At 43.1% G+C, this 72,089-nt stretch overlaps 2 protein-coding genes across 2 annotated transcripts in view; one reads left to right on the forward strand and one right to left on the reverse strand.

The window, feature by feature from the left end:
- The window catches only part of FBXW5 (F-box and WD repeat domain containing 5), an 81,745-nt gene extending 69,035 nt beyond the window's left edge, over nucleotides 1-12,710 (reverse strand). Inside the window, 4 exon segments of the mRNA XM_073599959.1 lie at nucleotides 1-120; nucleotides 212-369; nucleotides 4,137-4,356; nucleotides 12,510-12,710. The exon segment at nucleotides 1-120 is cut by the window's left edge and continues 55 nt beyond it. Coding sequence (XP_073456060.1) covers nucleotides 1-120; nucleotides 212-369; nucleotides 4,137-4,329 — 471 coding nt within the window. The 5' untranslated portion in view covers nucleotides 4,330-4,356; nucleotides 12,510-12,710.
- A 3,813-nt stretch (nucleotides 12,711-16,523) lies between these two features.
- C8G (complement C8 gamma chain) lies at nucleotides 16,524-45,766 on the forward strand. The gene is made up of 7 exons (XM_073599968.1): nucleotides 16,524-16,776; nucleotides 20,224-20,375; nucleotides 25,789-25,859; nucleotides 31,973-32,080; nucleotides 39,242-39,343; nucleotides 40,188-40,226; nucleotides 43,707-45,766. The coding sequence occupies exons 1-7, from the start codon at nucleotides 16,642-16,644 to the stop codon at nucleotides 43,718-43,720; spliced, it is 621 nt and encodes a 206-aa protein (XP_073456069.1). The 5' UTR covers nucleotides 16,524-16,641; the 3' UTR covers nucleotides 43,721-45,766.
- The last annotated feature ends 26,323 nt before the right edge of the window (nucleotides 45,767-72,089 follow it).

A 72,089-nucleotide genomic window follows, 5' to 3' on the forward strand; every position in this document is an offset into this window, starting at 1 on the left:
CCCGGACACCAGAAGGAGTGTGTCATCATAATTAAACTGCGAGAACTGTGTGTAGCTCCAGTGATGGGGTCTCATGTTAGCACTGTGCAGGAGAGTAAAGGGGTGTTTTGTGTTCCAGATCTGCAGATAGGACAAAAGGCAAATAAAGAAGAAGGTCCAACATGCTCTGTACACTTATAACAGCATATAACATGGAATCACCCATGCTCACCTTGACTGTACAGTCCTTAGAACAAGAGGCACACAAGTCCCCAGCATGTGAGAAGCTGATGTGTAGGACCTGGTCTGTGTGTTCGTGGAGTTTCTGGACCTCCACACATGGAATCGTGTCACGAAGACGCTGGAACTCTGCATACCAAGAGTCTGTGCCTGTCACATGTAGCAAAAAATATATTATACAACATAACAGGCTTAATTATTAAAACTGTAAAAAGTAGTTACTATGTGTGCAGTAACCATTACCAACTCATTTAATTTTACTTTACTGTAGTCGGATGCTGAGTGTTTCAAGGAATTCTGCAGCGTCATGTAAAAGCTGCGCAGTAATATATTACCATTACTACATTTGTAATGATAACCCACCTAGCGCACTAGAATTCTGATTTAGGTGTCTGCATGTAACTACATTTGTCTAATGCATCTTGTAAACTTGGATAGCCATGAATCAGCAGTTGCCTATCTCCTCCCACCTAGCCGGAACGGAAACAGGGACACAACTAGCACAAGGGGGGACAGAAACCATAAACCACCCCACCGACAAACTGACGACAGTCAATCTCCTCCTCTGCTTCCAGCCTCAGCGCTCTGCCTCCTACACTACCCTTTTATTGCCTCTATCTCTGCCTCCAGCTCCTTCTCAAACGTTGAAGCTCAAGCTGCCCAGCGTTCTTCTCACCTGACCTCTCCCATCCCAAATCATACCCCTCCAATCCCTCACTCCTCACCATCCAATGCACCTGCCCCCTGCTCTTAACCCCAGATCCAATGCTACAGTTCCAGCCTCCTCAAACCTCCATATAATGCTGAGGTCCCCTAAATCCTACTCTATACCACTATAGCCAACACTGCTGCCCTTTGCTCTTCACACCTCCCTCAATCCAATGCTGTGGTCCTCCGCTTCTCATCTGTACATCCAAAGCTGTAGCGACCCGCTTCTCCTCTCCACAACCCCCATATCTGACCCTACGGTCTACTTCTACCCACAGTTGGCAAGGTTGAAATAAGACACCAGTCCATCCAGTTCAACCTGTGGTGTGTGAGGGAAAAGGGGTTTATGTCAATAATACATTGTATACCCTTGTATGTTGTGATCGTTAAGATGCCCATCTAATAGTTTTTTTAAACTATCGACGCTCCCTGCTGATACCACTGCTTGTGTAAGAGAATTCCACATCCTTAACGCTCCGACAGTAAAGAACCCTCTACGCAGATTAAGGTTAAACCGCTTCTCTTCCAATTTCAGTGACTGGCTGCCTGTCTTTTTAAACTCCTTTTCACTGAAAAGTTTTTTCCCTATGTTAGGGTCACCAGTAATGTATTTGTATCGCTATCATATCCCCCCTCTCAAGCGTCTCCTCTCCAGAGAAAATAAGTTCAATGCTTGTAGTCTTTCCCCAAAGCTGAGATCCTCTAGTCCAGTGATGGCGAACCTTGGCACCCTAGATGTTTTGGAACTGCATTTCTCATGACGCTCATGCACTCTGCAGTGTAGTTGAGCATCATGGAAAATGTAGTTCCAAAACATCTGGGGTGCCAAGGTTCGCCATCACTGCTCTAGTTCCTTTATTAGCTTTGTTGTCCTTCTCTGAACTTTTTCCAGTTCCAGCACATCCTTCTTGAGGACTTGTGCCCAGAACTGGACGGCATACTCAAGATCTCTACAGTAAATCCCCTTTTTAATGCATGCTAATGTTCTGTGGGCTTTGTTTGTAGCAGATTGGCATTGCATGCCATTGCTGAGCCTGTCATCTACTAGCACCCCCCAGGTCCTTTTCTCTCCTGGATACTCCCAGAGGTTCTCCTCCTAGTGAGCAACTTGTGTTCATATTTTTAGCAGCCAAATGCATTACCCTATATTACATGTTTTTATTAACATTACAGTCTCGGTTACTATATCCCCCTTTTTCCTTTGTGAAAACGCAAAAGAATGTATTTAAAACCATTGCCTCCCCATCCCACGGTGCTGTCCCCTGCTCCTCATCCCTCCACCCCCATGCTGCTTGTCCCTGCCCCAGCTCAACCCCTCCTACCACCTCAACTACACCCATCACAGCGCCTCCCTTCACACCTATCTTCCCCTTGATTGCTAAGCTTCCCATCACACATTCTAGGTCATGGCACAGCACCCCCACCTTCTCTTCACTCTTGTCACAGCACCTTTCTGCCAGCTGTCTCACACCCCTAAAGCTGGGTACACACGAACCAAGAACGGTAAGATCGTCAGGAACCAGGCAACTTTCGGCCTGTCTGCACAGCTCTGCCCTATTGGCGGCCAGGAATAAAAGGACTCTGCTGTCCATTTACACCCAACTACCCTCTGATCCGCCTTAATGGAAGAGGACAGAGCCCCTTCTGTTTTTTTTTTTTTTTTTTTTTAGCAGATCGGACCTGGAGATAGGCGGGTTTAAAACGAACATAAGTCCATTTACACCCACCTGGCCACAGGGGTAAATGGACCATCCGATCAGGTTCGCCTGAAAAACTGACAGGCGGACCTCATTGGACACAATATAAATCACCAAGTATTCATAAGAAGTTATTGAAGTTCCAATATGCTAAAAAAAAACTTTAGCCATTTACTAAATTAAAAGTATTAATAACTATTTACAGATGTCCTGGTTTTCTACTGACACGTGAACTGGTATATCCAGTTGTTAGGTTATTTAAAGCGACATTAAACCCAAATAATGTAATATAATGCAGCTTACTAATCATTCGGTGTGATGGCTGCATTTGTTTTTTTATCCCGCTGTTTTCACCTGGTGATCTGGCCAGTAACACAGCGCTTGTATTAGAGTGCCCCCACTCTGAATGAAGCAGCACAGGGGGACCTTTGGAGAGCAGCATTGTCTAACAAACGCCAGCTCACACTATGGGGGTTATTTACCTAAACTTAAAGGGGTTGTAAACCCTCATGTTTTTTCAACTTAATGCATTCTGTGCATTAAGGTGAAAAAACCTCTGTCACTGACCAGCCCCCCAGTTTTACTCACCTGAGCCCCGTATTTCCCACGCCAGAGGTGGGCACTTCCCCCTCTGCCCATTGTCTCAGCTCGATTGGATAGATTGATAGCACCGCAGCCATTGGCTCCCGCTGCTGTCAATCAAATTCAATGACATGGGTACCGGGGGCGGGGCCGAGTCTGGCATTCTGCGTCTATGGACGCAAATGCTGGACTCGGGAGCGCACCCGCAAGCTAAAACCCCCACTGGGAGAGTGCTTCTCCTAGGGGTTATACGATGCAGGGAGGAGCTACCTCAGAGTGGCCCCCGATCCTCGACTTCAGGGACCCCAGAAGACGAGGATCGGGGCCACTCTGTGCAAAACAAACTGCACAGTGGAGGTGAGTATGACATGTTTGTTATTCAAAAAAAAAAAAAAGCCTTACAATCACTTTAATGGTGCAAAATCTGGTGCAGCTCTGCATATAAACCAATCAGCTTCCAGGTTTTATTGCCAAAGCTTAATTGAACAAGCTGAGGTTAGAAGATTATTGGTTACCATGCACATCTGCACCAGATTCTGACTGCTTCAGTTTTAGTAACTCTCCCCCCATATAGGCAGTTTAGTTTTAGCAAACAGTATTATCCTTTTTTGATAATCTGTCTCTTCCCTGCAATGGTCTACAGGACAGCTTGTTCTTTAAAAACAGACTTACCAGCTGTATCACCAGAAAAAAATAGAAGAAAGTCTAAAAAAGTAAACTAATGCAACCATCACATCTCAGAATTGGTAAACGGCAATACAATAAATGCTTGCATTTGGGTTTAATACTACTTCGGTAATAGTATGAGAACCAATACAGAGGATCTTGTGCCAAACTTGCTTGCCACAATTTTTCAACCTGCAGTCCATGCCCTCCCCCTCTATGCTGCACATAATGCTAAGGATTCAAGTGTAAAGCCCTGGGTCTGACCTGGGTAGCGGTGGATGAGCCTCTGCACATGGTAGTGTCTGTAGAAGAGTTCCTTCCAAAGGAAGTCGTCACGGGACACAGCATACCAGCGCCTGCACACCAGACCGGCTGAGAGCAGATCCGCGGGCTCCAAGCTCAGGAATATCTGGTAGAGGATGCTGTCAGGGAGGAAGGAGGGACCAGCGAACTCCATTGTGTCATTCTGTCTTTCTTGTTGGGCCTAAAACAGTTAAAAACATATAAAATACCATGAAGCGATATTAGAAAGATATTACAGTGAATTAAGCCATTTTTTGGTGGAAACCTGTGTCTTCTCCAAGCACAGCAACAGGTTCATGTTAGTCCCCCACCCCCTTCCAGCAACATACAGCCCTTTCCTTCACTCCCTCCACCACTCCATTCAGCTGCTGCCCCGCATGGGGAACCACATGACTCACTCCTGTGTCCCATGTCAATTATTATGTGAGCAACTCCTAATATACACAGGGCAGCTTCCAGCAGGTGAATGGAGCTATGGGGAATAAGGAAAGAGGAGTGTGTTCTGCTGTAGGGGGGAAAGCACATGTTTAACTTAAAGGGGGTTTTGTTTTTACCCATCATCTGGGGGGGCAAAAACAAAAAAAAAACAAACTGAGAAAAGCATACTGAGGGGAGGAGATGAGAGGACAGGGAATAGGGAGCCCAAGAAGCACAGAAAACAGTGGATGATCCCGGGGGATGACCCATGATGGGGAATACTCCTCCACACATTCAGATCAATGAGCCAATAAGGCATTTGCCATTGGTAGACCGGTACACTTCTGTGTAAAACAGACATTATAGGCTCTTACACTGAACTGACTCAGCCAGCCTATGTACAACTACCGGCATATTTCCTTCACCCAGGTGTACTCTCGAGGTATTGTAAACACAAGAACAGTGCAGAAGCATATACCACAAATAGAACATTTATTTCAGCAGTGAGGTGACTGTACTATTTACAATAAATGGGATATTTGCTCAAAAATACACAATGGACTGAAGGCCATAACATTATAACATGTTCAATGTGCTTCCACTTTAGTTTTACATTTTAAAGTGTGTGCACCAATTCAGGTCAGTGTATACAGTGCACATCAATCAGTGTCCACGTATACAGTGCACACCAATCAGTGTCAGCATATAAAGTGCGCACCAATCAGTGTCAGCGTATACAGTGTGCACCGACTCGTGTCAGTGTATATGGTGCATACTGATTTGCATCAGTGTATACTGTGCGCTCCCTTCAGTGTCAGTATATACTGTGCGCACCGATTTATATCAGTATATACTGTGCGCTCCCATTAGTGTCAGTATATACTGTGCACTCCCTTCAGTGTCAATATATACTGTGCGCACTGATTTATATCAGTGTGTATACTGTGCACTCCCATCAGTGTCAGTATATACTGTGCGCACTAATTTATATCACTGTATACTGTGCGTTCCCATCAGTGTCAGTATATACTGTGCACACCGATTTATACCAGTGTATACTGTGCGCTCCCATTAGTGTCAGTATATACTGTGCGCACCAGTGTATCCTGTGTGTTCCCATCAGTGTCAGTATATACCGTGCACACCGATTTATATCAGTGTAAACTGTGAGCTCCCATTAATGTCAGTATATACTGTGCGCACCAGTGTATACTGTGTGTTCCCATCAGTGTCAGTATATACCGTGCACACCGATTTATATCAGTGTAAACTGTGAGCTCCCATTAGTGTCAGTATATACTGTTTGCACCAATTTATATCAATGTATACTGTGCGCACCGATTTATATCAGTGTATACTGTGCGTTCCCATCAGTGTCAGTATATACTGTGCGTGCCGATTTATATCAATGTATACTGAGCGCCCCACATCAGTGTCAGTATTTAATGTGCGCACGGATTTATACCAGTGTATACTGTGCGCTCCCATCAGTATATACTGTGTGCACCGAATTATATCAGTATATACTGCAAGCTCCCATCAGTGTCATATACTGTGCACACCGATTTATATCGGTCTATACTGTGCGCTCCCATCAGTGTCAGTATATACTGTGCGCGCCAATTTCTATCAATGTATACCGTGCGTTCCCATCAGTGTCAGTATATACTGTGCGCCCCCATCAGTGTCAGTATATACTGTGCACACCAACCACACAGTGTTATGTGGTGCATATAATGAAGTGTACACAGTCAGTGTACATTGTGGATTCAGTTATAAACTTAAAGCGGAGTTCCACCTTCCGCTTTAAGGGAGGTCACCCCCTGACATACCACATTTGGAATGTCATTTTTTTTGGGGGGGGGGGGGGGGGGGAGCCGGTACCCTCTTTTCAGAGGGTCCCAGCTCCCACTTCCTCCCGGCGCACCACAGCACTGAAAGGGAGATCACCTCTCCCCCTCCCTCTCGACAATCATCTGTGACACGTCACAGGACCCAGATGATTGCACGGCACGCACAGTGGGTGCCCAGCTGTGAAGCCACAGCTGGGCGCCCACAATTACAATGCTAGAGCTGCAGAGAGGAGGGGGAGATGAGCGGGCCTTCGTGCGCCCCCATCGCTGGACCCTGTTGGATGGTATAGGGAGGTATAGTGACAGGGTTGAGTGGTATAGGGAGGTATAGTGACAGGATTGGGTGGTATAGTGACAGGATTGGGTAGTATAGGGAGGTATAGTGGCAGGATTGGATAGCTTCGGGAGGTATAGTGACAGGATTGGGTAGTATAGGGAGGTATAGTGACAGAATTGGGTAGAATAAGGCGGTATAGTGGCAGGATTGGATAGTATAGGGAGGTATAGTGGCAGGATTGGATAGTATAAGGAGGTATAGTGGCAGGATTGGATAGTATAGGGGGATATAATGGCAGGATTGGATAGTATAGGGGGATATAGTGACAGGATTGGACAGTATAAGGAGCTATAGTGACAGGATTGGACAGTATGGGGAGCTATAGTGACAGGATTGGACAGTATAGGGAGCTATAGTGACAGGATTGGGTAGTATAGGGAGCTATAGTGACAGGATTGGACAGTATAGGGAGCTATAGTGACAGGATTGGACAGTATAGGGAGCTATAGTGACAGGATTGGACAGTATAGGGAGCTATAGTGACAGGATTGGGTAGTACAGGGAGCTATAGTGACAGGATTGGGTAGTACAGGGAGCTATAGTAACAGGATTGGGTTGTACAGGGTGAAATAGTGGCAGCTTAGTGCTGTATGCAGTGATATGTGCTCAGTCACTTACTGCATTCCTGGATACGGACACTCTAGGGGCTGCTGTGGTCTCTCTTCCTCAGCCTGTGTGAACAAGAACGATGAGCTCCGGCGTGTTCGCACAGCCCACGTGCAGAGTCCACCAGGAAGTCGGCACTGCAGAGATCAGGAAATGTCTCACTGCCTGTGATTAGCGTTGTGCAGTGCCGACTTCCTGGCGGGCTCTGCATGTGGGCTGTGCGAACATGCCAGAGCTCATCCTTAGGTGAACAAGTGTTTGGAAGGAGTGGAGGAGGCAGCCACACCCCCGGCTCCGCCCACCAACTCGGGATATATTGAAGATCCCGAGGGACAGTCTATCGTGATTAAATGAGAGGGGAGTTACATAGAAGGTGAGATTGAAAAAAAAGACACAAGTCCATTAAGTCCAACCTATGTGTGTGATTATATGTCAGTATTACATTGTATATCCCTGTATGTTGCGGTCATTCAGGTGCTTATCTAATAGTTTTTTGAATCTATTGATGCCCCCGCTAAGACCACCGACTGTGGAAGGGAATTACACATCCTTACCGCTCTTACAGTAAAGAACCCTCTACGTAATTTAAGGCTAAACCTCTTTTTTTCTAATTTTAATGAGTGTCTTGTTAAACTCCCTTCCGCAAAAAAGTTTTATCCCTATTGTGGGGTCACCAGTACGGTATTTATAAATTGAAATCATATCCCCTCTCAAGCATCTCTTCTCCAGAGAGAATAAGTTTAGTGCTCGCAACCTTTCCTCATAACTAATATCCTCCAGACCCTTTATTAGCTTAGTTGCTCTTCTTTATACTCGCTCCATTTCCAGTACATCCTTCCTGAGGACTGGTGCCCAGAACTGGACAGCATACTCTAGGTGCGGCCGGACCAGAGTCTTGTAGAGCGGAAAAATTATTGTTTTATCTCTGGAGTTGATCCCCTTTTTAATGCATGCCAATATTCTGTTTGCTTTGTTAGCAGCAGCTTGGCATTGCATGCTATTGCTGAGTCTATCATCTACTAGGACCCCCAGGTCCTTTTCCATCCTAGATTCCCCCAGAGGTTCTCCCCCCAGTGTATAGATTGCATTCATATTTTTGCCACCCAAATGCCTTATTTTACATTTGCCATGTAGTTGCCCACCCCATTATTTGTTCATATCTTTTTGCAAGGTTTCCACATCCTGCGAAGTTATTGCCCTGCTTAGCTTAGTATCGTCCGCAAATACAGAGATTGAACTGTTTATCCCATCCTCCAGGTCATTTATGAACAAAATAAACAGCATTGGTCCCAGCACAGAACCCTGGGGGACCCCACTACCCACCTCTGACCATTCTGAGTACTCCCCATTTATCATCCCCCTCTGAACTCGCCCTTGTAGCCAGTTTTCAATCCATGTACTAACCCTATGGTCCATACCAACGGACCTTATTTTGTACAGTAAATGTTTATGCAAAACTGTGTCAAATGCTTTTGCAAAATCCAGATACACCACATCTACGGGCCTTCCTTTATCTAGATGGCAACTCACCTCCTCATAGAAGGTTAATAGATTGGTTTGGCAAGAATGAATTTTCATGAATCCATGCTGATTACTGCTAATGATACCATTCTCGTTACTAAAATCTTGTATATAGTCCCTTATCATCCCCTCCAAGAGTTTACATACTATTGATGTTAGGCTAACTGGTCTGTAATTCCCAGGGATGTATTTTAGGCCCTTTTTAACCACTTGCTTCCCCGCCCATAGTCATATGATGTCCTCGGCTTCCCGGCCGTCTAGGGGGCGTCACTCTGGAGCCGATGTACGTGCACCCGGCGGCCATAATGTCCGCCGCGCACCCACGATTGCCAGTAACAGAGCAGAGACTAGGATCTGTGTGTGTAAACACACAGATCCATGTCCTGTCAGGGGAGAGGAGACCGATCGTGTATTCCCAGTACAACGGAACACTGATCGTTCTCCTTCCCTTGTGAGTCCCATCCCCCTACAGTTAGAATTATCGGCTGGCCGATAAATCGGCCGATATTTGGCGTTTTTTACTTAATCGGCATCAGCCGATTGTGCTGATAAAAAAGGCCGATTGTAACTTCAGCCCTGACTTGCAAATGACTTCTGTAATAGAGTCAATGCAAGTTGCCTGAAAGTTATCTTCTCTCCTCCTCTGGGCAGCCTGCCAAGTCTGATAAGAAGATACATTTGTATCTCTTCAAGTTCTTTTTTATCAATAGACCGAACTCTTTGTAGGAATTCTCAGTTTAACCATTTAAAGACTAAATCTTTTCTGACACTTGTTGCTTACAGGTAAAAATCCTGTATTTTCTGCTAGAAAATCACTTAGAACCCCCAAACATTATATATATTTTTTTTAGCAGAGACCCTAGGGAATAAAATAGCAGTTGTTGCAATATTTTATGTCACGCGGTATTTGCGCAGCGGTCTTTTAAACGCAATTTAAAAAAAAAAAAATACAGTAATGAATTAAAAAAAAAACTAAGCAGTAAAGTTAGCCCATTTTTTTTTCGTCCAAAAGTTTTGATTACCTGTTTTTGTGTATTTAATATTTAAGATAGTTTTTTTTTTTTTTTTTTTTCTAAATTATACATACAAGTGAACTGATTGGAGGTTTGTTTTGTTTAATGTTTAAATGTAAAAAATTTTCTGTATCACTTAAGGTTGCTTTCACACTGGAGCGGGCAGGAGTTGATGGTAAAACGCTGCTAGTTTTAGCGGCGATTTACCGTCATTTTAGAGGCACTATTCGGCTGCTAGCGGGGCGCTTATAACCCAGCTAGCGGCCGAGGAAGGGGTTAAATGCGCCCCTGAAGCGCCGCTGCCAAAACGCTTTGCAGGCGCTTCGGCAGCGGTGCGCATTCATTTCAATGGGCAGGAGTGGTGGTATACACCGCTCCAAAGATGCCGTTTGCAGGACTTTTTTTTACATCCTGCCAGCGCATCGCCTCAGTGTGAAAGCACTCAGGATATCACACTGAGACTGCAGGGGAGCCGTTTTACAGGCACTTTACAGGCGCTCTTTTTGGCCCAAAAGCGCCTGAAAAACGCCCCAGTGTGAAAGGGGTCTAACTGTTAGATTTTATGAGATGAAGGGAAAAAAAATAAATAAATCGGCCAAATATATCGGCCCAAAAAAAATCGGCATCACATATCGGAATCGGCCACCGCGATTTCTAAATATCGGCATCGGCCAGAGAAAAACCCATATCGGTCGACCTCTAGTTAGAATCCCTCCCTAGGTAACAGATTTAACCCCTTGCTCGCCCCTAGTGTTAACCCCTTCCCTGCCAGTGACATTTATACAGTAATCAGTGCATTTTTACAGCACTGATCGCTGTATAAATGTGAATGGTCCCAAAATAGTATCAAATGTGTCCGATATGTCCGCAATGTCACAGTCATGATAAAAATCGCAGATCACCGCCATTACTAGTAAAAAAAATAATAATTATAAAAATGCCATAAATCTATCCCCATTTTGTACACCTTATAACTTTTGCGCAAACCAATCAATATAGGCTTATTGCAGGTTTTTTTTTACCAAAAATATGTAGAAGAATACATAATCGGCCTTAACTAAGGAAAAAATTTGTTTGTTTTTTTTTAATTTGGATATTTATTATAGTAAAACGTAAAAAATATTGTTTTTTTTTTTAAAACTTGTCACTCTCCTTTGGTTTATAGCGCAAAAAATAAAAAACCACAGAGCTGATCAAATACCACCAAAAGAAAGCTCTATTTGTGGGGGGAAAAATTATAAAAATTTCATTTGGGTACAGTTTTGCATGACTGCGCAATTGTCATTAAAACTGCGACAGCACTGAAAACTCAAAATTGGCCTGGCTGGAAGGGGGGTGAAAATGCCCTGTATGGAAGTGGTTAAATATTGGTGCTACATTGGCTTTTCTCCAATCACCTGGTACCATTCCAGTCAGTAGACTGTCAGTAAAAATGAGGAACAACGGTCTGCACTGCTGATGCTCCTGCTGACCTGATCGGCTTGAAAGCAGTACATGTTTACCCCTGGGCAGTGCCCACTCATTAAGACGGCCATGCTTTGAAGCACCACTAAAGCTACATGGGGTATAATTTTGGAAGCGAAGCAAAGCAAAAGCAAGGTGTAAACAGGACTGTATGCTAACCATTTTATTTAGTGACAGGATCTTTGACTAGCGTTCAGAGAGCTTTAACAAAGCCTGTCCGAAGCCATGTTTTGAAGCAAGTGTAAACTAGCTGTTAATGTGTGTTAAAGCAAATGTAAATGAGCCCTTAGTGATGGTGTACACTCTACAGCCAGTTACATTTTGTAGGGTCAGTGAATATGTAGAATCAGTTATATTCTGTGGTGTCAGTGTACAGTAGTGGCGTCAGGGAATGTCCTGTAGTGGTGTCAGTGTATAGTAGTGATGTCAGTGAATGTTCTGTAGTGGAGTCAGTGAATGTTCTGTAGTGGTGTCAGTGAATGTTCTGTAGTGGTGTCAGTGAATGTTCTGTAGTGGTGTCAGTGAATGTTCTGTAGTGGTGTCAGTGAATGTTCTGTAGTGGTGTCAGTGAATGTTCTGTAGTGGTGTCAGTGAATGTTCTGTAGTGGTGTCAGTGAATGTTCTGTAGTGGAGTCAGTGAATGTTCTGTAGTGGAGTCAGTGAATGTTCTGTAGTGGTGTCAGTGAATGTTCTGTAGTGGTGTCAGTGAATGTTCTGTAGTGGTGTCAGTGAATGTTCTGTAGTGGTGTCAGTGAATGTTCTGTAGTGGTGTCAGTGAATGTTCTGTAGTGGTGTCAGTGAATGTTCTGTAGTGGTGTCAGTGAATGTTCTGTAGTGGTGTCAGTGAATGTTCTGTAGTGGTGTCAGTGAATGTTATGTAGGGATGTCAGTGAATGTTCTGTAGTTATGTCAGTGTACCAGTAGTGATGTCAGTGAATGATCTGTAGTGGTGTCAGTGTACAGTAGTGGTGTCAGTGTACAGTAGTGGTGTCAGTGAATTTTCTGTAGCAGTGTGCACACAGGGAGTAGTGCCCACCCCCACTTGTATTGGACTGTTATCTCTCCTCCGTCCACCCCTCGTCCCCGTAATTCTGGAACCTCCAGCACCGTACTCAGCTCTCACCTCCACTTCCGGATCGTCCCACCTCTCTTTGCTCCTTCTCTATGACCCCGGCCGCTCCGCCCCGCCCTGTCCTGTCCTCTATGGTTACGTCCTGTCTCTGCGAAGGGGGGTGGAGAGTCGTACGATGACAAATATGGACACGGAGTTGAGCACTGGCTGTGCGGCACGCTGAGCTCAGCCCTGTATACTTCTGTACGCTGCTGCCACCTGCAGGGCGAGAGGCGATCCTGCACCGAAACTGGAGATTTTAGTGCTGTGGGGAATATTTTTTAATAAAGCGGATGAATCCTGGCCAATGTGACTGCAGGCATCAGCTGGATATTTGCCAATTCTCTTCCTGTACATTTGGGGGAATTAAAAACACAAGAATACACCCCCCTCCCCCCCAAAAAAAAACTCGGTAGTAGTGCCATGCACAGTAATATACGATGAAATGAGGGTGGGCCAGAGTGTGCAAACAGTGGGAAGGTATTGAATGAGTATGAAGTGGTATGGCCCCTTTCCCACAGACGTTCTGATTGGGTCCACCTGAAAAACAGACAGGTGAGCCCAATCGGAACCTAAATGCTTCTCTATGGAGCAGTGCGTGTATGGGAGCATGAAGGAGTATAAAGGCATACCTCCCAACTGTCCCTGATTTCGAGGGACTGTCCCTGATTTGGAACAATGTCCCTCATTTGTCCCTCATTTTGGTCTGATCTATATAGTTGTATATAAAATGCACTTTTTATCTTTCAAAAAGTGTTTCCCAGTGCTAAACCTTTCATCCAAATTCTAAATTGCTGCATTTGTACATTTTAAAAGCCAATATAAAGGAATAGTAGTGCTAAAAAAAGCCCTTCTGGATTTAATTAACCTTTTTTTTTTGGTTAATTTTTCTTTACAGGGGAGGTATGTAAAGGCGTATGAGAGCATGAAGGAGTCTGGAGAATGAAGGGGTATAGGAGCATGAAGGAGTATGAGAGCATGAAGGAGTATAAGAGCGTGAAGGAGTATGGGAGCATGAAGGAGTATGGGAGCATGAAGGAGTATGGGAGCATGAAGGAGTATGGGAGCATGAAGGAGTATGAGAGCATGAAGGAGTATGAGAGCATGAAGGAGTATGAGAGCATGAAGGAGTATGGGAGCATGAAGGAGTATGGGAGCATGAAGGAGTATGGGAGCGTGAAGGAGTATAAGAGCGTGAAGGAGTATGGGAGCATGAAGGAGTATGGGAGCATGAAGGAGTATGGGAGCATGAAGGAGTATGAGAGCATGAAGGAGTATGAGAGCATGAAGGAGTATGGGAGCATGAAGGAGTATGAGAGCATGAAGGAGTATGGGAGCATGAAGGGGTATAGGAGTGTAAAGGAGTATGGGAGTATGACAGAGTATGGGTGCATGAAGGAGTCTGGAGAATGAAGGGGTATAGGAGTATATAGGAGTATAAAGGAGTATGACAGAGTATGGGTGCATGAAGGAATATGGGAGCAGGAAGGCTTATAGAAGCATGAAGGAGTCTGGAGTATGAAGGGGTTATAAAGGAGTATAGGAGCATAAAGGAATGTGGTAATATAAAGGAATGTGGGAGCATGAGAGAATGAAATAGTATGGCCCCTTTCACACAGACGTCAGAACGTGGATTTTTCCGTTTTTCAGGTGGACCCAATCGTAACCTCAATTCTTCTCTATGGAGTGGTGGGTGTATGGGAGTATAAAGGAGTATAGGAGTATGGAAGCATGAAGGAATATGGGAGTATCAAGGAGTATAGGAGTATGAAGGGGTATAGGAGCGTGAAGGATTATGGGGTATGGGACCACAAAGGATTATACCCTGTTTCCCCGAAGATAAGACCTAGCGTGATTGTCGGTGATGGCTGCAATATAAGCCCTACCCCCCAAATAAGCCCTAGTTAAAGTCCTTGTAGGTCTTATTTTCAGGGTAGGGCTTATTTTAGGGGAAACAGGGTAGGGCTTATTTGGGGGGTAGGGCTTATATTGCAGCCATCACCGACAATCACGCTAGGTCTTATTTTCGGGGAAACAGGGTAGGAGCATGAAGGAGTATGAGAGTATGGGGACATGAAAGTTTATGGGAGCATGAAGTGGTATGGAAGTATGAAGGATTATAGGAGCACGAAGGAGTATGGGTAAATAGAACTCGATCTAATAAACATGTACAACACTCGGCACAATCATTATTAATAAAAAGTTTCCATCAAATATGCTTTCCAGTCCACATTACAGAAAAACTTTATAAAACTGGCTGTGACTACTTAGCAACCAGACAGCAAGACTCCCTCTTATATTGGAGACCCCTCTTACATCAAAAGGCAACCCGTACATCAGAGTCCACTTACAAAGGAGTTTAATATTCTTCCTTACATTAGAGTCCCCCCCAACACAGAGTCCTTCTTACATCAAAGTCCACAAATTACATAGGAGACCTCCTTACATCAGAGCCCCCCATCTTTACATAGGAGTCCTCCTTACATAAAAGCACCCCCTCACATAAGTGTCCACTGTGCCCTACTTACATTGGAGTACCCCTCACCCCCCATACATAGAAATCCACTGTTCCCCACTTACAATTTAGTCCCCCGTTAGATAGGAGTCTACTGTTCCCTCTCACATCAGAGTTCCCCCCACCTTATGTAGGTGCCACCCCTACAAAGGCGCCCTACTTAAATATGAGTTCAATGTTTTGCACTTGCATTGAAGTCTCCCTCACATTGGGTCCCCCCCCCCCCTTACATAGACATCTCCTTTTACATCAGAGTCCTCCCCTTACATAGGAGCCCCCCCCCTTTATGTAGGAATCATCTATTCATTGGAGTCCCTCCTTACATAGCAGTCCCCCCTTTATGTAGGAATCATCCATACACTGGAGTCCCTCCATACACAGCATCCCCCCCTCCCACATCAGTGTGCCCCCTCTTACACAGGGTTCCCCTTTACCTTTTACAAAGACTCCCCATATATAGGAGTCGTCCTACCAACAGAGCCCCCCCCCCTTATTTCAGAGTCCCTCTTACATCAAAATCCCCCTTACACTGGAGCCCCCTCCTCAAATTTCCCCCCCCCCCCTTACATAGGAGTCTCTCCTTAAAAGGAAGTTCCCCCTTATATGGATGTCCACTGTTCCCCACTTAGGAGTCCCTTGCCCCTTTACATCAGAGTCCCCCCTTACATAGGAGTCCATCCTTATATCATCCTAAACATCAGAGTTCCCCCATTTACATAGCAATCCTTTTAACATTGGATTTACCCCCTGACATAGGAGGTTCCCCTTACATCAGAGCCCCATTCTTAGTTAGAAATCCACTGTCTCCCTCTTACATTAGAGTTCCACCTTACATAGAAATCCACCCCCCCCCCCCCTTACATCAGATTCCCTCCTCTTACATAGGAGTCCCCCCTTACATAGAAGTTCTCTTTACATAGGAGATCCCCTTATATAGAAATTCCCTTTACAATGGAGTCCCCCCCCCCCCCATACATAGGTGTCCCCCATTACATCGGCATTCATCAGAGTGCCTATTTACTTTGGCGTCTTTCCCTTACATAAGAGTCCCCGCCCCTTGTATAGGGGTCCACTCATACATAGGAGTCCACTGTCCACGCTTACTTTGGAGTCCCCCCCTTACATGGGAGCACAATAATAACCCCCAACATTACTGTAGTATCAGCAGACAAAGTAAGAACCCCCAGCACTGGTATTTAGTGGACGCAATAGTGTCAATCAGTATTGGTGTCAGTACTATTAACTCCCCCCAGCTGATGTAAAACTTGCCATACCTGGAATTCTGCTTTAACATGTTTTTCTTTGCAGTTTAGTATACTTTTATTCATAACATTATTAACCCATCACATATTCGTGATACAATCAAAATCTGTGTGACTTCCTTGCCACCAGTCAGACAGAAATTCCTAAAATTGACCCTTTGGACCCTCCAAGGACATAGAAATCTCTAATGAAAACAGACTTGTCATTTCCAGCAAGCTCCATAGATAAAGATTACCCAACCACCCAGCAAACACAAGCAATGTACACAACTGCTATTGTCCAAAGTCAATACACTCCCAACAGAGGTCTTTGCTTGGGCTGCTCCATCTAAACCATTCAAGATATTTGTTGAGACACCTGAGAGTCATGTCTCCCCCAAAAGTCGTCCTCCTTCTCGTGATCCTCAGTACCCCTTTGGCATGGGGGCAACGGAACAAGAAACCACCACCGCAAAATCCGATTGATAAGATACAGAATGTGGCTAACTTTGACATCAACAAGGTAAGAAAGAGCGTTGGCTAAACAAGTCTGTTACAGCATGATAGATTGTAAACAACTCACAAAGAATAAGGTTCTTTATTTCAGCCATATGACTGTAGTTTTCAAATCGCACTAAATGAAACTGAGAATAACTGTTACTTTTGTGAAAATAAGGATCCTGGTCCTGGAGTATTAGTTTATGTGCAACAAACGATTCTCTGTGCAGTAGACAAGAAAAGGGCTTAGCAAATCCCAGAAATCAGATAGATAGGCCCCATTCACACTCACAATCCTGCATTTAAAGTGGAACTTCCGTTTTTCTTCCCCCTTCCCCCCTTCAAATTTTATAATTTAATTTTTTTTTCTGGGGGGGGGGTACCTGGTTTTACCAGGTACCCACTCCTACTTCCGCTTGGATCACCTAGGCTATCTAAGCGGAAGTTCAGCTCCCCTCTCTTTGTCCACAGCCTTTTTAAACAGGTCACAGGTCCCAGAAGGCTGCAGAACCATTCACAATGTGCAGCGCGTCTCGTGCATAAGCAGTGGGAAGCCAGCCGTGAAGCCGCATGGAATCGCAGTCGGCTTCCCACACTAAACAAGCCGGCGCCGGTGACCTGAAGGCCGGTGAAGACCCGACCTGGGCAAAGACAGTACTGGATATTTGGACAGGTAGGTGTCCTTATATTAAAAGTCAACAGCTACATTATTTGTAGCTGCCGACTTTTCTTTTTTTCTTTTTAGTGTAAATATCCTCTTTAAGCCTATGTTCACACTAATGCAGTGTGGGAAACACCACAATCCCTGCATGTTTCCAACAGCACATTCAAATCGCACTGTCCTTGCAATCCAAAGCGGGTGTCAGTGCAACCTTAACGACACCCCAAACAGATCGCAAGCGCAGTGCATTTGCTTGCATCGGATCGCATGGTACAAAACGACCATACAACCAGTTTGCAGTGTGGCTCTACTAAAAGGTGCATGCATGTTTTCAGAGTGATGTGGTGTGGTTTGAGCCTATTGAAAATGAATGGCCTCAAATCGCACCGCACTGAATTGCATCTGAATTGCACAGGAATGCGGTGTGGTTCCTGTGTGATTTACAGTGTGAATCAAGGCTAACTTTTCTAAATTCAGTAATCTAGGAAATCTAAAAAAAAATTATGCTTCCAGATCACTTTTACCTGTGTTTAGATGTTCCTGGTTTGGGGTTCATGCACACAGTGGGTTAACAGGCATTTCATATGCCTAGCATAATTTTCCCGCACTTTCATGTGTATTTTTCGGACATGCAAATTTGACTGTTGAAAAATATGTTGGACATCCATGTAAAGAGGCATCATACTTTACAAGAGCACAGTCACAACCTGCCATACAAGCGACATGTGGCACATGCGGCTCACAAGCAAGGGAAAGCATCAGGAAATTATACTAGTCATATAAAATGCCTGTTATTTAATGTCCCTTTACATAGTTAATTTGACAAAGCTGGCCCAAACATATTTTTTTTCTGCACTAAAAGGGGTGCTGGGCAAGCTGTATTAACTGTATGCAGCCTCAGCCATATACTATATACAGTGCTGTGTTCTGGCGCTGAAGTCCCTGTCCCACTCCCGGAACAAAATAGAGTTGGGCACTGCTCAGGCATTCACTGGAAGCTTTGAATTCTATGAATGAATACAAAGCTTCTTCTGATGAGGCAAAGAGGCAAGATGATTATGTCACATCCTGTCCTTTGTGTATTAAGGTTCCCTTTAATAGTCCCCTTCTCAGCAGTACCTAAAGTACTAATGTAATTAATGTAATTAACTATTGTTAATGACACCCTCATTCATCTACTGAGAAGTGCGTATTCACATGCACTACAATTCACTGTGCTGTGGCACCATGTTATTTTGAACAAGGGTTCCACCTCCAATTTGCTTACCTTTGCAGAACAGGCTGATGTTAGGCTTAATGACCACAGTTGTAGGCAGGACTTTCAAGCATGCCCCTTTATCTCCCCAGTGGGCAGCATTCAGCAGAAGTGATGGTGGATATGACCTCGGGGGGCATGATTTAGATATGAATTCCGCCTCTATTTACATATCAGTGCAACAGTCCCGTGGCTATTTACATATTGATGCTGCTGTTATTTACATATCAGTGCAGGTTATTTACATCATGTAAACACAGGGTCTGCAGGTGAGTCATCTGTACATGACAATAGGCAGAGCTGAGCAACATTAGTAACACTTCACACTGAGATATATGGACACAGCATGGGACTAAAACTTCAAGGGATAAGGGAATTTAAACTGGGATAGTTGGCAAGTATAAGGCAGCTGCCTTGGGTCCCACAATAATGTTGGGGCCCAGGGCAGCTGCCCCTTTTGCCCTGCCTCAAAGATGGCCCTGCTCACTGCTACAAGCAATGTCCTAAAAACAATTTCAGTTTGTGTATAGTTGAAGTTTTGCAAACAGGTTTAGCTAACTACTTTCTTCTCAGGGTAATGAATGTCTAATTTTGTTGCCCCTCAGACAGGGCCACTTAAGGGCCTGTTCACTCTGGGGTGCTTAAAAATACAGTTTGCCTTTTTTTTTTTTTTTCAAAAAAGCATATTGTGTTTTTTACACATTATTGCATTGCGTTGTAATGCATATGCATTTTAGATGAGTTTTGCATGTGCTTTTATCCCTGGTCACCTGAAAAAAAAATTGACATGCGACTCAAAAAAAGTTTTTCGATGTTCCCAATTAATTTTCAATAGGAGATGCGTTTTGTGCTTTGAAACGGGACACCAAAGATGCAGAATGCTGTACTTTTAAAAATACAGTGCTGTGAACAGTTACATAGGATTTAAAGAAAACTAATGTTCATGTGCTTTTGCAGCACTGGAAAGGTGCTTTTTGGCAAAATTGCACCAGTGTGAATAAGGCCTTAATGGTAATGACATAATTTCTTTATATATGAGAGTAAAGCCTTACAGCGTTATTCTACAGCCAGTAGGTGCAGAATTTGTGACTCTTCCGATTCACATCTGGATGTTCTAGAATCACTGCTAGAATTGCGTGATTCTGCCCATGATTCTAAAACCTGATAAAACTGCCATAAAACACGCAACGTGCATTTGAGTGCTAATACTGTTAAAGGCACCACTAACGTGTTTTGTTGCACAGCAAAACGCTTGAAAACATGCCAAAGTTGGCTCCAAAAAAAAGGTACAGGAGCTACTTTTGTGTGTTTTTGGAGCAGAGATTGGTCCATTCAAATGAAAGGTGCTGCTCTGAAAACACGCCATTGCAAGATGTGAACGGGGCTTCATTGCGAATCACCGTTTGCTGAATGGAGGATCATGAAATTTAAAAAATAAAAATAAAAAATAGTAACATTTGTAACAAACATCTCCATTTGCCAAGCATACTGCACATAGTTTACTTTGTATCAATCTGGTCTGAGAGTCCTCTAACTATTTTTGTCTGTACAATCAGTTTGCAGGGAAGTGGTATCTACTGTCCGTGGCCTCTGAGTGTAATTATCTGAAAATCAACAACCATCGTGTGGAGGCCACGTTAATTCAAGCTTCAGCTTCCAAGAACTCCCAGGGAGCGGAGATCCTGGCTGTTAGCACATTCAGAGAGCTGTAAGTAGATCTGACTGGAAAAAATTGGAAGTGATGTATTGTATTGTATTTGCATTGTATTTCCGGACAAAAACTGTACTGATTATGGTTGAATATGTTTTTATTAACACGTTTCAGATGATTACAAAGATGATCCATTTAAAGCGGAGCGGCACCGAAAATTTTTTAAAGTCAGCAGCTACAAATACTGCAGCTGCTGACTTTTAAAACATGGACACTTACCTGTCCAGGGCGCCCGCGATGTCGGCACCCGAGGCCGAAGCGTCTCTCCATCCTCGGGTGCTGCCGCCTCCATCTTCGGTAAGGGAATCAGGAAGTGAAGCCGTGCGGCTTCACTTCCCGGTTCCCTACTGCGCATGCGCGAGTCGCGCAGCGCAATACGAATGGTCCCTGCTGCCTCTGGGACCCGTGTGTTTCCCAGCAGGCAGCGGGGGGGGGAACAGGATGTGGCGTAAATACTCGCAGATTCTGCAGCTATCTACGCCGGAAGTGGGTACAGATACCTGTAATATACAGGTATCTGTACCCCCCTCCCCCCTGAAAGGTGCCAACTGTGTCACCGGAGGGGGGGAGGAATCTAATGAGTGGAAGTTCCACTTTTGAATGCAATAAAATATCCATGAAAACCATTAAAAACTGTACTGATTAAGCGAAAATCATGCAAACTGGTATCGTACAAGAAAGATTTTCCATTTTGTCCCTTCAGATAATTTCGGACAAAAGCTGTGTACGAACGATCAGATAATCATACGAGTGCTTCAAAAGCGGTATTTGTTGTACGATTTTATGATCGAGTGTACAGGCCTTAAGGGTAAAACTGAGCACACAGGTAAATAATTCCATCAATAGCTTAGTGGAAATGGTGTTACAAACAAGGTAAATAAACAAAACAAAACAAACTCCATCTGACACACACACACACACACACCTCCCCTCTTCCCCCGAGTGCATTCCAAAATCCAAGAAGCATATGGAAGCAGTACCTTAAGTAAACAAGTCCAGAGAAGACACCTCCAAGAAAGAGGTCATATGTTTTTCAACCATGGATTTCAAATTCTCTGAAATTTTTTGGGGCATGCTCTGCCTTCATATATTACTTTGAACTTGGGTTACTCTGCATTAACTGTATGCAAGACTTGATTCGGGGACATGTCCAGAAAACATGATATAGAGTGGCTGGAGAGACTCCACATTAGATCTCATAGAATGCACTGAGCATTTGGAGTAAGGCTCATAGGATGTACCTGTCTGGTGTGTAATGCAGTTAATAAATACATTTAAATAGGATAAATTTGTCTGCTGTGCTAATTATATTGGCAAACAGGTGTCTGTTGCCTCCTCCCAGCTATCTTCAGAAAGGTCCGGTATGAACTTCAACCATTTTGGGAAAGAGGGCGCATATGGTTGTGGTCCTGAAGCTTGCAGAATTTGGTAAAGGGTGGTAGTCAATTTTGTATGATTATCCTTAAACAGAGTCTGTTCCATAGGTCGAGGAGCCAGTGTTTAAGTTAAGGAACCAAATTGGGTACATATAGCATGTCATATTAACTGGTATTTGAAGAAAAATTTATTAGAGATATTCTCTCTGGAGAAGAGACGCTTGAGAGGGGATATGATTTCAATTTATAAATACCGTACTGGTGACCCCACAATAGGGTTAAAACTTTTTTTGCGGAAGTGAGTTTAACAGGACACGTGGCCACTCATTAAAATTATAAGAAAAGAGGTTTAACCTTAAACTATGTAGAGGGTTCTTTACTGTAAGAGCGGCAAGGATGTGGAACTCCCTTCCACAGGCGGTGGTCTCACCGTGGAGCATCGATAGTTTAAAAAAATCTATTATATAAGCACCTAAACGACCACAACATACAGGGATATACAATGTATGGTAAAACTACACATAGGTTGGACTTGATGGACTTTTTTCAACCTCACCTACTATGTAACTATGTAACTATTATATCAAAATCATATTTAATAGATAAGGACACTCACAATAAATTATTTAATCAGAAACAGATTGCTTAGGCCTTTAGGAAGTACTATGCTCCTCTTAATGATCTAAAATCAGACCCTAATACTATACAACCCACCAGTGATCCAACCAACAACTTTTTAACCCCTCTTGCTCTACCAACATTTGCTTCTCAACTTAGTTCCCTCTCCTGCCTATTTACTGTAATGGAAATTACCAAAGTTAACTCGCTCCCCTTAACCGAATCCCCCAGCATTGACGGACTCCCTAACAAGTATTGTAAACACTTCCATGAGTCTTGTATTATAAACACTTTCACGAGTCTTTAGCGCCTCATTTAGTTAATGTCTTTAATAATGCTATAACTGCAGGTCACTTCCAAAAAGAAATGCTTCAGGCGGTTGTAACTATTATTCCAAAGCCTGATAAAGATCTCACCATGCCCAGCAACTATCGGCCAGTTTCACTACTAAATTCTGATATTAAAATTTATGCCAAGGCAATTGCCTTACGATTACTTGATATTCTACCCCCACTAATTGATCCTAATCAAGTTAGCTTCAGTAAAGACAGACAAGCCCCAGACACCACTAGGCATATGCTCAACATCCTCAGGTTTGTCGAGATCCATAAGACTCCAGCACGATTCCTACTGCTGGATGCGGAGAAAGCCTTTGATCAATACCTGGGGATACCTTGAAGCTACTCTATGTAAATTCGGGTTCAAGGGCCCAATATTATCAGCAATAATGGCATTGTATTCCCATCCTTCTGCAAAAGTGCTCACCCCAGGGCTACTGTCTTGAAAATCTCATTTATCCAACAGCACTCAACAAGGATGCCCCTTGCCTCCAACTATATTTGCAATGATGATGGAATGCTTAGAACACTCGATCAGAGCTTCCCCAAGCATAAAAAGGTATCCACATTGGTCAGGTTCATAATAAAATAGGACTTTTCGCTGACGGTGTTATTCTGGTAATTACAAACCCACTCACCTCCCTTCAATGCATCCAAGAATTACTTACACGATTCGGAACGATTTCTTACTACAAATTAAATTACACCAAATCTCAAATTCTGGTTCTGAATATTCCATATAAAATGAAAGAATCCATTACTTCTCAATTCCCTTACTGTTGGACTCTCACCTCAGTCAAATACCTAGGCATTCATATTCCTAATTGTATCGCAAAACTCTATGATTTAAAGTTCAAACATATTCTCCAACCCTCCCCCGAGAGCTTCTCAACCTAACCAAATTCAAATTCTACAGTGGGAAGGATAGCTTCCTTTAAAATGCAACTACTACCTAGGATTTTATACTTCTTTAGAACCATACCTAGTATATTGCCACTGTAATTTTTCACTAAACTTATTAACAAATACATCTGGAAGGAGAAACCCCCTGATGTTCTTTTACAATTATGTCTAAACATAAAATCAGCAGGTGGCCTGTCCCTACCTAATTTTTATCATCATTACCTAGCTGAGCTTTTGGATCAAAATCACTTTTGGTGGAATACCACTAAGAATAAAGTTTGGCCATGTATGCCTTGTACACGTACTCTACTTCTAACAGCATTTTCAAGAAGTAAATCTTCAGAGTCACAATATCCATCCAGTCACACTACTGTTGTAGCACTGGAAACTCTGCCTACATTACCAACAATCCCGGAGGACTATAAATCGCTTATAACACCTAGATATGATTAACTTACACATAAAGCACATGCAATTGCACTCTTGGTCTTCAGGATCTTTTTTCCACTACTGGTTTAAAATCCTTCACAGACCTTTAGACCATTTTTAACCGACAATTCCGGACTATTATAAATGCCTCCAGATTAAGCATTTACTTCAGCAATCTTCCCTAACTACCTTATGTCAAATAGAAGATTCACTTATCACCTTTTTTAAAAGGCACTACCTCACCGATGAAAGGTATCTTTTTACTTTTATAACAAACTGCACAACAAATCCTCTTTTATGAAACGTTCAATTTTAGTAAAATGGGAACGTGATATCGGCAAGACCTTCTCACCTCAAAAATGGCTTCTGTGAATAACTCTACTTTATGTGCTGACCATTGGGTGTTGATGTATAAAGTATTCCATGGACGGTACCTTACCCAATATAGGTTAGCCAACTTTTCTTCTACAAATTCTCCGCAATGTCGGCGTAACTGTTGAGAGATCAGTTTTTTTCTACATTTCCTCTGGTTCTGTAACTTGCTTCACTACTTTTGGAACCAAGTTTTTAAGTTACTGTAGGAATTCACGTCTTCCCCCGTGCTACCCTCAGTGGAGATGGCAATACTACATATTAAGTTTCCCAAACCAGCTAGAACAGTGGTTTTACATACCTTGCTGGCAGTGAAGCTCAATATCATGAGGAAAGGGAAAAATTATTTCTCGCCATCAATTATGGATTGTTATTGTGTCTTGCGATTAGGAACTCTTCCTTATCCAAATCCCACACTAGGTGGAATCTCTGGCTTACACATTTATATTATACTATATGATCATAGCCTTCTACAGCAGTGGTATACTAACTCTATGTTTGTTAAGGTTTAACGTATACAATACTGTCTCGACTATTATCTTGTTGAGAATTTTATGGGAAGACACCTTGTATATTGTAGACTCATCTTTCTTCCTGCTGATGGACTAGATATTCATTCATTTCACCTTTTTTACGTGAAATTTAATATAGACAAATTGAACCGTAAAATATTTTTCAATATTAGGTAAATTGGAGAAAAGTTAGAAACTCCTTCAGGTTTTTATAGATGTCTAAGGGCTCTTTCACACGGGTGGTCCACCTGACAGACTCCGCTTTGCTCAGCGGGGATTGATCCGTTGATCCCCACTGAGCAGGCAGATGACAGGTCCATCTCCACTTACTATGCTGAGACAAACTGGTCAGAGCCCCACTCTCCTCTATGGGGGGATCGGATGAAAACGGTCCGCCTGGGTTTCCATCTGTCTGGATTTCACGAACAGGATCGGATCGAATAGCAGCGGGTGTCAGCAGACATGTAACCGCTGACATCCGCTGCTCAACAGGGCTGAATAGAGCCTTCAATCAGACGGACCTGATCGGAAAGCCCGTGTGAAAGGGGCCTAAGTCCCCATCCGAGAGACTTCCCTTAATTTTCTGTCTCAACAACTGACACCTGGGGAGGAAGTGAGAGTGAATCTGCCCAGCTTGATTGCAAACAGCAAGAAAATCTGACAGAGGTTCTTACCCTTCCCCACATTATTTAATAATAACAAAAATGTTTTGGGAAACATTCTACTTCAAGATAAAATTATTGGTCTGCTGGGTTGTTGTATGTGTTCAGGTGACAGGTCCTCATTAGAGCATAGATAAGTGCAGCTAATGTAAACCTTGCATAATTAGAATTATCTTTCAGTATATATTTTTCTTTTTCAGGGACGGCATCTGTTGGGAGATTAAACATGCCTATCAGACAAATAAGATCAAGGGTCGGTTTACCATAAAAGGTAGGTACTTACAACATCATATATATTCTGTACTGTATATATTAGGGATCTACCGACTATCGGTTCTATTTTTTCAAAGTATCGGCATCAGTTAAAAAACTGACCGATATTACCAATATTGCTTCAAGGGGTTTTACTGGGGTGATGCATGCAGCTGCATGCATCACCCCGGTACCGTTCTTTAGAGCGGACGGTTAGCTTTATTGTGTTAATAACTGATGTGGCTCAGCAGCCGCTCAACTGTTATTACAAGCAGCGGGAGGGGACGTTTCCCCCCCCCCCTCCCACCGCTCGCCCGGGCTCTCCCGTCCCACTGGGAGGCCCAAACAACCAGCCAGCATGTCCGCCAGGTGGCCGAAGACCCAAACAAAGCTGATGTTTTGTTTGGGTCTTGGATCTAGTGACCAGGAAGCAATGTCATGACATCACTTCCTGGATTACTGGCATCTTAAAGGTGCCAGTTTAAAAAAATAAAGTATTCAAAAATGCAGATCTTGACATTTTGAATACTTTAAAATGCAGGGGAGGGGTTTGGAGGTATTATAGACCCCAGATCTCTCCATAAAGAGTACCTATCAATGCCTATTACTGTCACAAGGGATGTTTACATTCCTTATGACAGCAATAATAGGGATAAAAACCCCAAAAAAGTTAAAATGACAAGGTACACATTTTTTCTTTAAATGTACAAAATATCGGCAAAAAATATCGGCTATCGGCAGGAGAGGTGGCCGAAATATCGATATCGTATTGGCACCGGAAAAAACGATATTGGTCAATTAATAGTATATATATATATTATATGTCATAACATATCTGCTAAAAGGGGGGTCAAGAAGTGAGCATGCCAACTGGGTTCACATGGCTGTGATCCAATTTTGATCCAACTTTCAGGTGCAACTTAAATGCTACGGCTACTTTCATGCTACTTTGAAGTGGTTTGCATATTCTACGGGACCAAAATCATGCTGGAATTGCACCAAAGTACAGGGACCTTTTCCAAAATGGCACCTTGCTGTGCTGCAATAATGTGAACAGGCACCACTGAAAACAATATGATTCCCATTGTCATTATGTGCAACTCAAGTCACATCTGAAATCACACTAGTGTAAACCAGGCCTCATAGTTACAGCTGATTTTTAGTTGCCGAATTGGGGCTCACAGGAGTAGCCAATGGGGGAATTCAATAAAGCTGCTGCGCCCCTTTTTTGGCATTAATCCCTCGTTAATGTGTTGCACCAAATTCATGAAACATCTGTATCACTTTTGGTTCTGACAGCAACTCGTACGCCACTAGGGTAGTTTTAAATTGCGCCACTTTTAGGTCTGCACCACATTCAAAATAAAATAGACAGTTTGTATCTTACAAAAGGGGAGCTAATTAAGACGCAATGTTAAAAGTAAAAGGCGGCATCTACATTAAGAATACAAATGCTCAGTAGGAAGCATTCCCACATCCACATCAAGTGTGTGGATGGGGGAATCGTGTATTTTTTTTTTTTTTCATTAAACCCACTGGTTAATAAAAAAATAAATAAAAATGATATTATATGGGCTGCATAAATCTCTAAACGACATTCGAATGTTCTGATTATTGAAGGGGAATACTTTTTCAGATCTGGCTCTTCACCATGGGATGCTTTGAGATTTAGACAAGCATTTTGTGGATTCATTGCCAAGACCCCTCCGCTCAATTCATGAGTTTAACCCTATGGAAAGACTCATGGATCAGGGAGGGCCAACTAAGCATGGTATCTCTAACATCTATAGGATGTTGGTGTCCCACCCGAGTCCAGGGGTTTCATGCCTTTTGAGTGGATGGGAGCTTGAATTAGATCAACCCATCTCAGAAGATTTAAAGCGTAAAGTCATAGATTATGTATACTCCACCACAATAGATATGAGGATAAAAGAAATCAATTACTGTATAAATTGTTGACTAGGTGATATAACATTCTATCAAAATTACATAAGATCTACTCAGGGCTGCCATCGGAATGTTGGAGGGAATGTGGTGGTGTGGGAACGAATGCCCATATATGATGGCATTGTCAAATAATCCAGTTATACTGGGAAAAAAGTTTTAAACATAATGATGATGATTAGTATTTCTGAAATTGGGCAAGATCCCTGGCAATGTTTATTTCATGCCACTAGCGAGTCAAGGAAAACATATATAATGTCTGATTTAAAATTTCTGTTGAATACAGCGCCCCCATACCAGGCCACATGCCCTCAACATGGGGGGGGGGGGTTTGGGGTCCCCCCAAAGCACCTTGTCCCCATGTAATTGGGGACAAGGTCCTCATCCCCACAACCCTTGCCTGGTGGTTGTGGAGGTCTGCGGGTGGGGGGCTTATCGAAATCTGGAAACCCCCTTTAACAAGGGGACCCCAGATCCTGGCCCCTCCCCCTTTTCACTGTGACAGCTGTTATAAAGGCAAGGGCGGGGCCACCCGCTGACATATTCAGATGACCCCACCCCCCTCTGAAGGCACACGATGTTAGAAGGGGCGGAGTCACTCAGTTACATCATCGGGTGGCCACGCCCTTGCCTATAAAACAGCTGTCACTGCGAAAAGACAGCAGTCGGCGGGGCACCTCCCATTGAGGCAGAGCTTTTTTTTTTCTATTTTTCGGGTCCTTCTGTGCTTGAAGAAGGATGGACATCGCGGGAAACTTTTTTTTTTTTCCTTTAATAGAGGAATTGTCAAAAACTGTCTTTTGTGTTTCTTACTTTTTGGCACCGGGCAAGGGTTGTGGGGATAAGGCCCTTGTCCTCATCAACATGGGGACAAGGTGTTTTGGGGAGGGGGGGCACAGAAGGTGGCACACACAGGTTAAAATAGCAATTAAAGGTTAATTTCCCACATTTGTGGCCTTTTAAATCACAATTAGTGTCTGTGTATAAATAATCAATGAGTTTATTAGCTCCAACATGGATGCACAAAGCAGGCTAGACACTGAGCCATGAGAAGGTAGAAAAGAACAGTCAAAAGACCTGCGTAACAAGGTAATGAAGCTTTACAAAGATAGAAAAGGATATAAAAAGATATCCAAAGCCTTGAATGTTCCAGTCAGTACTGTTCAATTACTTAATAGGAAGTGGAAAATGTGGGGGTCTCTTGATATCAAGCCAAAGTCAGGTAGATCAATAAAGAATTCAGCCACAACTGACACAAGAACTGTTTGGGATACAAAGAAAAACCCACTGGTAACTTCAGGAGAAATACAGGCTGCTCTGAAAAAAGATGGTGTGGTTGTTTTTAAGGAGCACAATACGATGATACTTGAATAAAAAAGAGCTGCATGGTCAAGTTGCCAGAAAGAAGCCTTTACTGTACAAGTTCCAAAAAAAAGCCTGGTTACAATATGCCCAACAAGACCTTGACATGCCTCATTGGCTTTTTGTGGCATTGGCGCAGTAAAGGCTTTTTTCTGGCAGCTCAACCATGCAGCTTTTTTTTGTTCAAGTATCGTTGAATTGTGCTCCTTAAAAACAACCACACTGTCTTTTTGGAGAGCAGCCTGTATTTCTCCTCGTGTGTACGTGGCATAAGATTGCCCTGTATTTGGCTCCATCCATCTTCCCATCAACTCTGACCAGCTTCCCTGTCCCTGCTGAAGAAAAGCATCCCAACAACATGATCCTGCCACCACCATGCTTCACAAGGGGAATGGTGTGTTCAAGGTGATGTGCAGTGTTAGTCTTACACCACACATAGCCTTTTGCTTTGAGGCCAAAAAGTTTAATTTTGGTCTCATCTGACTAGAGCACCTTCTTCCACATGTTTGCTGTGTCCTCCACATGGCTTCTCACAAACTGCAAACAGGACTTCTTATGGCTTTCTTTCAACAATGGCTTTCTTCTTGCCACTCTTCTATAAAGGCCAGATTTGAGGAGTGCAAAACTAATAGTTGTCCTGTGGACCGATTCTCCCATCTGAGCTGTGGATCTCTGCAGTTTTTCCAAAGTTACCATAGGCCTCTTGCTGTTTCTCTGATTAATGCTCTCCTTGTCTGGCCTGTCAGTTTAGGTGGTTGGCCATGTCTTGGTAGGTTTGCAGTTGTGCCATACTCTTTCCATTTATGGATGATGGATTGAACAGTGCTCTGTGAGATGTTCAAAGCTTGAGATATTTTTTTATAACCAAACCCTGCTTTAAACTTCTCTACAACTTTATCCCTGACCTGTCTGGTGAGTTCCTTGATGATGCTGTTTGTTCACTAAGGTTCTCTAACAAACCTCTCATGGTTTCACAGAACAGCTGTATTTATACTGAGATTAAATTACACACAGGTGGACTCTATTTACTAATTAGGTGACTTCTGAAGGGAATTGGTTCCACTCGATTTTACTTAGGGGTATCAGAGTTAAGGGGGCTAAATACAAATGCACGCCACACTTTTCAGATATTTATTTGTAAAAAAAAAATTTGAAAACCATTTATCATTTTCCTTCCACTTCACAATTATGTGCCACTTTGTGTTGGTCTACCACATAAAATCTCAATAAAAGACATTTAGGTTTTTGGTTGTAATATGACAAAATGTGGAAAATTTCAAGGGGTGTGAATACTTTTTCAAGGCACTGTACATGCACATGAACTTTAATGGATCCCAGTCTTAGTCCCTAGGGTTCAATATTGAGCTGGCCCACCCTTAGCAGTTCTAACAGCTTCAACTCTTATGGGAAGGCTGCCCACAAGGTTTAGGAGTGTGTCTATAGCAGGGGTGTCAAACTGGCGGCCCTCCAGCTGTTGCAGAACTACACGTCCCATCATGCCTTTGCCGGTGGGAATCATGCTTGTAAGTCTCAGCCTTGCAATGCCTCATGGGACTTGTAGTTCTGGAACAGCTGGAGGACTGCCAGTTTTACACCTGTGGTCTATAGGAATATTTGACCCATCTTCCAGAAGCATATTTGTGAGGTAAGACACGGATGTTGAACAAGAAGGCCTGGCTCGCAGTCTCTGCTCTAATTCATCCCAAAGGTGTTCTATTGGGTTGAGGTCAGGACTCTGTGCAGGCCAGTCAAGTTCCTCCACCCCAAACTCGCTCATCCATGTCTTTATGGACCTTGCTTTTGCACTGGTCCAAATCATTTGGTGGAGAGGGGATTATGGTGTGGGGTTGTTTTTCAGGGGTTGGGCTTGGCCCCTTAGTTCCAGTAAAGGGAAGTCCTAAGGCGTCAGCATACCAAGACATTTTGGGCAATTTCATGCTCCCAACCTTGTGGAAACAGTTTGGGGGTGGCCCCTTCCTGTTCCAACATGACTGCGCACCGCTGCAGGCACAGACAAACAATCTCGAGGTATAGCTGTAAGGACCTGGTAGCCACTAGATCTTTCTTGGTGAATATTCATATACTCTCAGATTCAGGGACACCACACATCTCTTGTTCTTCCTATCCTCCGTTTTACAAAATAATTATGGTTGCCATGATAAATGTACAGGGATCTAGGAACACACTTATCTATATGTTTGGTATAGTTTTATTTTTTTTATAGTGGTGTGTATGAGGTTTGTAAACTAACATTAAAAAAAAAAAGAGTTTAAATTAAAAAGAATCTGAAAACATTTATAGGCAGGCTTTAGGTACCAGAGCATTTCTGTGAGATAAAACTAGTCTGGCCATTCACCTCTAACCTTACAGCAGCAGTCACAGAAATACTCCAGCCAGCCCATATGACCTCACTACTCATACTATGGTCAAATTCATTTTTTTCCCATTTTGATGCTAGATTAGGACATTACGTGTATCTGCATAATTGTATGCCTTGCGCTGCTTTCATATGATTGGCTGAGTAGATCAATTCATAAATAAGCAGGTGTACCTGTGTTTATAATACATTGCTTGGTAAGTGTGTACGTATACTGTACATATGGCAAGCAAATTTTTCAGGTAATGGGGAGTGTGGGGGTGTTTGAGCAACATAAAATGTGAAAAGAAACAAGTGCAGTGAGAACTGCAGGCTTGTGTAATGGTGTCACCCTCTAAGAGGGTTAGATATTAGACTGGAAACCTTACATGGACCAAGGCTGCTCGAAAAAAGAAAAAAAAAAAACTGCAGGCGTTTTGTCTTACTTCTGCTTATCTCTGTACACACAGGGAAGGGGTACATGGGACAGGTGGACGTGGTGCTCGGAGAGACAGACTACCAGAACTACGCTATATTGTATTATCAGAGGAGGAACAAGATCACCCTAAAACTGTATGGTGAGTGTGTACAAGACTAATCCGCACAATGACACTTTAACTCAGTATTGAGTTTGATTGGTGATAGATGAAAACTGTTAGAGCTCTTTCATATGGGTGACAGCTGAGTTGTGGTTTTAATCTGATCTGTCTTCTCTGCTCTCCTCTCCCCCCCTCACCCCCTCCTTTCTCCCCGTCAGCTCCGTGTCTGTGTCTCCCCCCCGCCCCCCCCACTGTTATTAAAAATAAAAAAAACTTATAATGGTCACTGCCAGGCCCTCTATTAAAGGGCAGGCATACCACGCTGTGTAAGTTTTTTTCTAAAAACTAGGCTTGTAAATACCTATTTAGAGCTATCTTCAGGCCGGTCACGTGACTTGCGGCCGCTTTACATCTCCGAGACAGGGCTTTTGTGGGAGGGGCTGAGCGGCCACGTGACCTCCCCAGCTGACGTCAGAGGGAGATCTCAGCCCTTCCCGCAGAAGCCATGAATCAGAGCTGTAAAGCGGCCGCGAGTCACGTGACCGGACTGAGGATAGCTCTAAATAGGCATTTACAAGCCTCGTTTTTAGAAATGACTTACATAATGTGGTATGCCTGCTTTTAACCCTTTCGCCGCCAGGTCCGTACCTTGTACAGAGCCAAAAGTGGGGGGTACCACACACAATCCAGTGGCTGCAGCCAGCAGGATTGTGTGTGAAACTGACAGGCAGACTCCTGCCTGCCAGGTGAGAGCATTCTGGCGGCTCTGCTGCTGCCCGATCGCTCGCACACACCCCCAGTATCGGCGCTCCTCCGCCATGCTTACCGGGTTCTGCTTGCCCATCGGCAGGTAAAGGGGAAGGAGAAGAGCAAACACACATCCGCTCTCCTCCCCTTCTTCTTGTGACCCAGAAAGTGACGTCTCTGACACAGAGTACAGGGGTCAGTATAAAGTGACACAGAGTGCAGAGGTCAATAGTAAGTGACAAATAGTACAGGAGTCAGTAGTAAGTGACACAGAGTACAGGGTTAGTATAAAGTGGCACCGAGTGGAGAGGTCAGTATTAGGTGATCGCACAGGGCATTACCATCCTAAACTTACCCAAGTGCAAGAAAAGGGGGTGGGGGTGGGGGCATTAGTGCAACTGCAAAATAAGAACTGACATAAAATAATGAATGACATAAAAATAAAGTGTATATTTAGTCCTTCAGAAAAGTCCATATAAAAACACTATGACATGAAGTTAGGTAGGTGATGCAGAGCACAGAGGTCAGAAGTAAGTGACACAGAGTACAGGGGTCAGTATAACATGAGACTAAGTGCAGAAGTCAGTAGCAGGTGATGCACAGCACAGGGGTCAGTAGTATGTGATGCAAATCTTAGAGGTCAGCAGTAAGTGACACAGAGTATAGAGGTCAGTATAAAGTGACAGAGTGCAAGGGTCAATAGTAAGGGACGCAGAGTTCAGAGGTCAGCAGTAAATGATGCAGAGTTCAGAAGTAATGACGCTGAGTTCAGAGGTCAGTAGTAATGACGCAGAGGTTAGTAGTAATGACGCAGTGTTCAGAGGTCAGTAGTGAGTGACACAAAAGTTAGGAAAGGCAAGCCGCTAGTAACAAAGCAAAGCTGGTTTCAGAGAGGCATACAAATGGTTTACTAGTAAATAATAATACCAGATCTTTTAGTTTTAAATACTTAAATGGATGACAGGTTTGCTTCACTATCTGTCAGACATGAGGTTTATGCACACAGCCATAGTTTACTCCATCTTTCCCCATCACCTTTTGAGAGACCACAAGCAAAGTACAATGACCCAAAGGACTATTGCTCCCTTTGTAATTGTATATTTCCCGCTCATGCAGCATACAGGAGAGGAGTTACTCCTTTAACCCCCGAAGAGACAGAATCCTTGTGGTGCAGAGAAGGTTTATACAGCTGCACTTGGAATATACACTCATCCCCTGGCTGCATGCATATGACCCCTGATCTAAGGACCTTGGTTGATATTTATAAAATAAACCAAATCTAAATAGTATTAAATGTTTATACATGATTTGTAATGGAAGACAAAAAAATACAGCATTTTGTAGCCATGTAGTTTTTATTTTTAAGGCTCTGAACACAGGTTGCATTGCTGTCTATAGGACAATGCACACGGCTACATACAAGCACACAGGCAGCTAGAAGAGGATGAAGAGGAATTTTACGTGTGTATACATGCACCCACATTTATGCACCTGTACGCATGTATACAGAAGGTCTTTATAGAACATACCTTGTGTTTTTTACTCAGGATCTTTTTGCCAGCCTCTGCCAGCAAGATCATGCATATAAACATCAGTAAATTATTACATCTGTATACAAGAGGCCTAACAAATGTAGCATCCTCCTAGATAGTCTGCTAGTTAGGGCATATAAATTTAGTTCTTCTTGCTCCCCTGTAATCAGTGAAGCAGATTGTGATTACTTTGGGCTGTTCTAGGTTTCATTGGTTGCAGGTTTGACTGCTTCCCCTGCCTTCTGGAGGATTCTGGAATGTAGTGAACTGGAAGAATCAAAATTTGCAGCCTGAATATTTATGTGGTCTCAGCCAATCCTTGGGACAGGGTGCCCAGTAGGTGGCAGGGTAGTGCATAAATAGTCTGAGGCCTGGAGCAGCAGGGTTCTTGTCCAGGAGAAGAAGTTCCCAGCCTGAAGGGCTCCTGACCTTCTGGGCAGTCCAGCTGCACGTCTCCATTTGGTCATTGAGGTCCCAGCTAGGCTAGAGCTGGGGGTCCTGTTTTAGTGCTCAATGAGGTCCCAGCTGTGAAAGAACTGGGGGGGCTTACTCTACTGGAATGGATTGTGGGGTTTTACCGAAGATCTGGTCTGGACAGTTTGCGGGAGAAATGTCTGACTGATATTGGAAGGAGGTATCCAGGGACATTTGTGAGTACAGACCTGTGTGTAAAATCCGAGTGACTGTGTGCTGCTACTATCCCTTATGTATCAGTGCCAGTTCTTGCTCAAATTTGGGCATTTTCTATGGTGTCCCAATGTAGCTCAGTCCCTTAGTTGCTACTGCAATGACTGTTCTAAGAAGCTTTGAGGAAGTGACAAGTTTCTTCTTGTTTATATATTGTGCTACTGCAGAATCCCACAGCTCCCTTTATCCCCATCCATGTTTATTCATCAATACATATAAAGAAAGATAACCATTGAGCCAGAACAGTGACTAATACTTTGTGACTGGCTGCTGATACTCTGGTTTGGGGAGAACCCTGGGACTTTTGGGCTGGTGAGCACTACACAAAGTTTTTTTTTATCTAAATATAGTAGGGGAAGGCTAGAATCCTTGTTACGTTTTTATTGCTGTCTGAGTTTATACTGATGATTTTTCTTCACTTCCTATCTGGTGTAACTGTCTCCAGGACAGTAAATGAGGTAAATGAAATCTCTTTAAAGCTCTGAAGGTCTACAAGATAGCAGTGAAAAACAGCCAGGGTTTGTATTTCTGCCCCTCTTTGTTAATAAAATTGTTTTAGCATGACATACACTTCTTAAACTTACAATACAATTCTTAAACTCAACCACAAATTTAAACAGTTAAGAAAAAAAAATAAAAAATTCTCCTTCTTATCACTTCCCTGTTGTGTCTCTGGAACAGGAAACAAATCAAAATTAACAATATATAACATAATTGGGACTTTTTGTGGGGTACAAGAGATCAACCACAATACTTTGAAAAATATATTACGGTATTCTTAATTTGGTATGCCATTCAAAAAACTATATACATATAAAAAAGGTACATATATCATAGCACAACACATATTAGGAAACTACCAACCTTCCTTATCACCATGAATATCCAGTGTTATCCTCTATATTGTCCTAATTATAGTTTTATTTATCAGTATTAGGGATCACTGAAGCAGAGGGATATGTGTTGTTGAACACGTTTCTTAGACCAACAATCTACTTTTTCAGGAGGAACAAGGGAGCTCAATATACAGTATATGTTAACACAAATTATTATTATTATATAAAACAAACCGACCTATGTGTAATACATTTATTCCCTCGTGTGTACACATATGCTGATTGTTTTATATTTGTGCTAACATAGATATTGCGCTGCCTTGGTCCCCCTGAAGAAGTAGACTGTTGATTTAAGAAATGTGTTGAGGAATACATATCCCCCTGCTGCAGTGATCCCTAATACTGATATAAAACACATCATTAAACATATACACTATATTACCAAAAGTATTGGGACGCCTGCCTTTACACACACATGAACTTTAATGGCATCCCAGTCTTAGTCTGTAGGGTTCAATATTGTGTTGACCTTTGCAGCTATAACAGCTTCAACTATTCTGGGAAGGCTGTCCACAAGGTTTAGGAGTGTGTCTATGGGTATGTATGACCATTCTTCTAGGAGTGCATTTGTGAGGTCACCACTGATGTGGACAAGAAGGCCCGGCTCGCAGTCTGCGGTCTAATTCATCCCAAATGTGTTCTATTGGGTTGAGGTCAGGACTCTGTACAGGCCAGTCAAGTACCTCCACCCCAAACTCGCTCATCCATGTCCTTATAGACCTTGTTTGTGCACTGGTACGCAGTCATTTTGGAACAGGAAGGGACCATCCACAAACTGTTCCCACAAAGTTGGAGGCATGAAGTTGTCCAAAATGTCTTGTTATGCTTATGCCTTAAGAGTTCCCTTCACTGGAACTAAGGGGCCAAGCCCAACCCCTGAAAAACAACCCCACACCTTTATCCCCCTCCACCAAATGATTTGGACCAGTGTATAAAGCAAAGTCCATAAAGACATGGATGAGCGAGTTTGGGGTGGAGGAACTTGACTGGCCTGCACAGAGTCCTGACTTCAACCCAATAGAACACCTTTGGGATGATTTAGAGCGGAGACTGCGAGCCAGGCCTTATCGTCCACATCAGTGCCTGACCTCACAAATGTGCTTCTGGAAGAATGGTCAAACATTCCCATAGACACACTCCTAAACCTTGTGGACAGCCTTCCCAGAAGAGTTAAAACTGTTATAGCTGCAAAGGGTGGGCCAACTTAATATTGAACCCTATGGACTAAGACTGGGATTCCATTAGTTCATGTACGTGTAAAGGCAGGTGTCTCAATACTTTTGACAATATAGTGTATTATGTGTGTTAACATAGATATTGAGTCATTTAAGACATGAAAAAATCTAGCAGTTCACTATAAGTTATTATAGATCAGTGGTCTCCAAACTGTTGCCCAGGGGCAAAATGTAGCCCTTTGCTTGCTTTTATCCGGCCCTTGGGGCACTATTTCATCCATTGATACCAACAATGGGGCATCATTCACCCCACTGACATCAATGATGGGGCCCAATGACATCAATGATGGGGCACAATTCCTCTCACGGACACCAATGATGGGGAACAATTACTTCCACTGAAACAAACTATGGGGCATTATTTTTTTTTTTTTTTTTTTTTTTTTTTTAATTTTCCTTGTCAAAAGAAGTTTATTGAGTATACAATGTTATAAAGATACATAAAGATACATAAAGTAAGTTTACAAGGATCTATGAAGTAAGCTCATTGTTTTACAGTAGGGTTTATATAGATAAATATCATGAAATTTCAAATATTAAACATTGGGTTCACGTAAACCTAAATTAAACATATATATCATTTCCTTAGTTACTTTTGTAGGTATTTAAATGATTTATACCTACTATACATATTGTTTACAAGTAGAGTGTATATAGGTCAAATAAATTCTGATAATGAGCTTTAATCGTAAGGTGGAGAAAAGGAAAGAGAAAGAAGAAAAAGGGTTGAAAGGTAGAGGTATGGTCCACAAGGTTGTCCCGCTCGTCAGTTTATTATTCTTTTTAGTTCTCTTTGAAGCCTTAGAATGGTTGTCTCTGTAAGTCATTTAATTTGTTACCATGGCAACAGGACAGAGTCATTGAAATTTGACAGGAACTGTTGTTTTATCCAAGGATGCCAAAGTTTTTCAAATTTTGGAATTTGATTTTGATCGATGGCTACCATCTTAGCATGGGACATTGTATTATTCATTCTGTGAATTGTTTCTGCTAGTACCAATGTAGGAGATTTCCATGCCTTGGCCACTGTTTGTTTTGCAGCCGTTATTAGTTGGATCATAAGTTTGAATTGAGAGAGTGTTAACCATTCCGGTTTTAGATTAAGTAAAGTTAAATATGGATCTGGTTGTATTATTTTTTTAAATATTTTAGATGCAATCACGAAGACTTCCTTCCAGAAGGTTTGGATTACTGGGCACGTCCACCATATGTGTAAATATGTGCCTATTTCTGGGCATCCTCGAAAACAAAGAGTTGAGGTATTAGGTGAATATTTTGCCACTCTAGCGGGTACAAGGTACCAGCGAGTTAGGACTTTATAATTTGTCTCCAGTGCTAAGATGTTGGGTGAAGATGACTTAGATGTGAGCCATATATTAGACCAGTCCGTGTCTTCTAAAGTTCGTCCCAGGTCCTCCTCCCACCTCTGAACGTAAGAGGGTCTATTAAGATTTGCTACTCCATATAATTGATTATAAAGTGATGAAATTGTACCTTTAGCAAATGGATCTTTTGTACAGATTGATTCAAAAATGGATAATTGGGATAATGGTGTATCCCCCTTTAGGAATGGTGTATAGAAATTTTTGATTTGGAGGTATCTAAATATCTCAGAGTTTGGTAGATCATATTTTTCTCTAAGCGATGGGAATGAAAGGAATGATTTAGATGCTATGAAGTCATTTAGTGTCTGAATGCCTGATGTTGTCCAAGCTTTAAAAGAATTTGGGTAGATCCATGCCGGATAAAAGGGGCATTATTTTTTTTTCCACTGATGTCGGGACATTTTCTACTCCCAGTGGCCACCATCTGGCCCCCCTAAAGCCCTCAGGACAGTAAACTGGCCTTTGTTTAGAAAGTTTGGAGACCCTTGTTTTAGATGGTGAGAGACTGCAGCAGTGTAATGAGAGGAGCAGCGTGATGTAAAAAACATAGCACTGTCACGGGTTGTCATGTTGTACACCCATTATAAAAGGAAACATAGGGGTTGTTGTATAATTAAGCATTGGTATTAGGACTGCTAAAGGTTTAATGAAAACAATTTTTTGCAGTTCTAACTTAAAACTTTTTTTCAAAAAAATTAAAAAAAAATTCTGCTTTCAGCACGGAAACCAAAAGTAACAGATGATGTCTACAGGAAGTTTGATGACCACGTCAAGAAGCAGGGTATAGATCTAGAATACATCTATCCATTCCCAGCATACGGTAAGTGACCTAATCACGTTTATTACTGACATTTTGTTTCTTACTGTATATCTGGGGGAAATGGGCTACGTTAGATAGTTTGAAGCTTATACTGTACATAGTCAGACCTCACAAAATTGGCAGTGCCACGTGAAATCACCTGAAAAATTCTGAACATGCCCGAAATATTCATAAACAACCATACACCATAGGAACAAAATGTATATGGGAATTTCAGAGATGAAACAATCATTTTATTAGTCTTAACAAAAACTCCCACCAGCTTTTTGAAAATGAACAACATACCCAACCACAACCAAACTAAAGTTGACTATACAAGGCAAAACGAAAAAAACAAAAACAAATGGATTTCTCCATCCATGCAAACAAGGTGGATGGAGGAATCCCCACCATGGGGACATTGTATTCTGACAGTGGCAATCGACTTCTGCCCCACACGAGGATTGAAATTTGGTCAATCCCTGTTACAATAATAGACATAACATGGCCAATCAGCCTGTACTCAAAGCTTTATACTACTTTATAAACACTATAGGACAATAAATTGTACCTAAACCCAAGAACAGCTGAGCTCACTTTGACTTTAATTGCTGCATGCTTGCTCCAGGTGTGATTCATAAAGCAAAGAGGATCTGCATGACAGCCAAGCACCTGGCATTGTCAGGGGGAGTTCTGCAAGCAGTGGTTGTATTCCTCTTAGCACAGGTTTCCTTTAATGTGCTTTGGCATGCATGGGACATTCGCTCTTTACATTGTATATAAAATACATTTTTATTATTATTTACAGGTTTCTGTGAGCAGGCTACATTGTATATAAAACAAATTTTTTTTTAATTATTTACAGGTTTCTGTGAGCAGGCCGATCAGTTCCACATTCTTAACGGTAACGTTTTGTGATTTCTATATGTACTGTAAGGTGTAAAAAAAGAACATTGTTTTTATGAGATAATTCCTTCCTTTGTAAGTCCTGCTTTGAGTGTTGGTATATGGTAACTAGATAGGGCTCCAGCAGGGTCTGCTTTGGTGTCTCTCTCTTACCTCCCAACATTTTGAGATGGGAATGAGGGACACCTTCTAACAAATGTATGTAGGCATAGGGCACGCCCCCCTGCCACAATCCCTTAAAGGAGAATTAACCAAAAAAAAGTTAATCAAATCCACAGGGACTTTTTTTTTACCACTACTATTCCTTTATTTTGGCTTTTAAAATGTACAAATGCAGCAATTTCGAAATTGGATGAAAGGTTTAGCGCTGGGAAACACTTTTTGAAAGATAAAAAGTGCATTTTATATACAACTATATAGATCAGACCAAAATGAGGGACAAATGAGGGGGACAGAGGGACATTGCTCCAAATCAGGGACAGTCCCTCGAAATCAGGGACAGTTGGGAGCTATGGTCTATCTGGCAGGGGTCCCTCCAACAAGGCTGTGACAGCCTGAGCTCACATTTTTAGCCGAGCTATTTATGTCACTAACCTAAGTGAGGTCACCTTACTTTCCTGTAGAGGGTCCTGTAGACTAGAGGGTAAGTAATATAGCATTTCTGTGCCATACACCCTCTATGACTCTAAGTACGCAGAAAGGTTTAACTCTGGTCATGAATATTCCCCAGAATGCAGAAATATATCATTTTTGGCTGGTAAAAAGATTTTAAAAAGTAGAGAAAGGACTAACTGAAAGATCCTTTACAGTGAACATAAGGACCCTCATAATTTATGGAACAATCCTGTCACCATATCTAGAATGACCACTCCATACTGTGTAACTGCCTCTCACTATATTTCATGTCTTCTAGAGATCTCTGGTAGATTTAGTAGGGAGAGCCGTCATACGTGCAAGTGGTGTACCTAGCACATCTGGCAATTGGGGCGGATCCTTTATTTAACACCTCCCCACCCTATACATCAAAATGCTTTTCATTAGAGATGAAGTAGGGCCAAAGCTCTTTTGGTCCTATGTCTCTTATGGATCACAGGAGTACACTTAGTTGTGTACTCCCGTAAACCTGTTTTCAGCCAACAGCGGGCTAAAGCTGTTGGTTAATGTCACACAGCCGATCCAGGCTCCGCAGGGATCGCGACTATATTGCTGGGATCCATCCAGAAGCCTAACTGGCAGCTTGCTCAGCCTCACAGCAAGCTGCTGAGAGCCTGAGCCAGCCACTCCAGCGCCTGGTGCTCTATTGAGCGGTGGAGTGGCAGAGCAGAGAGCCGGTGACTAACAGTCACCAGCTCTCTGCAGTCTGAGGACCAAAAACTGAGTGATCAGCTGTCTGATTGCTCAGTTCCCAGTCTTAGAGGAGGCGGGGACAGATGGACTGATGCTGCATCCACCTAGGTGAGTATGAATGTTTGTTTTTTTTTTTAATCCCACATTTTCTTTTAAGGCCTCATTCACACGAGGCGGACTCCACTTCCACGGAGCCCGCCTCGGTCCGCCGGTTCAGCGGGAGATCTCTCCATTGATCTCCGCTGAGCCGGCGGATGACAGGTCCCTCTCTGCTCACTGAGCGGGGAGGGGCTTGTCAGGCGCCGCTGCTGCCTATGGAGGGATCAGATGAAAATGGACAGCATATCCGTTTTCATCAGATCTCACACGATCCGATCCGCAAACGACAGATCCGGACGTAGGGCCATCCGTCTGCTTTTAGTGGATCAGACGGGGTCGGATGTCAGCAGACATGTCTCCGCTGACATCCGTCGCTCCATAGGCTAACATGGAGCACCCGTTTAGGTCCACCATCAAAACTGACAGGCGGACCTGAACGGTCTGAACGTGTGAAAGGGGCCTAATACTCAAGAAGATAACAACCCCCAGCACTGGTGTAAGCGGATGCAAAATCTCCTTTCATTAGTGGTTAGTGGTAGGATCATTAACACCCAGCATTGGTGGTCATTGACAGGCTGTAACCTCCTTCCACCCCACCATCTTTGGTGGTCAGTGGCTGACTGTAAAAATCACCAGCATTAGTGGTCAGTGGTCGGCTGTAAAAAATACTGCCCCTCAGCACTGGTGGTCAGAGAGTCAGTGGCTAGCTGTAAGAATACTAATCAATCTCCAGCATTGCTGATCAGTGAGAGCAATCACACTACTCCAGCTCGGTCTCCTATTGGACCTCCACTACCACACTAATGGGTGCAGGACCTGTCCGCTGCAGTCTTCATGTAAAAGAAAAATTCTGGTTGGCTGCACATCCAAAGAAATCACCTTTATTAGAAAGCTTTATTAAAAAACATCTTCACAAGGAGGGGATACAGCATATACAGCTAATGTGGTTCACCCTAATTCAGAACTTAATCATAGCTTACTAAATATAAGACATTTGTCCCTAAAGAAAAGAGATTGTGAGCTCCAAAATTCTTCCCCCACGCCCAGAAATAACCCCGAAAAAGGAATAATGATTTAAAATCTTTGAAAGGAAAAAAGTGGAAAGTTCCCCACGGTGCTTTTTAGCAGCAAATAGGAGTAAAATATTTTGTAAAAAAAAATCACAGATTTTTTATTATTATTTCAAAGGGTGGTTAGACACAAAACATATATAAAAAATTAAAATATGAGCTCTGGTATATACAAGGCGAGACAAATTAGGCTAGGAAAGGTTATACATCAAGGGTGATACATTGTTACACTTGAAATTGTACTATCCGATGTATGGAAATGCCTTTACATTTCTTTAAATACATCAAGAGGACAGATTTCAATATTCTAATTATCATGTAATTTATAATCCAATACAGTATAATTTATTACGTCTACATTGTTTTGTGTTTGATTTATGTAATCACAGTGTATTTACCCTTTCCGCCAGGAAGGCTTGCTTAACCAGAAACTTCTTTAAAAACCAGATATTCCTCTCAAGTGCGATCCCGGACCCACTGAGAGCCTGTCCATGCCCTCAACCCAAGGGGGCGACCCCAATCTGTGAGGCTTACAAGTGGTCACATGTTTAATGGTCCCCAACGGGGAATCAAATGGGCAGGAGCACCTGAAAATTGTAATTATTCATAATTAGCATACCGAAAAGGTAAGAGTAGTTTTTTAGGACATTGTGAGAGGGGGAGAATCTTAATGAAAGGAGTCCCCCTCCATGTGCTGTCGGGGTTGTTTCAATGTTAACTGAAGAAGACCATAACCTTTGAGGTCGAAATGCATTGGGGCATTTCCATACATCGGATAGTGCAATTTCAAGTGTAACAATGTATCACCCTTGATCTATAACCTTTCCTAGCCTAATTTTGTCTCGCCTTGTATATACCAGAGCTCATATTTTAATTAATTTTTTATATATGTTTTGTGTCTAACCATCCTTTGAAATGTGTCGCTCTATGATATAATGATTTAAAATAATCTTTTTTTTCAGAGGTCCCAAGATGACATTCCTTGGAAGGTGTCTTGGATAGAGTCCCCCAGACTGGACAAGCCACACACCTCAATACAAGCACAAATATATTATTACCATTCATAATTTTTCCTTGCGGCATGAAAAACTATTTAAAGTGGAACCCTAACTATTTTTTCCTAGTTTTGGATAAATTGGGAAAGGGTTAGAACCCTGTCAACTTTTTTTTTTTTTTTAATCAAAAGGTTTTTATTGCTCAAGAAACAAAAACATTATAACCATACACGAATCGCAGTATACTTTGTTTTGTCACTGAATTGTCCATCATACAATCATTGTTTACATCATACAGTTTATATATACCTGCTAATCAGCATTGCATCATGCACACCCTGTTGGATTCTTCATCTAGTAGTACATTTCAAACCCCTGCCAGTAAGTCAACATCTCCTGCATTTATTATCCCCGTCAGCTTTTTAATTGCCATTTTTGCTTCCATTAAGGAGATTCACCCTCTCATTCTGTCCTGGTAATCATAAACACAAACAGAAAGTGATGGAAATTCTAAAATTTTACAGCTGTCACTAGGACAGGATGTCTTTCAATGGGGGCACTGGTTCCAGTGACAGCTGTCAGTAGGTGAAGTCTCCGCTCACATCTGGAGAGTTATACTGACTCCCTATCATGTTGGGTGAGCAGAAGCTAGTGGAATAATTGACAAGGAGGGGTGGGAGACTGAGTGGTTAGTAAGGTGAATGAGCCTGGCAGCAATATTAATGATGGACTGAAAGGGGGATAGTCTGTGTAGAAGTAGGCCAATAAGGAGGGAGCTGCAATAGTCAAGACGAAAGAAAACAAAGGAGTGAATTAGTAGCTTGGTCTTTGGTTGAGAAGGTGCAAATTTTGGAAATGTTATGGAGGTGAAGGTGGCAAGATTTGAACAGTGATTGGATGCAACCCTGAAAGGAGAGGTCAGAGTCCAGGATTACAAGGGGATGAGTCAGGGGAGTCGACATAGATGGGGGAAAGGGAGAACATTTTATGAACTCAATTTTGGAAAGACTGAGTTTGAGGAAGTGGTGTGACATCCAGACTGATATGTTAATAAATTAGTGACAGGCAAGGAGACTGACGGGTTGATCTGAGGAGTAGAGAGGGAGATGTGGATATCCTCCGCAGAGAGATGGTGTTGCAAGCCATTGGAGAATATCAACTAACCCAATGGGGGAGGTGTAGATAGGGAATCGTAGGAGTCTGAGAAGAGAGCTTTGGGGGACCCCAATGGGGAGGAGAGGAGTTGACTGAATTGTAGGGGACACTGAGGGAGCACTGAGACACATAGGAGGAGAATCAGGAAAGAGCAGAGTCTTGGAGGCCAAGGGAGTTGATGAAGAACGAGTGGTCAACTCTATCAAAGGCAGCAGAAAGGTCTAATAGTTGGTAATAAAAACCTGATGGTGATCCTAACTTTTCCCCATTCCATCTAAAATGAAAAAACAAGTTTCAGCTAGAGCTCTGCTTAAATAGGTGCAAAGAGCAAGTGCCTGAAACCCCACAACGAATCACAGATCTTTTTCCAGTCAAACCACATAAAACTAGTGAGAATGGTGTCGCTTTGGGTTATGTTGTTAAAGCTACCCCGTCTAAATAATATATGTAAGAGACACACTGTAAAACAACAAGTTTAAATGCTTAATGCTTTGTTTCATCACCTGCTATGTGTCTACCATATTCTGCACTGATTGCAGCTTATGGGAGGAACCACAGTGTTGGACCAGGTATCTGACATACCTGAGCATGTTGGATACCAGTAGTGCCTGTAGCCCTTTAGATTTTTACTCACTGCTCCCCGGAAAGAGAAGTATTAAACAGTATTTTACAGGGTCCTCCTAACATTTTTTTAAACAGTAGAAAGGGTCATTTTAAATTGTTCTTTTCAGCTGATTTGTTATTAAATTTACATTTTGTAGTTGTTTCACAGCAATATGCAGCTGTACAAAAGGTAACTTGCCAAATTATTGTGATAAATGTAATAAATCACCACTTTCAAGCATTAAACATAATTCAGAGTTCCCAATAAAGGCTGAAATGTTGCATTTTATTAAACAAAACCATTTTTATAACATGTTGCGTTGACAAGTGCACTACTCATAGCTAGGATTCATGGTGGAGTGATTACCTTAGATGACAGTGCATTTTGTTTATTGTACCTCCTGTGTACACACGAGTTCCAGAACTTTCCCCACCAAACCCCCACCCCCTCGGTTGAGCTCCATCCGAGCTGACCACAGCCAGAATAGCCGGCAGCAAACACCTGTAAAGCCCAGCCTGGATCCTTCCCTACTAAACAAAACAAGCTCGTTTTTCCCAAAGAGCTTCAGGTCAGCAAGTGGAGAGGCCCAGACCTTCATCCCGAAGTTTCCCTTTAAATTGTGCCTCTAAAGCCTCCCCCTGCCTCATTTCTCTGCAGGCACTGAGCTTTCATAATATGGGATGGAATTTTTTCAGCACATGCTGAGAGTCACAGCTTATGTAAAGCTGGATGTAAACAGCCAGCATAATTTTGTTGGAGTTCAGATGGAGGGCAGTATTATACAGGAGGCCCACCATTGTATCCAACAGCTGGTCTCATTTATCAAATCATAAGAACTGAGCATTACCCATAGCTAGCCATTTTGCCAGTGGGGTTAAGAAGCTATGCACAATATGAAAATTTTATGTAGACACTGACTGGAGGCAGATCACTTGTATTGACTCTGTGAGAACTTGCTACAAGATGTGCCAGAAAAAAAGTGACTACACTTGGGGTTACATAAATTACAGATTTAGGCTGAAAAGACACTCGTCCATTGAGTTCATCCCAAGGGTTACGTTACGGTTAGGATCAAGGTTTACTGAGTAAAAGCCTAACTCTATCCAAACTTTCTATTCAGTTTTAGATTAGAACTTTTGACAGATTTTGTTGTTCATTCCTTTTTGCATTTACAAGTTCTGATGAAAGTGGCCCCTCAGAACCCCGAAACGCACCGACTATTTATTCTACTTAATATAACAACAAATACAATTGTTCTGGACTAATACATCTTGACTGGCGCTCTCTGTCTTATTCTTCTACCATGTTACCCAACTGAGGCTCTTTTGAAATTATACAACAACCTTCCCAACCAGGACCCAATCAGTACTAAATGGTTCAAGGTTTCTCAACCCCGCCTTTCAATAAAAACCTGACAGGTTCTAACCCTCCCCCCACTCTATCCCAAAAAAAGGTTTTGAATGGAGGTGGACAACTGGCAACATATAAGGGAACCGGTCATAAGAAAATATGTAGGCTACTATAGCCAATCTCCTTTTCAATATTCTAGTTAACTGGCTATCTGAAATATTTTCACTGACCTGAAACAGCATGCTTACTTCTAGTTCAATGACTCCGAGTGTTAAACCAGAAGACTACTAGCATTTTGCAGAAGGAGAGGTCAGTAACGGTGGCTCCTATTTAATGATTATGCCAGGGTCCCTTTAAAAAGCAATCTCAGGTATCAAATTTTACAGCTAGTGGCTATTTCAGGAAACAGTGCTAAATTCCTAAAGCTCAATTCTGGACCTATCATCCTGACCCCAAATACAATTTTCAGAGGTCTTCAGTCTACATACATAATGTGTGGGGTCCTCTTCAAAAATACTCTTTTGGTGGGCAGTCCTTGAGGATACAGAAAGCAGGGTTGTTGTGATGACCTCAGTGCCACTCTGTGCCTCATTGTTTGTAAATGCAGGGTGCTATGGTGACACCCTTTCAGAGGGCAGGTCCATGGATCCCTGTACTCACAGGATGTTCTCAGTCTTCTGGATGGGATGCAGTGCTTGGGCTTCATTTAAGTCAAAAGACTGAGGTCATCTAGTGGTGGAAAGATTTAACTGTGGTGGACAACATCAGGTAGAAGAGAAGTATTTCTGCCAGATAGGAGTAAGATGTTTAAGACAATTTGCGGTACTTTTTTTTTTTAAACTTGGGTTATTATATGGAAGGCTTTACAAAGAGTTTCTGGATAGGAATACATAATCTAGATACATGATTTTGTGCTGTGCTGAGAATAATAGTGGAGGGCTTGAATCAAGTAATAAGCCTGCATTTTTCTAGGATCAGAATGTTCCTATTGGTAAATTGAAGCCTTTATTTGTTCTTCATTTATGCTGTTCCACTGTAAAATGCTAGGGGAAGAAGAATGGTCCTACATAGCCACTACACTTTTTAAAATCTTTTGCATGTGTGTGAATACAAAAGCCAAGGAACACTGAAAACCCCAAAAAACAGAGCTATCAATTTAGCTGCAAAGATTTGATTTTCTATTTTTATTATTCGATTTAGACACTGAAAAATGGGATAATTGTAAGTTTGAAGACTGTTTATTTGCACCAGTGCAAAAAATGTGATTTATGCAGCTGAGGCTTGACCCTCATGTATGAGATTTAGGTACCTCACGTTTCCCTGCATAATGGAATTAACTCCTGGAATGCACTGCAGTGGGGTGTCAAGGTGAAACATACCCATTGCTATGGCAACTGATACTGCAAAAAACCCAGCATGCTTGGCTCTGATTAAAATGGATTATTCCAATGTCGTGCTGAGCACCTGGCCTGACCCAGTAATAGGACTGGGGATAAGTCCCATGTTTTATAGGATGTGGAAAATTCTGGATAAAGCTGATTATTTTGCTTGTTTATGTGATGTAGGATAAGGTTCTCTTGTAACATGGTTGAAAGGAATGCATTTCTTTTACTATCGAGGTCACCCATGTTAAGACTGTATTTTGCCCTGCAAGCTAACGTGGAAGTACAATTAAAGCGCTTATCCATCAAAAGCATGTATTCTGGTTATTGCTAGATGCAGACTGACCGAGTTATCCACTGACTTCTTTCATTCACTTCAGTTTCCCTGCTCTGCCGTTGTGTTACGGAGTCCCAATCTTTTCGCTACATTCTTCAAATTAAATAAAAGCGTAAAACTCCATATTAAAAGGCCAGTCCACATAACATGTTAGTTTTCAGTTGATGTTGGAAAGTTCAGCAGCCTGATGGTCCAAGCAGGCACAGAAAACAGATATTAAACGGGATTTAGGTGCCAGACAGGTATTGTACCTAAATGGAGCAATGACTGACAATAGCAGAGATAACATGCCAATGATAAGGAGAAGCACAGACAAGCTGAGTACGAACGCCATCCAAGAACAATTTACAGGAACAATCCAAAGGAATGGTCTGTCAGAGACAAGTCAGTCACAAACTTTTATCCAGGGCATGATCAAAACAGAATAACCCATTGACCAGGCACAGGCTAAATGTCCAGCAGTCTATTCAGGACCTTGCCTTATTAGGGTAGGTGTGGGCTGCAGCGCTTAGCAACAACCAGTAGATGGCAAAGGTTAGTACATTGAAATCAAACATCCCCTCAGCCCCCCAACCCCCCCCCCCCATTCTTCTCGCCACCCTATCAGGTAAGTATATGACATCAATAAACCATTCATATCTTGGGTGGTCTAAGAGGGGATTGGTGTTGTGGAGGCAATCCTATCTAAAGTACCATTTGATCTGGGTTCCTACTCAGTCACACTTCCCTCTCGTCCCCACCCGTTTCACTCACTGATCCATCCTCTTCATTTTCCATCTTAATTTGATTCCTGTTAGGTCACTTTTCATCATTAAGATATTTTTCCACATATCAATCCGTCTTGCTTCCCACCAAGGTTTCCACATCTTATCATATTTCTTTAAAGTCCCTTGTTTTATGTATACCGGTTTCTCTTTGAGAATCACCACATTCATACTATTTATCCATTCTCTACTGGACGGAGGTGACACCGACAGCCATCTCAGGGCAATCAGTTTCCTTGCTTGAAATAAGCATCTCAGAACCGCCATCTGGGTGCTTCCCGGGTTTCCCACTCCTTCCACTAATCCCAGGAGACAATACTTCGCCTCCAACCTAGAGGAGGTTCCGAAAAACCCGATCAATGGTTCTTGTCACCTCCCTCCAGTAGCGAAACAGCTTTGAGCACCTCCAAAATATATGGATCATTTCCCCTTCCATGTCCCCGCACCGGGGACAACTTGCATCCGACCGTCGGCCAAACTGAAAAAGTTTACGAGGGATATAATAGGTTCTATATAGTAGGAACAAGTGTGACATCCTCTGAGAGGGAGAGAGTGATACCAGCGGAGCCAGTTCAAGAATTCTATTCCACTGTATTTCGAAAATATTTCCCACATCTTTTTCCCATATATAGAAAGGTAATGTCTGTACCGCTGTCTGTTCAACAGAACAGCCAGCTTCTGTCAAACAATTATGCTGGAAAATCAGCATATGGACAGCACTTGCAGCCAATGTCTGCAGAGCTGATCTGTTTATTCTGGCGGCAGGGAGTCCCCCCTGTCAGATTACAAAAACACAGTGGGAGATATTCCTGCATTAACATCGTTTGTGTTGAAGCAGAGAATTCTTAATTCAGAGACAGAAGAAGGCACTGTCAGCGGTACTATGATCTCTATTAGAGGTAGTAAACACCTGAAAGTGTAACACTTAAAAACTATTAAAATGGATACACAAATATACAGTACACTGATCAGCCATCACATAATGACCACCCACCATAACCCATCGAGGTATGGACTCCACTAGACCTCTGAAGGTATGTTGTGGTATCTGACACCAAGTCAAAAGTAGCAGATCCTTTACATCCTGAAAATTGGGAGGTGGGGCCTCCATGTATCGTTTGTTTTTCCAGCACAACCCAGAGATGTTCGATTGGATTGAAATCTAGAGAACTTGTCGTGTTTCTCAAACCATTCTTAAATTCATCAGAACAGGCAATTTTTTTCCATTGCTCTGTGGTCCAGTTCTGACGATCACGTGCCTATTGTAGGTGCTTTTGGCTGTGGACATGGGTCATCTTGAGCACCCTGAATGGTCTGTGGCTGCGCAGCCCCATATGCAACAAACCTATCAGAACCAGAATGAACTTTTTCAGCAATATGAGCTACAGTAGCTCTTCTATTGGATTGGGCTGTGGACACGGGTCAGCATGCGCACCCTGACTGCTCTGCGGCTACACAGCCCCATATACAACAAACTGCGGTGCACTGTGTGTTGTGACACCCTGACCTTTCCATTGGAACCAGCATTAACTTCCACAATTTTGAGCTACAGTAGCTTCTATTGAATCAGACTGTCACCAGTTTTCCTTCCTTAGATCACTTTTGGTCGCTCCTGACCACTGCAGACCTAGAACAGTCTACAAGAGCTGCAGTTTTGGAGTCGCTCTGACCCAGTCGTCCAGCCCTCACAATTTGGCCCTGGTCAAAGTCATGCAAATCCTTACACTTGCCCATTTTTTTCTGCTTTGAACACATCAAGGACATGTTCACTTGCTGCCCAATATATCCCACCCACTTTCCCACCCACCCATTATAATGAGATATTCAATGTTATTCACTTGTTAGTGGTCATAATGTTATGGTTGATTAGCGCCTATTTATATCATATTTTGAGCATTGTTTTGACAAGACACTATGTACTTACTTGCTGTTCAAGTGAAACTATTATGCGTAATAGAAAAATGTTAATAGTGCTGGTGCTTGGACCTCCCCTGGAAGTCCCCACTACCCCATTTCTAGACTCCCTGTGTTTAATGTTTTAAGTTGAACTTTAGTAAAAAAAAATTTAAAAAGTGTCTTTAGAGGTCCGGGAGAACAACAGGACAGAACTGTCCATTTTTACAATCTGTGTGAACAATGCCTAAAGGAGTTTAGACTCTTCACTTGATGAAGTTGGCCCTCCAACCCCCACCAAAACTCTAACTAGGCAGCTGGAGGGGATTGTACACATGCCAAGAACGCTTGTCAAGTTTGACAGGCAGCACTGTCTGGAAAACGTACCCATTGAAGTCAATGGGATCACACTGCAACCGTGAGCCAAACGCTTGTCTTGTGGTTGCAGGATGTTACTTCCATGAACAATCGCCATTCAAGAAAAAAAAAAAAAAACATAGGCATTCCGGAGACAACAGTATAACCTCCTAAACGCCTAGAAACTGTTGCTTTATCACCCTACAAAAAGTGATCCACCGAATATCGCTTTTCAGAGACTGCTGTGGTGTGAACCTAGCCTTAACCCTAGCGGCCATAGATGGTTCGAATCTCGGCCAGTTTAGCAGGGACTGGCTGATTCTTGAACCATCTATGGGCAGGCTGATTGTACCCAAGTCAATCCATATAGCTGCTGCAATTGTTGCCAGCGGCTATAGCTGCTAGCAATAATCACTGTGTTCTCCCGGCAGGAATGGCTCCCTGAGCCCCCTACCAGGAGAACACAATAGCTCCGTGGGAGGGATTCCACCATCTACAACCATCCTACAACTCGCGATTCCTGCAAATCGCATCATGTATGGTCAACCTTAGTAAATCAACCTTTCCGAGTCTGATTGCTCATTGAAAGCAATGCAATCCCTATGTGGTGGATATATTATCACAACCATTGTTAAAGCAAAACTGTGGCCAAAAATAGTAAGCTAAAAAAAATAGTCTTAAAAGATAAAATAAATCCAGCTTTTCTTGCCATATTAACCTTCAATATAGAAATTTTCCTTGGAGTACTTTTTTTCTCCCACTCAATCTCCTCAGTCTGATGGCCAACATCATTCAACCCACTGCCACTGAGCCCAGGATGTCCTGAACCCACTCCAGCCTGTAACTGGACAGTGAAAGGAGAAGAAGTACAGTAATGAGCTCATCTCGCTCTCACCCTGCTTTTTATTTCTATCAGCAAGCTCCTTGTCAGCACATGAACTGATTGTATCCTTGTACTGCTTCTTTCTCTCACACTTCGGCCATGCTGTAGAGGGGCTGCAGGAGGCTGATACCAGGTCAAACACATGACAGCACTGCAGGGACAAGAGTACAGTATACTGATGCAATGATATTTTTTGACCACAAGAGGGAGGAATGCACAAAAGTAACCGTGAGGTTGATTGTTAACTGCTTGCCGACCAGCGTACGATGATGTACATCGGCACAATGGCACGGCTGTGCAAATGGGCGTACCTGTACGTCCCCTTTAAGAGACGGCTTAGTGGGCGGTGCGCCCGCCACGTACTCCGTGAGCATGCCCGCAGACTCAATGTCCATCGGGGGCCCGCAATCGTGACACAGATCGGCAGAACGGGTGATGCCTATGTAAACAAGGCATTTCCCTGTTCTGCCTAGCAACATGACAGGGATCTACTACTCCCTGTCATTGGGAGCAGTGATCTCTGTCTTGTTGTAGTGAGCCCACCCCCCCCCCCCACAGTTAGAATCACTCCCTAGGATACACTTAACCCCTTGATCACCCCCTAGTGTTTAACCCCTTCCCCGCCAGTGTCATTTACACAGTAATCAGTGCATTTTTATAGCACTGATCGCTGCATAAATGTCACTGGTCCCAAAATAGTGTCAAAAGTGCCCGATGTGTCAATGTCCCAGTCACGATAAAAATCGCAGATCGCCGCCATTAGTAATAAAAAAAAATAATAATAAAAAAGCCATAAATCTATCCACTATTTTGTAGACGCTATAACTTTTGCGCAAACCAATCAATATACGCTTATTGCAATTTTTTTTACCAAAAATATGTAGAAGAATACATATCGGCCTAAACCGAGAAAGAAATGAGCTTTTTTATATATTTTTGGGGGAATTTTTTTTTTTTTCAACAGGGGGGATATTTATTATAGCAAGAAATATTGCTTTTTTTTCAAAATTGTCGCTTTTTTTTGTTTATAGCGCAAAAAATAAAAACCGCAGATGTGATCAAATACCATCAAAATAAAGCTCTATTTGTGGGGAAAAAAAAGAACGTCAATTTTGTTTGGGTGCTGCGCTTCACGACCGCGTAATTGTCAGTTAAACAGACGCAGTGTCATATCGCAAAAAGTGTTCTGGTCAGGAAGGGGGTAAATTCTTCCGGGGCTGAAGTGGTTAAAGTTTGGGGTTTCTAAAATAAAAAAAAAAACATTTATACTCACCTCTATGTCGCAGTATTGGTATAATGCTGCAGCTGTCCCGTGTTGGCTCTAAGACTGTGAACTGAGCGATCACATGATTGCTGATTACTCAGCTCCCGGTCTACTCAGTGCAGAGAGCGGTGACTGTCAGTCACTGCTCAGAACTCTGCTCCTCCAGTGCTTACTGGAGTTATGGGCGGGGGGCAGCTGGTTTCCACTCCCAGCCATGCACTAAGAGGCTGAGCCAGCTGTCAAGCAGGCACAGCCGGGTAGATCCTGACAATATTGTCGGGATCCTTCTAGATCCTGGAGTGGCTCTGGTATGTCAGCTGAGAGCAGGCAAGAGCGACAGCAGAGCAAAAATAAGTGCACTCTAGTTACCCAAAAGAGAAGTTTGCCCATATTTATTTTATTTTATCTCAGTCTGTGAGACAAATGGGTTGATTTACTAAGTTTATTTTCCTTGCACATGATTGGGCATTTTTTGAAACATAAAATTTATTTTGCAAAGTGAATAGCCCAGTTGCCTTTAGTAAATCAACCCATAGGATGTTTGCACAGGTGCTATATGTAACAGTGGGGACACAATAAGATAAGAAAAAAGTGAGGTCAACAGCAGTGGTCACCAACCTTTCGGACCTCATGGAATTTTGCGAATCCTGCAAAACTCACAATATTGAATCCCAGGAAACACTAACATGAATTTTACATGCCTTTAACACACAATGCTCTCTTTACCCCCACCCCCCCCCCCCCCCCCCCGATGACACTGCTGCTTTTTATACAGAATGGTCTGGCTTTATGCATCACACACCTTCTGCTACCTTACACAGACACAGACTTATTGGATCTCATCTCCTTATCATTGGGTCTCACCTTTTTATCCAGCCATGTGCTCGAGCTCTGTGTTCTCTCCCACACTCTGATCAGCACTGTCATTGGAAGTCCCCCCCTTCACTTACCGCTCTCTGCAATACTCCCGGTGCCTCCCTCTGAGTTGACAGGAGCGGAACTACAGAGGAGGCTTTGGGTACCAATGCTTGCTGACAGTATTGACTTTCAGCACTCATTGAGAACACTGGAAACAATATTAGGTGGTATACATCCACCACAATGTTGATTTGTGGCAGAACTCCTGGGAACCACCACATTTTTCTCAGCCTACTTTTGTTTAACACAATGCATGGCCAGTAATTTGCATTAGCATGATCCTCTATGCAGGGAAATTGGATCAATACAAATCTTCCAGCAAACAAACCTGGCCCCCTCCCTCCCCCCCACCCACACCGTCACTCGCCCGTTGCCCGCCAGCCACATTCAGGTCGCGGCTTCCCCCCTGCATCTCCTCCTAGTGGTGGCTTCTCCTCTGGGCAATCGGGTCTTAGGACTTCCAGTCAATCAGGTCTTAGGACTCCTGGCCAATCGGTCTCAGGACCCGTTTCCTGATTGGCCGGGAGGAGAAGCAGAAAGACATTACCCACCACAAGTGGGTAGGGAGCCCACCCTTTTTGAAGCCAATTAAAGCCTCAGGCTCTAATCATACGCTTAAAAAAAAAACAAAAAAAACTTGAAATCCATGCGTTCGGCGCCCTGCATGGAGATTAGGGGCCGGGCGCATGGATTGGGGTGGCCGCCACTGTCTTCCGCTAAAATCATCTTTTGACACGTATGCAAATGAGGCCAAAGTTCCAGACATTGCTCCTGGTCTGAATCTGCCCTGCAAACTTCCACTTTTCAGAACGTTTCCTCACTTCTTAGACACAGAAGGTATAATTTTATAACACTGGTCTGTTATTACATAAATACGTGTTTTTGTGTAATGTGCATATCATGTATGCGTGACGAACATTATATAATGGTATGTTTTTGAAACATGCTTAGAAGGGCTACAAGCTACAGCAGATGCAGGAATGTGCCAGTGGCTGGAAAATATATAGTTATTTAATGATTACAGACTGAGAACATGTTTGATTATGCCAATCCCTTCCGGGAGAAACCGTTGGAAATGTCTGATTGAATCATAACTACACAGCTCAGTATGCACATGAATATGAGCATTGAGGCAGAAGCAAAGGATGGATCTGCACCATCCAATTGCATGAAATTTGTCATATAAACTGTGTAAGTGCCTGATATTTTATATATACCCCGATCAGCCATAACTTTCTGCCCATCTAATACTAAATAAGTCCCCCTTTTACCACCAAAACAGCACTGACCCATCAAGTCATGGACACCGCTAGACCTCTGAAGGTATGCTGTGGTATCTGGCACCAAGTCGTCCGCAGCAGATCCTTTAAGCGCAAGTTGTGTGGTGGGACCTCCAGGGATCAGACTTGTTTTTCCAGCACATCCCACAGCTACTTGATTGGAATGAGATTTAGAGAATTTGGAGGCCACGTCAATATCTTAAACTCATTGTTCTGTTTCTAAGGGAAGAGGAGTACATTACATATACCCAATGAGTGAAAAAATTATGTTTCAACAGTATGACATCAGAACATGCATGAACCCCTATACGTCATAGGGGTTCACGCATGTTCTGATGTCATACTGTTGAAACATTTTTTCTCTCATTGGGTATATGTAACGTCCTCCTTTTCTGGCCATTACATGGCCGCTAGTGAACAATACCTTTTTATAACTATTTTATATTGTATATGTTCATATATTGATGTTTAATAAAATATAACTTTTTATAAAAAGCATACTGTTGTTCCAATCTGCCTCCAAAGTCTGACCTAGAGGGTTTCTTTTTGTTACTCCAATGAATTTTACAGATATGGCATATGAGTAATTAACCATAATTGCAGTTCTGTCCTCATATTCCCTCCTGTATCCTGCTGTTAGAGGAAGATTTTGAAAAAAAAGTAACATCTTCCTTAATTTCATCAACCCTAAATACAACAAAAGGTTACTTACTGTCATGTATTTATTAATTGTTATTTTTACATAAAACTGAAATAAATATCCACATATGCCTTGATATCAGTCTCCTGTAGTCCTCTGTAAAGCAGCATTAAAGCCTCGTACACATGATCGGATTTCCCGAAGGGAATTGTGTGATGACAGGCTGTTGACGGAAAATCCAACCGTTTGTATGCTCCATCGGACAATTGTTGTCGGATTTTCCACTGACAAATGTTGGATGGCAGGCTTTAAATTTTTCTGCGGACAAATGTCTGTTGTCGGATTTGCCGATCGTGTGTACACAAGTCCGTCGGACAAAAGTCCACAGTACAAACACGCATGCTCGGAAGCAAGGCCGAGCTGGAAGCGGTCGGTCTTGTAAACTAGCGCTCGTAATGGAGAATTAACATTCGTGATGTGGCAAATTATGAAATCTCGAAATGCAGCGCACATTCTCTTCTTCTTTATTTAATGGGATAATAATGAAGTTGCTTTACTGGTGATACTGATGGAGTTATGGCAAACGTATTTTAAAAGGCTTTTATTTTCTAGTGATATCAAGAATATTATTATTATTATGCTTTTTTTTTTCTTTTTTTTCGGCAAGTTACCACAACACAATTATCCCATAGTTTTTAAGATCAAAGATACAACTATGTTGGTGTTCCTTGTCAATTTTACATTTTATTTTTTTTAAATGTAACTGCCTACTCCCAAACTGTTATTTGAAGTAAAAAACATAGCCAAGTATTATTCTCCACAATTTTTTATTGTGCATGAAAAAAAGAAAACAAATAAAATTAGACATGCTCTCTGCCAATATAACTTAACTAAAAAGTACATTCAAAAATATAGAAAATATACCAAATCAAACAATTATTCAACCAAAAAATAAAATAAAAGCCTCATATGCATGTGTCCTGCTGCTTCTTAATATACGGGGTCAACAATGGTAAGAGTTGGTGAAAGCAGGGATCCGTCATCCGGAAATAATTCAGAAAATCATCCAGATTATTCTCCTGGAGCTCCCACATCAAAGGCATATGACATAATTGGTCATGATTATTAAAGCAACCAATTTTTGGTCCAAGAAATCCTCCTCCTCCTGTTCCTGGACTTGACTCGGGTCAAAGCAATAACTCCAAGGCCAATAATAAATTACACGTTATCTCCTCCGATTCCGCAACATGGTTGGTTGACGAACAGCCGTTCAGAAAGGAACTGAAAAGCACGAAATGAAAAGCGCAAACTGAAAAGCGTTAAATGAAAAGCGCAAAATGAAAAGCACGAATCAACACTCACCAAACTTCCACTAACACGAAATTAGCAAAGGGTGGCGCTAAAGAGCTGAAAAACCACGTAGTACGTCACTACGTTCGTGTTTGTTGGCAACAATTCCTTGCCATTTGTATGCAAGACAAAATCCAGGCACACGCCTTCGGACAAAAGTCAGAGGTTTTGTCTGTGGAACATCCGATCGTGTGTACGAGGCTTTATGCCGTGTACACACGATCGGAATTCTCGTGGGAAAAAGCTATGATGGTTTTTCTGACGGAATTCCGCTCAAGCTTGTCTTGTGTACACACAGTCACACCAAAGTCCGACCGCCCAGAACGCGGTGACGTACAACATGTACGAAGGGACTAGAAAAGGGAAGTTCAATAGCCAGCGCGCCACCCTTTGGGCTCCTTCTGCTAATCTCGTGTGTATCTCGTGTTAGTAGAAGTCTGGTGAGAGACGATTGGCGCTTTTCAGACTCCTGCTTTTTCAGATCATTTTACTGCTGTTCAGTTTGTGCTTGTGGGTTTGTATCTGCTTTTCAGTGCGTGAAGTCAGTTCGTATCTGTTTTTCAGTGCATTCTTGTCCGCTTGTTACTGATTTTCAGATCGCTCTTCACAGGCCTTGCTGTTCTTCAGTGTGTTCTGTTTAGTTCATCCTGACCAGCCGACCGTTTTGAAGCCATGTTGCGGGTATGTACTCGTCGTAGAGTTTGTGCTGTGCGGGGGTTTGGTGAAATAATCCTAATTATTTTGCCTCAGTTGGGCCTGAGGCCGGACTTTCAAAAACTCCATTGACGGCCATGGAAGCTGGCCATCCTGGCTTGCCCCCCTAAAGCGCCCGTGAAGTGGGAGAAAAATATGTCGAATATTTTACAGGTAGGGGGGCCATTGCTATGCCAGCACTAGGGATGAGCTTCGAGTTCGAGTCGAACTCATGTTCGACTCGAACATTGGCTGTTCGCAAGTTCGCCGAACAGCGAACAATTTGGGGTGTTCGCGGCAAATTCGAATGCCGTGGAACACCCTTTAAAAGTCTATGGGAGAAATCAAAAGTGCTAATTTTAAAGGCTTATGTGCAAGTTATTGTCATAAAAAGTGTTTGGGGACCCAGGTCCTGCCCCAGGGGACATGGATCAATGCAAAAAAAAGTTTTAAAAACGGCCGTTTTTTCAGGAGCAGTGATTTTAATAATGCTTAAAGTCAAACAATAAAAGTGTAATATCCCTTTAAATTTCGTACCTGGGGGGTGTCTATAGTATGCCTGTAAAGGGGCGCATGTTTCCTGTGTTTAGAACAGTCTGACAGCAAAATGACATTTTGAAGGAAAAAACTCATTTAAAACTACCCGCGGCTATTGCATTGCCAACAATACACATAGAAGTTCAATGATAAAAACGGCATGGGAATTCCCCAAAGGGGAACCCCGAACCAAAATTAAAAAAAAAAAAATTACGTGGGAGTCCCCCTAAATTCCATACCAGGCCCTTCAGGTCTGATATGGATATTAAGGGGAACCCCGGCCAAAATTTAAAAAAAAAAGACGTGGGGTTCCCCCTAAATTCCATACCAGACCCTTCAGGTCTGGTATGGATTTTAAGGGGAACCCCGCGGCAAAAAAAAAAAAAAAAAAAACGGCGTGGGGTCCCCCCAAAAATCCATACCAGACCCTTATCCGAGCACGCAACCTGGCAGGCCGCAGGAAAAGAGGGGGGGGACGAGAGTGCGGCCCCCCCCCCCCCTCCTGAACCGTACCAGGCCACATGCCCTCAACATTGGGAGGGTGCTTTGGGGTAGCCCCCCAAAACACCTTATCCCCATGTTGATGAGGACAAGGGCCTCATCCCCACAACCCTGGCCGGTGGTTGTGGGGGTCTGCGGGCAGGGGGCTTATCGGAATCTGGAAGCCCCCTTTAACAAGGGGACCCCCAGATCCCGGCCCCCCCCCTGTGTGAAATGGTAAGGGGGTACTTACCCCTACCATTTCACTAAAAAACTGTCAAAAATGTTAAAAATGACAAGAGACAGTTTTTGACAATTCCTTTATTTAAATACTTCTTCTTTCTTCTATCTTCCTTCATCTTCTGGTTCTTCTGGCTCTTCCTCCGGCGTTCTCGTCCAGCATCTCCTCCGCGGCGTCTTCTATCTTCTTCTCCTCGGGCCGCTCCGCACCCATGGCATGGGGGGGGAGGCTCCCGCTCTTCTCTTCATCTTCTTCATCTTCTTCTCTTCTTCATTTTCTTCTCCGGGCCGCTCCGCACCCATGCTGGCATGGAGGGAGGCTCCCGCTGTGTGACGGCGCTCCTCGTCTGACAGTTCTTAAATAACGGGGGCGGGGCCACCCGGTGACCCCGCCCCCCTCTGACGCACGGTGACTTGATGGGACTTCCCTGTGACGTCACGGGGAATGCCACAGGGAAGTCCCGTCATGTCCCGTGCGTCAGAGGGGGGGCGGGGTCTCCGGGTGGCCCCGCCCCCCGTTATTTAAGAACTGTCAGACGAGGAGCGCCGTCACACAGCGGGAGCCACCCTCCATGCCAGCATGGGTGCGGAGCGGCCCGGAGAAGAAAATGAAGAAGATGAAGAAGAGCGGGAGCTTCCCCCCATGCCATGGGTGCGGAGCGGCCCGAGGAGAAGATAGAAGACGCCGCGGAGGAGATGCTGGACGAGAACGCCGGAGGAAGAACCAGAAGAGCCAGAAGAACCAGAAGAACCAGAAGATGAAGGAAGATAGAAGAAAGAAGAAGTATTTAAATAAAGGAATTGTCAAAAACTGTCTCTTGTCATTTTTAACATTTTTGACAGTTTTTTAGTGAAATGGTAGGGGTAAGTACCCCCTTACCATTTCACACAGGGGGGGGCCGGGATCTGGGGGTCCCCTTGTTAAAGGGGGCTTCCAGATTCCGATAAGCCCCCTGCCCGCAGACCCCCACAACCACCGGCCAGGGTTGTGGGGATGAGGCCCTTGTCCTCATCAACATGGGGACAAGGTGTTTTGGGGGTCTACCCCAAAGCACCCTCCCAATGTTGAGGGCATGTGGCCTGGTACGGTTCAGGAGGGGGGGGGCCGCACTCTCGTCCCCCCCTCTTTTCCTGCGGCCTGCCAGGTTGCGTGCTCGGATAAGGGTCTGGTATGGATTTTTGGGGGGACCCCACGTCATTTTTTTTTTTTGGCCGGGGTTCCCCTTAATATCCATACCAGACCTGAAGGGCCTGGTATGGAATTTAGGGGGACTCCCACGTCATTTTTTTTTTTTAATTTTGGTTCGGGGTTCCCCTTTGGGGAATTCCCATGCCGTTTTTATCAATGAACTTCTATGTGTATTGTCGGCAATGCAATAGCCGCGGGTAGTTTTAAATGAGTTTTTTCCTTCAAAATGTCATTTTGCTGTCAGACTGTTCTAAACACAGGAAACATGCGCCTCTTTACAGGCATACTATAGACACCCCCCAAGTACGAAATTTAAAGGGATATTACACTTTTATTGTTTGACTTTAAGCATTATTAAAATCACTGCTCCTGAAAAAACGGCCGTTTTTAAAACTTTTTTTTGCATTGATCCATGTCCCCTGGGGCAGGACCCAGGTCCCCAAACACTTTTTATGACAATAACTTGCATATTAGCCTTTAAAATTAGCACTTTTGATTATTCATGTTCGTGTCCCATAGACTTTAACGGTGTTCGCGTGTTCGAACGAACTTTTTTCCTGTTCGCATGTTCTGGTGCGAACCGAACAGGGGGGTGTTCGGCTCATCCCTAGCCAGCACATTTTGAATAAATTTTCTCATTTATCAGATCAAATCTTGATTTTCATTTACTGCTTGGGTTTATTTTTGCTGTCGCCTAGGTTCTCATAGTGCAATTGTAGTGCCAAGTGGTTTTTCCATTATTAAATAACACCCATTGTCACTGTAAACACCAACTTAACACAAAAAATGGTATTGATCATTGAAAGAAGAAGCCACACATTGTTGAGTATAAAAGCTTTTACTCCGTGCACATTCACATGTGCATTTTATAAAACATTTGGCGGTAAAAAAAAAAAAAAAACACATTTATTTTTTTCAAAGTTTTACCTTGAAATTTCTGAAAAAATCCAGAAACAGGCATGTTTACAAACATAACATACACAACTCTGGAACTTACAAAGTTCAACATTGCAAAAAAGAAGGCAATATCAGACATTTTATAGTGTGAAAAAGGTCTTGATCTTACCTTCATCAGATGGAGTGAAGTCACCCCTGTAAAAGCCAAATTTAGAAGATGCACACAAATTGTGAGTCAAAATGGGGATTTACTTTCTGATCCCATACCTAATGTCAACATGTGCTATCTCCCATCATGGGGGATCAATGGACGTGTTTTGGGGGTGCAACCACTTCCTCTCACCTACTAGAGTTGGGAGGAAAGGGTTGCACCGACAAAACGCGTACATTGAAATCCCCTGAAGGCAGATAGCACATGTTGACACACTTTGTGCATCTTCCAAGTTTGGCTTTTAAACTGTATTCAAACTTTAGATACATTTTTTTTGTCAAAAATATAAAAAAAAAATTCCAGGAATCTTTTTCGGATTTGAATTCTTCCTAGTACATCAATCATGTTCTTCAGTCTTTGTTCAATCTCCTTGGTTTTTTTTCTTTGATAATGTCCAAATCCTGACTACAAAACATGATTTCCTGGATCATCCGTTGGGCACTGTCACTGGTGAAATCACTGGATGTTGGTACCACAACATGAACATCACCTAAAATAAAAATACACACCATGTATTATAAATATGCAGGCATACATCTATTACCTGAATCTGTAGTGTCCGAAACTGACCTGTTGTGGTGACAATCTCCACCACCTCTCCTTCCTCCACATCCTCAGGTTGTGAGCTTTGTTCCCCTTCTTCGGGAGGTGAGGGTCCCTGGTGTCCTCATATTTTCCGAGTCTTTGCTCTCCTATGAGACTGAAACAAAAGGTATACTTAGCACACAGATATTTGAGTCCAGAAATAGGAATATGAAACATTGCTTGGAAGTGGGGTACAATTGTCTGTTTTTGTTTTTACCAAAGCTGGAATACTTCCCTTTTTTGGACATTTTTCACACATGTAGACACCCCAAGTATCCACTGAAGCATCTGTGTGGGACACCCTAAAAAGTTTGTTCTTGTGTCCCACACTAGTGCTCCTGAGTCCAGATGGGTAAACAGCTGCTGAGTGTCCTCTCCTTACATTACACTGAATGAAGTTTGCAATTCGAAACACATCTAGACAACAATGTCCTAAACTTCTTTGAATACAAATTATCATGACCAAATGTAGTTAATCCTGTATCTGGCAAAAACATTGTATTTATTTGCAAACGAACGATGTTTACTACGACCGATTACTGTGCCCACAAACATGAAAGTAGCCATTTTAAACTGTCCAACAGTAAAGAAAAGCACATGGCGCATGACCAGTGTAAGACCTATATCCCCAACTCTCCATAACCCCCCTTTTACCTTTTAAAACCCCTTTCTCTTTACCCCCCTGTTATATAACAAATAGACCACACACAGGAGTTTGGAGATTAACTGGCTATAGCAGCCTTTTTATTAATAAACTATTAAAATCCAATATTAAATAACTTTTAATCAACATATGTATAACTATGTACAACCTTTTTAACAACAATTTTAACTCCCAATCTTTTGGTCTTTGATGGCACCCCAAACTTCACATTCTCCACTTTAAACTTTCCAACAGTACACTGCGGGACCATATTTTACCATACCAGGCCTCCAGCCGTATTATCGGCTCAGAGACAACCCCCTTCCTGTAGTGCAACCATTTCCGTATTCCAACCTACCCTTCCACTGGAAACACACCAGAGGGGCACATACCACCAAATGAGCCCCCCAACACTTCCATCACATCTGTTTTCTACCACCATCAGAGACCAAAGATACCCCCACAGCCCGCAAGGATGACCCCTTAGCCTTAAGGACCCCTCCACACCCTCAAGGCCCTCTCAATACCATCCTGAAGACCTAGAATCCTGAATCCCCCATTTCTAACGACAAATTTACCCACTGCCTTGTTCACCTTAATTCGTGCTTTATTGATCCTGAACACAGATCTCGCCATGCGCCATGAGGTCCTCGCTACCATGTCTGACCACACCACTATCATCCCCGGGAAAGCCACTCGAAATGACAAAAAAAAAAAAAAAAAAAAAAAAAATCGCACTTCACATCAGAAACCAGCTCCCTGGTGGATCGGACCCCCAAGTCATTCCCCCCCACGTGTAATACCAACACATCTGTTGGCCTGTCAAGCCGAGTGTATTTTTCGACTTCAGGCACAACTCTGCTCCATCCCATTCCTGGAATTCCTATCCATCTAATGCATGCCTCTCTCCGCGAAAAACCCAGTTGCCTGCCCTCTGGTCTAACGTCCCCCCTCCTGGCCCCCCAAAAAACATAAGAATGCCCCAAGATCCAGACGAGGTGTGGCTGACCTCCATCTGAAATGACATAACACAATACAAATTAAAATATATACACGCCGCCCACACACACACCTCTTTTTTCTTTTTTAAACGTCATCATTTAGCAAGTGAGGGCACACATAAGAGCGGAACCTCCTGGATTCCACCTCCCAATCCTATTAACTGCTGCCTCATCCAACCCACACCTGGCGGCCTCTGTAGCCGCCCTGATGCGGAAGGAGTGTGAGGCGAATTGTCTACAATCCAGCCCCGCCGCCCTAAGGCATTTGCGAAACACTGCAATGAACTGAAACCTAGATAAAAAGGTCCCATCCCCATGCACGAACAACGGCCCCTCTCCAACCGGTCAAATTTTTAGAAGTTCCTCAACTACCCTTACCGGGCAAACTTCTGAACCAGGCAACGTAAACAGCTGCACCTTTACCCCCTTTCCTCCCTGGTCTGTCTTAGACCTACGTAACCTTAACACCACCCTATTGCCCTTGACTTCCACGTCCTGTACCATCAAACCCCCTTTTTCCCGTTTTGCTGGGCTCACCAACTCCCCCACACGAAATGCTCCAAAAAACGCAATAGAAAACGCTGCCCTAAACAAAATTTCTTCATAACCAGACGAACACACGCCACCCAATTTTGTACAAATAACCTGCAGAATTGAAAATGACTCCGGCCTCCTCGTATCTTTTTTAGAGTGACTCTTCCTGTACCCTTTTAGCGCTTGTTTCACCCAGAAGTCCTTAGTGAAATCCGTCAGGCCCTGAAGCTTAAATAAAAAGGCCAAACCCACAAGCTTCCGCTCAATCGTGGACACCGACCCCCCTCCTTCCATGTGTAGTGAATCGAAATATATCACAAGCAGCCTCAACTCGTGCCCTCCCAGCTCGGCTCCCGCCAGCCGTGTAAAATCGAACCACTCTGTCCATACCTTAGTATATGCCGCCCAGGTCGACCCACTTACAGACCTCCTGATCCATCCCGCGGAGACTCAAAGGCCATCTCCCAAAGCCACCCTGGGTAAGGAATTCCCTCCTTTTCCGCAGCTGGAGCCAGCTCCTTGAACCTGTCCCACTGAAACCGAGACAAGGAGTCAGCCAGCATGTTGTCAAAGCTCGGGATATTAACAGCATATGGAAAAAGATTTAACTGTAAACAACGCAACACGAGGTGGTGCAGCAATCTTATTACCGGCTGTGATGATGCGGATAACCGATTGACGACTTGCACCACCCCCATGTTGTCGCAGTTCAACCTTATCTTTAAGTTCTGCCATGCTGTACCAAACAACTCTATAGCCAGTACCACTGGGAACAATTCCAACAGTACCAGGTTACGAGTAAATCCTGCCTCCACCCAAAATTCCGGCCACGACTCTGCTCTCCATTGCCCCTGGAAGAAAAGCCCCATAACCCATAGATCCTGCCGCGTCCGTAACCAATTCTAGATCGAAATTACTTACCAGCTCATCCATCCAAACCGATCGACCATTGTACATTTCCAGGAACGTGCCAAACTTTCAAGTCCTCCCTGTGTTCCCTTGTAAGTCTGATGAAATGGGTTGGAGACTGTATTCCCGCTGTGGCTGCCCACAGCCGTCGGCAAAAAACCCTACCCATCGGAATAATGCGACACGCAAAATTCAACTTACCCAACAAGGATTGCAACCCTCTGAGCTGCACTTTCCTTTTCTCCATCATCTCCCTGATGTCCATCTTAAGCCCTGCCACCTTGTCCCTCGGCAACCTACACTCCATGGCTCTGGTATCGATCTCGATGCCCAGGAAACTCAATTCTGTCATCGGACCCTCCGACTTATCTGCTGCTAACAGAACCCCAAACTTACCCGCAATGTGCTGCAGCATCGCCAAGAGAATCGCACACACATTGGACGAATGCGGACCCACGCATAGGAAGTCGCCCAGGTAGTGTATCACCGAATCTAAACCTGACAAGTCCCGTATCACCCATTCTAGGAATGAGCTAGGAATGGCGCAGGAAATGGAGCAACACATGGACAAACACTGATCAGGACGTTTCTTGCTCCGGGTTTTCCTCCTCGTTACTGCTATTAAAGCACCTGCTGTGTCTTCGCCATGTTGTCTCCCACTGCGACGAAAGAGACGGGGCAGGGAATATTCTAGAAAGAACGGAGTTTCACGCATGCACAGTGTATATAAAGCATAATGCGCGAGCATTGTACGTACGATCTGTGAGCGGAGGAAGGTGTAGCAGAAGCGCCGATCGTTATAATAAAGGTACAATTCTAAGTTCGTGCATCAGTGGCCTACACTGCTTATAGATTCAGGCCTATATTGGGTCAAGATTAGGAGAGTTTCGCCTGACATTAGGGTTTGTCTTGTGTTGTGTCTTGCAGAGAAAATGGATCTATTCAATGACGAGGACTTCATGCCCATATTCATTGATATGTACAGGGAGCTGCCCTGTCTGTGGCAGGCAAACCACCCCTACAATCAAACAAAGAGGAAGGCAACGCTGGATCAATTGGTGGAATTTGCGAAGCCAGTGATCCCCATGGCAGACATCCCCTAGTTGAAGGCCCTAATTGGTGGCATGAGGAGCACTTATAATAGGGAGCTCAAGAAGGTCCAGGATTCTCTAAGATCAGAAGCTGCAGCAGATGACATTTATGTCCCCAGGCTGTGGTGCTATGACAGACTGCATTTTCTGGCAGGCCAGACTGAACCCAGGCCAGCACTCTCCAATCTTCCTTCCACACTTCCTTCCCCCACAGCTGAGGCTTCTGACGTCCAACCTGGGCCTTCCAGGCAGCAACATGTGGAGCTCAGCTTGAGCCAGGTATGGCATTTTTCAAAATATTTCTGGTTGTCAAATTAATGACTTAAAATATATGCTAATTCAGATCACTAATTTCTGATTTCACAAAGTGGTTTACATATCAATAGACAGTAGTGGCCACAAATGATTAGGACAAGAATGAAAAATGCTGGGGTCAGAATGATAGTCTTTTCTATTTATTAACATTAAATTTGCAACAGTCATGAGTTGAAAATTGAGTGATTGATGAACCAAAAACTAAAACGATGTCCCTTTTTCATACACCGGAAAGCCTCAGCCAGGCTTTGGAAGGTGGCAGCCAGGAGGTGGCCGGGCCCAGTAGCCTGCCAGAATCGCAGGTCCCTCCCCTCCGCCTTCCACCAAAAAGTGGCAGGAAGAGGATTAACGTGAAGGAGGCAGCAATTGGCCTATTTATGAAGGCTACTGCAGCCCTCAGAACCCCCCACAGTGTTCAAGAGGACTTTGCATACAATACAGCCTGCAAAATGCTGGAAATGGAGGAGGGCCAACGCCTCTTATGTGAGGAAGTGATGTTACAAGCCCTAAACAAGGGCTTGAGGGGCCAACTCAAAAGTCAAAGCCACATTTGTGAGTTGAACCATGGTCCTCCTCCAGGTCCTCCTCCTCCACCTCCTGCCACACCTCCAACACCACAGCCACAGCCTGGAAGCAAGTGTCTAAGGAAGACCAGAGAGTAATGGCCTGGGTTCAGTCAGGCCGGTCAAAATATGCAGTCTGTTGTATGACCACAGCCTGGGGACAGATATGTCATCTGCTGCTGTTCCTGATCTCTTGTAGTCCTGGCCTGGATTGTGCTCACTATTATAAGGACTCCTCAGGCCATCAATTTTGACTGTAAAATTATTGATGTCTGCCCTGGGGTACAAAGGCTTTGCAAATTTCACCAGTTTCTCTAGTGTTGCCTTCCTCTTTATTTTGTTATGACCCAGAATAAATGGATATTTTTTTTTCAGAAATACGTGCCTATGTGTTTTACTTCAAAAAGGACAGTTTTTTTTGGAGTAGGCAGGTACATTTAAAAAATACAATGTCAAATTAACAAGGGACACCAACCAACCTCATTGAGATTTACAAAGACAAGATAATAATGGTGTTGTGGAAACGTGACATACAAAAAAAATAGGGCTGTGGAAATTAACAATTAATTCCTCGATTAATCGTTAATTTTTTTGATCGATCAAAATTTTTTTGATCGGTAGGCTGCCTGCCCTGGGGCCGCTTTGGGCCAAGCTGTGGCTGCAGCTGCGGGCATCTCTCGCTGTGTGTCTCCGAGCTGAGTGTGGAAACTTTGGCCGTGTTGTGAGAGAAGTCCCGTCCTCCTCCTAAATCAGCTCGTGTGATAGACGCAGTGTTCTGTCTATCACACAAGCTGATCTAGGAGGAGGACGGGATTTTTCTCACAGCGCGGTCAAAGTTTTCACACTCAGCTCCGAGACACACAGCGGGAGATGCTCGCAGACTGTGTAATCCAGGCACAGGCACTGACTACAGTGAGGCTGCGATTATGGGCACGGTGAGACTGCATTATGGGCACGGTGAGACTGCATTATAGGCACGGCGAGGCTGCAATTATGGGCACGGTGAGACAGTATTATGGGCACGGTGAGGCTGCGATTATAGGCAAGGCGAGGCTGCGATTATGGGCACGGTGAGACAGCATTATGGGCACGGTAAGGCTGCGATTATGGGCGCGGTGAGGCTGCGATTATGGGCGCGGTGAGGCTGCATTACGAGAACGGGAAGGCTGCGATTATGGGCACGGTGAGGCTGAGTTTATGACGTGTGACGTCCTAGCCATGCCCCGCTATGTCCAGCTTCGGCCGTTGCAATAACAACGGTGCTAAATCAGCTAAAAGTAGTTGGATCTGTATGTGCGTTATAATTAATCGAAATTAGTCGATTAAAAAAAAATTGAACACGAAAATTGTAATCAGTAACAGCCCTAAAAAAAAAAAAAAAAAAATGGAGATCACTATAAAATAATTAAAAAAAAAAAACAACAGGAGATCTTGATTCCAAAAAAAATTAAAAATGACTATAAAAACGAATTCTAAACATTATTATGGAGATCTGGCTTTAAAAACCAAAAACATTATTCAGAAGATCACGAGAAATAATAAAGAAGTTTGTGGGAAGTCTGTGTGAATATGAGCAGCAAAACAACTTAATTCTTCTAGCATTATAAAGAAGAAGAGAATGCGCTGCATTGAAAGATTTAAAAATTTGCAGTGTTTTACCAGACTGGGCGGCTCTGTCTTATACTTGATTCTGAGCTTGCGTGGGTTTTTGCGCATCGGAATTGCATACACACAAACGGAATTTCCAATAGAAACGTTTTCAATCGGGAAAATTGAGAACATGCTCTCAATCTTTTGCTGGCGGAAATTCGGCCGGAAAAAGTCAGATGGAGCATACACACGGTCGCATTTTCCGACTAAAAACTCTCATCGGTCTTTTGCTGGCCGAATTTCCAATCGTATGTAAGCAGCATTAGACTACAAAGGTCAGGTCACTGATCTCAGCCAATGCTGTCAGTCTGGCCCAGGGAACATGTCTACAAATGGTGAAAGCAGAAGGATAATCTCATCAGCGTCCTGCTGAACTTCATTATCCAATTAAAGGCTCGGGCCCTGAACTAGGCTGCATTACTTAACTGCATTATGATCTGAAAGTTGTCCAGCCCTGGCTAGTAGGGGTGCCTAGATCACAGAGTTAGGCCTGATTCACATCTATGCAATTTTAGTGCTTTTTGCATTTTGCAGATTTGCACTACAGAACATGTTCCATAAGAAACCATGTTAAATGGACTGTAGTGCAAATCTGGAAATGCAAAATGCACTAAAAATGCTTTTTGCGTTTTGCAGATTTGCACTACAGAACGTGTTCAATAGGAAACCATGGTAAATGGACTGTAGTGCAAATCTGGAAATGCAAAAAGCACTAAAAATGCATAGGTGTGAATCCAGCCTTAGGCTCGATTCACATCTCTGCATGTTGCTTTTCAGTTTTTCTGCAGTGCTTTTTGTGGTGCTTGCTGCGTTTTTGAACATGTGTTTTGCGTTTTTCTTTCTTCTTTTTACAGCGTTTTTTCATACTGTATACAGTGTTAAAAGAAAAAAAAAAAAACGCAAAACGCGGCAAAAACGCAGTACTTGCGTTTTTGGATGCGGGTCCATTGAATTCTATTACATGCAAAACGCTGCATTTTGCATGAAAAAAAGTCCCCGACCCTTTCCAAAAACGCAGAGGCACAAAAATGCATTGATGTGAACATGTTCCATAGGAACCCATGTTAAAAAATTCCCATGCATCAAAAAACGCATTAGTGTGAATAGAGCCTTAGAACCAATCAGCAGGCAGTTTTTATAATGTGTTTTAGCTATTAGACTGGAGGAGGAGGAGAGATAGAGATAGAGATAGACTAATATAAAAGCAGAAAAAAAACTGTATAACATAAATTAACAAAAATTTGATTTGCTTGTTTGTCCAAAGAAATATACACACGACATATTAAACATAGAAGAATACATATAAATTCAATGCTGGGGCAAGGTAACCTGGCACCCAACGCAAAGATGCCAAACTATGCCCCTGTTATGGAGAAAAGAAAGAAAATCCCATATTTTTGGATGTCCTCAAAATGGGAATACAAGGGAAATCTTGCAAAGGGGACACTAATTCTGGTGGCAGTCAGAGATTCCCTCACTTTGGATGAATTTTTTTGGTTTGTTTCTTGTTTTGGTTATGGGACAGGAAGTGAAGGTAAATGTTCCCAATGGGACAGAAGTGGCAAAAAAATAAAATAACAAAATAAAATAAAAATAAGGTTTTATAACCCACCTTTCATTATCCATAATGAAAAAAAAGTTTTCCCTTTGTTATACTTGAATCATATATGCCCCACCCCATATAAAGGAACTGAAGAGAGGAGCACTAGGAACACAGGCTGACAAGTTAGTAGAGTGAATGTAGCCGCCTAGGAAGCAAGTATGTTTAGCGCATGATTACCAGGTGAAACTAAAACAAAAACAGCCTAAAAAAGAAAACTAATGCAGCCACCACACCTAAGGACTAGTCAGCCTGTGTTCCTGCAATAGATTTTGGCTTTTTTCAGATAAGCTTTAAAACCGAGTCAGAAATGGCAGCTCTCATATTGGTACCCTGGCAGTTTTCCTTTAAGGGCTTGTTAATGGCAGAAAGCATGTGCTATTTTTTGTGGGCTCACAGGCTGTAATAAAAATCTGACAGGAGTTTTGAAGACTAATTAAACTTTCAGTTTAAATCAGCCGAATGTATTCTAGGTGTAGGCAAGTCCCAAGTCCCCTTTTGTCTAATGAGAACCCAGAGTTAGGGATAACTGACATCCCACTGGGTCAAAGCTTGAAGTTTCCAATCAGCAGGTAACAAGATTGTTGCTGATTGCAGAGCTATAGGTCTGACTCAGCAGGGGCATGCCAAACCTCTGCAGAGTGATCACCGCTTCCACCCAGAGATAAGATTCTGTGCAGCATGCTGGTAGGGGACAGGCTTTCTAAGCAGACTGATTGCTTTTTAAAGAAAACAAACTGTAAAGACAAACTATTATTATACAGGATTTATTATTGTGCAGGATTTACCGTATTTATCGGTGTATAACACGCACCTCAAGTTTAGGAGGGAATTTTAAGGAAAAAACTTTTAGGAGTAAAGTTTAAGGAAGAAAAACTTACATTAAAATGCCCATCAATGCAGCGTTATCGGTGTCCATCTGCAGCCTTGTCAGTGTAGCCTTGCCTCAGTGTCCATTGCAGCCTTTTCAGTGCAGCTTTGCCCCAGTGCAGCCTTTTCAGTGCAGCTTTGCCACAGTGCAGCCATGTCAGTGCA

This window comes from Aquarana catesbeiana, linkage group LG09 (assembly GCF_042186555.1).
Source record: "Aquarana catesbeiana isolate 2022-GZ linkage group LG09, ASM4218655v1, whole genome shotgun sequence".
Classification (NCBI taxonomy): Eukaryota; Metazoa; Chordata; class Amphibia; order Anura; family Ranidae; genus Aquarana; species Aquarana catesbeiana.

Excerpts from the sequence above, each read along its gene's own strand:
- C8G (XM_073599968.1), top strand. The coding sequence starts at position 16,642 with ATGTCTCCCCCAAAAGTCGTCCTCCTTCTCGTGATCCTCAGTACCCCT. Across the intron at positions 16,777-20,223 it reads CTAACTTTGACATCAACAAG|TTTGCAGGGAAGTGGTATCT; the intron begins GTAAGAAAGAGC and ends CTGTACAATCAG. Across the intron at positions 32,081-39,241 it reads GATCACCCTAAAACTGTATG|CACGGAAACCAAAAGTAACA; the intron begins GTGAGTGTGTAC and ends TTCTGCTTTCAG.